Here is a 72,089-nt window from a genome sequence, read left to right on the forward strand (position 1 = left end):
CATATGACACAGAACTGACTCTGCTATTTGAAAATCTTCAGATCCTCTCATTATTTGATGAATTTAACAATTAGAGTGAAGGGATGTTTCACCACATTCTTAAACTGCTTTCTGTATTTAGACTGTGTCACCGCATAAATACAAGTGTTTGTGCAGCAACTCAGGAGCTGGAGCATGAATCCCAGTTCTTGTACAAACAGAGGTAGAAATATAGACTGAAAATCCAAAAACGTCATCCGGTGCCATATGGTAAACACCATGATCACCACCCATAACAGGATAAAGTTCCCTGATATAACAAAAAGTAAAATGATGGATTTCCTTCGGCTCTCCATCTCTGCGTCTCTGGGACTCTCCCCACTGCTGTGACTCCGGAGTCTCCTGCGGGGTCTGTTGGCAAATAAAATGTGCCTGACGGTGAAAGCATTGAGCAGCAGAACCAGAACAAATGGGACCCCAGTGTTGAGAATATTATGAATAAATTCAATTGCTCCCCACACCGGGGAAGTTAGAACATTGCCTGTTATATCGCAAAACCAGGGGGAATTACCCGGGGTATATAGACCAGTGAACATAAAGTACCAGGAGATGTTCTTTAAACAGCTCAGCACAGTCACTGTTCCGAGAACCACATATACCGTTTTCTCGGTGTAATATTTAATTTTCAGCTTCTGGCAACAAATGGCCACAAATCCATCAAAAGTGAAAGTGACGGTGAACCAGACAGAACAGTCTGTGGCTGCGAAAAGCAGGACGGCGTGGATATTACACACGGGAATGAAGAACCTGAAATCAAACTGTGCGGGATAAACAATTGGATTGTGTCTGAGTATCAGATCGATGATAACGATCAGTCGATCCGCCGCTGCCATGGCCACCAGTTAGTGAGTGACACATTTGGAGAGACGGCACTTTCCTCGGGACAGGATCACAATTGTCACTAAGTTAACTTTAAGGAAGGGAAATAAACAGGGAAATTATACATCAGACTGGGACGCCCTGTGTATATTAGTACCGTCTCGAAGTCCACTGTAAATATTAGTACAGTCTCTGGATTCGCTGTAAATTTTTGTACCGCCGCTCGATCCACTGTATATATTAGTACAGTCTCTGGAACTGCTCTAATATTAGTACTGTCTCTAGAACCCCTGTAAACATTCGTACCGTCTTTGTAACGCCTGTCAATATTAGTACCGTCTCTGCATCGCCTGAAAGTATTAGTACCGTGTCTGGAACCTCTGATCGTATGACTACTGTCTGGTACCCCTTTAAATATTGGAACAATCTCTGGTTCCCTGATATATATTTGTAACGTCCCTGGAAACCCCATCAATATTAATACCGACTCTGGGTCCTCCTATTAATATTAGTACGTCTCTGGTTCCCCATTCAATATTAGTACCGTCCCTGCATCAATTATAAATAGTAGTACCGTCCCTGAATCCTCTTTAAATATCGGTACCGTCCCTGTATCCCTTGTAGATATTAGTACCGTCCCTGGAAAACACGTAAGTATTAGAACCGTCTCTAGATCCCTTTGTAAATATTAGTAATGCCTCTGGTTCCCCTTTAAATATTAATACTGTCTCCGGATCCGCCTGAAAATATCAGTATCGTCTCTGGATAACTTGCAAATATTAGTACTGTCCCAGGTTACCCCAATAAATATTAGTACCGTCTCTGCATCCCATGTAACTATTAGTACCTGCCATGCATCTCTTGTAAATATTCGTACCGTCTCTGGATTCCCTGTAAATATTACACCGTCATTGGATTGCCTTGAAAATATCAGTACTGTCTCTGGTCCCCCTTTCAATAATATTAACGTCTCTGGGACAACCCGTAAATATTGGCACCATATCTGGATCATCTGTAAATATTAATACCGTCCCTTTATCCCCTGTAAATATTAGTACAGTCTCTGCATCCTCTGTAGATATTAGCACCGTCTCTCAATCACCATTAAATATACCTCCCGTGTCTGCATGCCCTGTAGATACTGGAACCCTCTCTGGAAACCCTGTAAATATTGCAGCGTTTCTGCATCCCTCTGAAAATAATATTACTGCCTCTCGTTACCCTTTAAATATTATTTATTGCGTCTCTGGATCTACAGTAAATATGAATGCTTCACTTGATCACCCTTTAAATATTAGTACCGCCTCTGGATCCCCTCTAAATATTAGTACCGTCTCTGCATCCTCCTCTAAATATTAGTTCCTTGTCTGGATCCCCTGTAAATATTTGTAACGCCTGTGGATCTCGCTGTCAATATTAATCCTGCCAACGGTTCCCCTTTAATATTAGTACTCACTGAAGATTTTAGAAACACCCTTGGAACACTATGAATATTAGTACCTTTACCGGATTCCCCTGTAAATATTCATACCTTCACTTCATTCCCATATAAATATTAACACAGTCTCTGGTTCCACTTTAAATATTATTACAGTGTCTGGATCCCCTTATAAATACTAGTACTGTTCCTGGATCCCCAATAAATATCAGTACCACCTCTTGAGCTCTATAACTATTAGCACCATCTCTGCATCCTCTCTAAATATTAGTACCATCTCTGGATTCAAAGTAAAGAGTGGTACAGTTTCGGTATCCCCAGTAAATAATCTTCCCATCTCTGGATCCCACTATAAATATTGGAACCGTGCCTGGATCCCCTGTAAATATTAGAAACGTTACTGGACCCCCTATAAATAACAGCGCTGACTGTGGATCCCCCTGAAATCATTAGTACTGTCTCTGGTTCCCCTTTAAATATTTGCACCATCTCTGGATCCCCCTGAAAATTTACCTGCTGTCTCTGGTCCCCCTATAAATATTGGTACCCTCTCTTGATCGGACTAAATATATTATTACCATCTCTGCATTCACCTATAATTAATGGCACTGCCTCTGGTTCCCAAAAAAATATTAGCGCCATCTCTTGACACCCTGTAAATATTTATACAGTCTCTGGATCCCCATTTAATATTAAAACCCTCTGCATCCCCTGTAGATATTAGTTTTGCCTCTGGTTCGACTATAATTATTAATACCGTCTCTGGATCCACTGTTAATACTTTAACCGTTCCTGGATTTCCTGTGAATATTAGTACCTTATCTGGATCCCACTGTAAATTCTAATGGAGTCTGTGGACCCCCAGTAAATGTTAGTATATTTTCTGAAGCCCTTGTAAATATTAGTACTGTCTCTGGATCCCCTGTAAATATTAGTAACGTCTCAGCATCCCATTGTGAAAATTAGTGCCGTCTCTGGATCCTCTGGAAATATTAGTTAATTCACTGCATTCCACTATAAATATTAGTACCGCCTCTTGATTCCCCCGTAAATATTAGCATAGTCGCTGCAACCAATTGTAAATATTGCTGCCGCCTCCGGATCAAACTGTAAATATTAACACTTCCTCCGGATCCCCTGTAAATATTAGCACCGATTCTGCATCTTCCTGTAAATATTAGTCCCGTCTCTGCATCCCCTGTAAATTTTAGTACCGCCTCTGGATCTTCCTCTAAATATTATCACCATCGCTGGATCGCCTGTAAATATTAAAACCTTCTCTGGATCGACTTTTAAATATTTGTATAAACGGATTGTAAGAGCTTCTACTAGTTGGTAATGGAAGAGAATAGCAAAAATAAACGTTGGTCTCTTAGAGGCTGTGACAGGATAAATTATAATGGGGAATCAGGAAATGGCAGATACGTTAAACAAATATTTTGTATCTGTCTTCACAGTAGAAGACAATCAAAGCATATAAGAAATAATGGGGAACTAAGCGGCTAATGAGAGTGAGGAACTTTAAGTAATTAATATCAGTAGAGAAAAAGTACAGGAGAAAGTAATGGGACTAAAAGCCGATAAATCCCCTGGACCTGACGGCCTATGTCCGAGGGTTTTAAAAGAGGTGGCTGCAGAAATAGTGGATGCATTGTTTATTATCTTCCAAAAATTCCCTGCATTGTAGAATGGTCCCTGCGGATTGGAAGTTAGCAAATGTAACCCAGCTCTTCAAGAAAGGGGTGAGAATTGAAATAGGGAACTACAGGGCAATTAGCCTGAACTCAGTCGTCGGAAAAATGCTGTAATCCATCAGTAAGGAAGCGGTATCATGGCACTGAGAACATCATAATGTGATAAGGCAGAGGCAACTTGGTTTTATGAGAGGGAAATCGTTTTTGACAAATTTATTAAAGTTTTTTGAGAATGTAACTAGCAGCGTAGATACAGATGAACTATTGGATGCAGTGTAATTGGAATTTCAAAAAGCATTCGAATCGGTGCCACATAAAAGGTTGTTACGCAAGGTCAGGGCTCATCGGGTTGGGGGCAACATATTAGCATGGATTGAGTTATGGCTAACGGACAGAAAACAGGGAGTAGGAATAAACGGCTCATTTTCAGGTTGCAGGCTGTAAGTAATGGGGTACTAAAAGGGTCGGTGCTTGGGCCTCGGCTATTTGCAGAATATCTCAATGACTTCGATGATGGGACCGAGTGTAATATGTCCAAGTTTGCTGACGAAATAAAGCTCGGTGGGAAAGTAAGCTGTGAGGAGGACACAAAGAGTCTGCAAAGGGATATAGATAAGTTAAGTGAGTGGGCAAGAAGGTGGCAGATTAATTATAATGTAGGGAAATGTGAGGGTATTCACTTTGCTGGGAAGAATTGAGGAACAGGATCTTTTTGAATGGTGAGAAACTAGTAATTGTTGGTGTTCAGAGAGACGTGGGTGTCCCTGGACAAGAAACACACAAAGTTAGCACGCAGGTACATCAAACAATTTGGAAAGCAAGTGGCATGTTGGCCTTTATCGCAAGGGGGTTGGAGTACAAGAGTAAGGAAGTCTTACTACAATTACACAGGGCTTTGATGAGATTGCACCTGGAGTACTGCGTACAGTTTTGGTCTCCATATCTAAGGAAGGATATACTTGCCTTGGAGGCGGTGCAACGTAGGTTCACTGGATTGATTCCGGGGATGAGATGGTTGTCGTATGAGGAGAGGTTGAGTAGAATGGGCCTATAATGTCTGGATTAAGAGGTGAGCTCAAGGAAACATGTAAGATTCTGAGGGGGCTTGACAGGGTAGATGCTGACAAGTTGTTTCTCCTGGCTGGAGATTATAGAACTCAGGGTTAAGGGAGGATAAGGGAGCGGCCATTTAAGACTGAGATGAGGAGGAATTTATTCAAGCAGAGGGCTGTGAATCTTTGGAATTTTCTCCGCCAGAGGTCTGTAGATGATGAGTCGTTGAGTATATTCAAAGGTGAGATAGGTAGATTTTTGGACAAGATGGGAATCAAGGGATTTAGGGATCGGGCAGGAAAGTGGGGATGAGGTCGAAGATCAGCTATGATCTGATTGAATGGCGGAGCAGGTTCGAGGGGCCATCGGGCATGAACGCCTGCTCCTTTTTCTTATTTTTCTATTTTCTTCATACCGTCTCTGGGTCCCCTGTAAATATTAGTACTGTCTCAGGGCCATGCTCAAGTACCGTTAGATAGAGCCTCACTCCCAGGGTCCCATTGTAAATTAAATTTCAAACCCAGATGCCCTACTTAAATACATCTGCCATCCCTGTTACCACTTCAATATATCTCCCATCCCTGGTACCGCTCTAATTGTTAAGCTAGATTTGACAGCTTACTAGCAACTCGAACACAGAGAGTGTGGAGCAGAGAATGATTAAAAAAAGCAATACAGTGAAAGATGGTTTATAGAATTAATAGCTGGATATTAAGACTTTCCAGAGACACCGAAAGCAAAAAGTGTGGGGCAGAGAATGGAAAGAACAGTAATACAGTGATACATGGTTTCTAGAATTAATCGTTGAATATAAAGACTTACCAGTGACACCGTTGGCAGCGAATGTGGGGAAGAGAACGTCATGAACAGTCATACGGTGAAACGTGGTTTATAGAATTAGTAGCTGGATATTGGAACTTACCAGAGACAGCGACAGCAGCGAGGATGAGGTAGTAAATTACTTCTATACCCAGAATCGCATAATATATCCGATCCTCTAATGATCATATTCAGAAAGGTATTGAATAGTCCAGAATGGATTGCTCCAATCTAGAAGATTCCGAACAGTTGTTGGAACATTCCAATCTATTGTTTTCAGAATGTGACCCATTGTTGTAACATTCCAATCAATTGTTCTCAGATTCTGACCCATTGTTGTAACATTCCAATCTATTGTTCTCAGATTCTGACCCATTGTTGTAACATTCCAATCTATTGTTCTCAGATTCTGACCCATTGTTGTAACATTCCAATCTATTGTTCTCCGATTCTGACCCATTGTTGTAACATTCCAATCCATTGTTCTCAGATTTCGATCTATTCTTTTCCTCTGTATAGAGCCACTGATTCCTTTTAATGCCGAAGGTGCTGGTTCCACTCACACTATGCGATAACACGTTGACAGTTCGTTTATTTATCGCGGAGGGAAACAGTCCAGTGACAAAATGAGGGCCCATGGAGTCTGAGAGTAATTACAGTCACTGAACAAACAAATTCAGTTAACAACTTTAAATCCAACAGTTTTAATATCACAACATATATTTAACCAAATATCACACCGATGGAAAGCCCAAAGCCCAGTATATTAACATAAGAACATAAGAAATTGGAGCAGGAGTAGGCCAATCGGCCCCTCGAGCCTGCTCCGCCATTTAATAAGATCATGGCTGATCTGATCCCAACCACAAATCTAAAGAACACAAGAAGTCGGAGCAGGACCCGGCCACATAGCCCCTGGGCCCTCTCCGCCACCCACAGGGCATTGACCGATCCGAACTCAGCTTCATGTCCAATTTCCTGCCCGCTCCCCATAACCCCTAATTCCCTTTACTTCGAGGAAACTGTCTATTTCTGTTTTAAATTTATCTAATGATGTAGCTTCCACAGCTTCCTGGGGCAGCATATTCCACAGACCTACCACCCTCTGAGTGAAGAAGTTTCTCCTCATCTCAGTTTTGAAAGAGCAGCCCCTTATTCTAAGATTATGCCCCCTAGTTCTAGTTTCACCCATCTTTGGGAACATCCTTACTGCATCCACCCGATCAAGACCCCTCACAATCTTATATGTTTCAATAAGATCGCCTCTCATTCTTCTGAACTCCAATGAGTAGAGTCCCAATCTACTCAACCTCTCCTCATATGTGCGCCCCCTCATCCCCGGGATTAACCGAGTGAACCTTCTTTGTACTGCCTCGAGAGCAAGTATGTCTTTTCTTAAGTATGGAGACCAAAACTGTATGCAGTATTCCAGGTGCGGTCTCACCAATACCTTATATAACTGCAGCAATACCTCCCTGTTTTTATATTCTATCCCCCTAGCAATAAAAGCCAACATTCCGTTGGCTTTCTTGATCACCTGCTGCACCTGCATACCAACTTTTTGATTTTCTTGCACTAGGACCCCCAGATCCCTTTGTACTGCAGTACTTTCCAGTCTCTCGCCATTAAGAAAATAACTTGCTCTCTGATTTTTCCTGCCAAAGTGCATAACCTCACATTTTCCAATATTATATTGCATCTGCCAAATCTCCGCCCACTCACCCAGCCTGTCTATATCCCCTTGCAGGTTTTTTATGTCCTCCTCACTCACTACTTTCCCTCCCATCTTTGTATCATCTGCAAATTTTGATATGTTGCACTCGGTCCCCTCCTCCAAATCGTTAATATAGATTGTAAAGAGTTGGGGACCCAGCACCGACCCCTGTGGAACACCACTGGTTACTGGTTGCCAGTCCGAAAATGAACCATTTATCCCAACTCTCTGCTTCCTGTTTGATAACCAATCCTCCACCCATGCCAGAATATTACCCCCAATCCCGTGATTTTTTATCTTAAGTAATAATCTTTCATGTGGCACCTTGTCGAATGCCTTCTGGAAGTCTAAATACACTACGTCCACTGGTTCCCCTTTATCCACCCTATACGTTATATCCTCGAAGAACTCAAGCAAATTTGTCAGACATGACTTCCCCTTCATGAAGCCATGCTGACTTTGTCCTATTAAATTATGCTTATCTAAATGTTCCGTTACTGTCTCCTTAATAATAGACTCCAAAATTTTACCCACCACAGATGTTAAGCTAACTGGCCTATAATTTCCAGCCTTCTGCCTACTACCCTTTTTAAATAACGGTGTTACATTAGCAGTTTTCCAATCTGCCGGGACCTCTCCTGAGTCCAGGGAATTTTGGAAAACTATCACCAAAGCATCCACAATCCCTACTGCCACTTCCCTCAAGACCCTAGGATGGAAGCCATCAGGTCCAGGGGATTTATCCGCCTTGAGTCCCATTATTTTACTGAGTACCATCTCCTGAGTGATTTTAATCGTATTTAGCTCCTCCCCCCCGAGAGTCCCCTGTTTGTCCAGTGTTGGGATATTCTTAGTGTCCTCTACTGTAAAGACTGAAACAAAATATTTGTTCAGCATTTTTGCCATCTCCATGTTTCCCACCATTAATTTCCCGGTCTCATCCTCTAAGGGACCTATGTTTGCCTTAGCCACCCTTTTTCTTTTTATATAACTATAGAAACTCTTGCTATCTGTTTTTATATTTTTTGCTAATTTCTTTTCATAATCTAACTTCCCTTTCTTAATCAATCCTTTAGTTACTTTTTGCTGTCTTTTGAAGAATTCCCAATCTTCTATCCTCCCACTAAGTTTGGCTACCTTATATGTCCTTGTTTTTAGTCGGATACTATCCTTGATTTCTTTACTTAGCCACGGGTGGCTGTCATTTCTTTTACACCCTTTTTTCCTCAGTGGAATATATTTATTTTGAAAGTTGTAAAATAACTCCCTAAATGAACACCACTGCTCATGTACCGTCTTACCCTTTAATCTATTTTCCCAGTCCACTTTAATCAATTCCGCTCTCATACCATCATAGTCTCCTTTATTCAAGCTCAGTACGCTTGTTTGAGAATCAACCTTCTCACCCTCTAATTGGATATGGAATTCAACCATGTTGTGGTCGCTCGTTCCAAGGGGATCCTTAACTAGGACATTATTAATTAATCCTGACTCATTACACAGGACCAGGTCCAAGGTTGCCTGCCCCCTTGTAGGATCAGTTACATACTGCTCAAGAAATCCATCCCTGATGCACTCAATGAACTCGTCCTCAAGGCTGCTCTGCCCAATTTGATTTGTCCAGTTAATATGATAATTAAAATCCCCCATAATTATGGCTGTTCCCTTATTACATGCCCCGACTATCTCCTGATTAATACTTCTTCCAGCAGAGTTGCAACTATTAGGAGGCCTATATACTACGCCCACTAATGTTTTTTTTCCCTTATTATTCCTTATCTCCACCCAAACTGTTTCATTATCTTGATGCTTTGTCCCAATATCATTTCTCTGTATTACAGTGATTCCTTCCTTTATTAACATAGCCACCCCACCTCCCCTTCCTTCCTGCCTGTCCTTCCTGATTGTTAAATACCCTGGCATATTTAATTCCCAGTCGTTGTCACCCTGCAGCCATGTTTCTGTAATGGCCACAAGATCATACCCATACGTAGTTATTTGTGCCGTTAACTCGTCCATTTTATTACGAATGCTACGTGCATTCAGATAAAGAACTTTCAAATCTGTTTTGTGACGCTTAGTTCCTGCTTTTTCCTTTTTTAACACTTTACCTATTACTCCATACCTTCTGTCCCTTCCTGTTACGCTTTCCTCTCTCTCCCTGCTCAGGTTCCCAACCCCCTGCCACTTTAGTTTAAACCCTCCCCAACAGCACTAGCAAACACTCCTCCTAGGACAGCGGTCCCGGCCCTGCCCAGGTGCAGACCGTCCGGTTTGTACTGGTCCCACCTCCCCCAGAACCGTTTCCAGTGTCCCAGGAATTTGAATCCCTCCCCCTTGCACCATTCCTCTAGCCACGTATTCATTTGAAATATCCTCCTATTTCTACTCTGACTAGCACGTGGCACTGGCAGCAATCCTGAGATTACTACCTTTGAGGTCCTATTTTTTAATTTACCTCCTAACTCCCTATATTCTGCTTTTAGGACCTCATCCCCTTTTTTACCTCTATCGTTGGTGCCTATGTGCACCACGACAGCTGGCTGTTCGCCCTCCCCCTCCAAAATGTTCTGTAGCCGCTCCGAGACATCCTTGATCCTTGCACCAGGGAGGCAACACACCATCCTGGAGTCTCGGTTGCGGCCGCAGAAACGCCTGTCTATTCCCCTTACAATTGAGTCCCCTATCACTATAGCTCTGCCACTCTTTTTCCTCCCAGCCTGTGCAGCAGAGCTACCCGTGGTGCCAGGAAGTTGGCTGCTGCTGCCTTCCCCTGATAAGTCATCCCCCCCAACAGCATCCAAAGTGGCATATCTGTTTGAGAGGGGGATGGCCACAGGGGACCCCTGCACTACCTGCCTGCATCTCTTACTCTTCCTGGTGGTCACCCATTCACTTCCTGCCTGTATACCCTTTACCTGCGGTGTGACCAACTCGCTAAACGTGCTATCCACGAGTTTCTCTGCATCGCGGATGCTCCACAGTGAGTCCACCCGCAGCTCCAGCTCCGAGATACGATCGGTCAGTAGCTGCAGGTGGACACACTTCCCGCACACATGGTCGGCAGGGACACTGGTAGTGTCCATGACTTCCCACATCTTGCAGGAGGAGCATATCACGGGTGCGAGGTCTGCTGCCATGACTTGCCTTAGCTGAGTTACCCCTTTTAAATTACGTTGAATAGATATTATGTAATAGATATTTGTAAGAACACAAACTAAGAGATCCACAGTCTGACAGCATTTATGTGAAGGGGGAGCAGCTTCATTTACAGATTGCAAATTATTTTTAAGTGGAATCCGTTAATTTCAGAGAGTTCTTACCACTTCTCAAGGGTTGGGTTTCAACTCAAAGATGGAAACTGGTCAGTCGGAAACCATTCTGTGAATATTGGTGCAATCTCTGGATGCCCCATCAATATTGGAAAGTCTATGGACCCTCATGTAATTATTGGCGCAGTCTCTGGATCTACCTGAAAATAATGGCACAGTCTTGGATTCTCCCGTAAAAATTCACCCAGTCTATGGATTGACCAGTAAATAATTCTACAGACTACAATAAAGGCTCTGGATACTTTCACAAATATTGGTCCGCTTCTGGATTCCCGAACACAATCTGTGGACTCCCGAAAGGTGTACACCACTTCGTACTCCTGCAAATATTGAATCACCTGCACAGGAACATAGGAGCAGGTGTAGGCCATTCAGCCCCTCGAGCCACTCCGCCATTTCATAAGTTCATGACTGATCTTTGATCAAACTCCATATACTTGCCTTTGGCCCATTTCCCTTAACACCTTTGGTTGGCAAAAAGCTATCTATCTCAGATTTAAAATTGGCCATTGAGCTATCATCAATTACTATTTGCGAAAGTGAGTTCCAAACTTCTACCATCCTTTGTGTGTAGAAGTGTTGTCTAATCTCACTCCTGAAAGGTCTAGCTCGAATTTTTAAACTGTGCCCCCGAGTCCTAGAATCCCCAATTAGCGGAAACAGTTTCTCTGTATCCAACCTATCTTTTCCCCTTAAAATCTTTAACCTTCGATCAGATCACCCCCTAACCTTCTAAACTCTAGGGAATACAACCCCAATTGGTGTAATTTCTCCTCGTAAACTAACCCTTCAAGTCCAGGTATCATTCGAGTAAACCTACGCTGCACTTCCTCCAAGGTCAATATATCCGTCCGAAGGTGCGGTGCTCAGAACTTTTTTAAAACATTCGTTCATTGGATGTGGCCGTCTCTGGCGAGGCCAACATTTATTGCCCATCCCTAAGTGCCCTTTGGAAGGTGTTGGTGAGCCGCCTTCTTGAACCACTGCCGTCCGTGTGGTGAAGTTTCTCCCACAGTGCGTTTGGAAAGGGAGTTCCAGGATTTTGACCCAGGACAATGAAGGAACTGCGATATATTTCCAAGTCGGGATTGTGTTTGACTTGGAGAGGAACGTGCAGGTGGTATTGTTGCCCTATGCGTGTTGCTCTTCTCCTTCTAGGTGGTAGAGGTCGAGGGTTTGGGAGGTGCTGTGAAAGACGTCTTGGCGAATTGCTACTGTGCATCCTGTGGATGGAACGCACTGCAGCCACAGTGCACCGGTGGTGAAGGGAATGAATGTTTAGGGTGGTGGATGGGGTCCCAATCAAGCGGGCTGCTTTGTCTTGGTTGGTGTCGAGCTTCTTGAGTCTTGTTGGAGCTGCACTGAACTAGACAAGTGGAGATTATTCCATCACACTCCTGACTTGTGCCTTGTAGATGATGGAAAGAGTTTGTGGAGTCAGGAGGTGAGTCACTCGCCGCAGAATACCCAACCTCTGACCTGCTCTTGTAGCCACAGTATTTATGTGGCTGGTCCAGCTAAGTTTCTGGTAAAAGTTACCATTGAATTTGCTTCAATCACACTTTCGGGCAGTGCATTGCAGATCATTATAACTTACTGTCTAAAAAATGTCTCCTCATCTCTTTGGCCAATTATCTTAAACCTCTGTCTTCTTGTTCCGAGCCATCCTGACAGTGTTAGCACTTGGTCACTATTTACTCTATCAAACACTCAAATAAGTTTCTGGTCAAAAGAAATATATTAATGATTTTAACTTAAATATATGGAGCATGATAAAGACGTTTTCAGATGATACAAAAATCGGCCGTGTGGTTGATAATGAGGAGGAAAGCTGTAGACTGCAGGAAGCTATCAATGGATTGGTCAGGTGGACAAAAAAAGTGGCAAGTGGATGGGGGAGAGACGGGTAGGGAGAGACGGGTTATTTTGAGACGGATGGGTAGAGACACATGGGTGTTAGATAGATGGGGAGAGATGGATGGGAAGAGGCGGATGGAGTTGAGAAGGATGGAGTTGAGCCGGATGTGGGTGAGGCGTGTGGTGGAGAGACAGTTGGGGTGAGATGGATGGGGAGAAGCAGATGGAGAGAGACGGCTGAAAAGAGAAAGATGGGGAATGGATGAACGTGGGTGGACGGATAGGGAGAGATGGATGAGAAGAGAAAAATGGGGAGAGACGAAGGTGGAAGGACGGATGGGAGAGGCGGGTGGACAGAAACGGTTGGGGGAGAGATGGATGAAGGAGAGATGGGTGAGGAAAGGCGGATGGAGAGACAAGTAGAGGGAGAGACGGGTGGAGCGAGATGGATGCGGTGAAATGGATGGAGAGACACGAATGGTGAGTGACGGATAGGAGAGATGGATGAGGGAGAGACTTATTGGGAAAGACCAATGGGGAAAGATGGATGGGAGAGGCGGGTAGGTGTTAGGAGGATGGGGAGAGATGGATTGAGAGAGACGGGTGCGGGTGAGCCAGATGAAGGGAGACAGATGGGGGAGAGACTGATGGGAGAGACGGATTGGAGGTAGATGGATGGGGAGAGACGGATCGGTAGATGGATGGGAAGAGACAGATGGGGATAGACGGAAGGAGAGAGATGGATGTGGAGAGATTGATTTGGGTGAGATCGATGGTGGAGTTGCGGATGTGGAGAGATGGATGGGGGAGATGTGGATGGGAGGGATGGATTGGGGTGAGAAGGATTGGGAAGAGATGGATGGGGAGGGAAGGATCCGGAGAAACAGATAGGGAGTAACGGATGGGGGACAGACGGATGGGTGACAAACGTTAGGGGTAGAGACGGATGGACTAGAGATGGATGGGGTGAAAGGATACAGAGGAGATTGACCAGAATCGAACCAGTGTTGAGGGACTTGAGTTAAGTGGGGAGACTGGAGAAGCTGGAATTGTTCTCCTTAGAGCAGAGAACGTTAAGTGAAGATTCAATAGAGGTGTTCAAAATATTTGGGGTTTTGAAAGAGTAAATGGTGAGCAAGTATTAACACTGTCAGGAGGACCAGAAGCCAGAGGACACAGGTGTAAGATAATTGGCAAAAGAACCAGAGGAGAGATGAGGAGACATTTTTTTACACTGTGAGTTATAATGATCTGGAATGCACTGCCAGAAAGGGTGGTTGAAGCAAATTCAACAGTAACTTTTAAAAGGGAATTGGACATATACTTGATGAGGAAAAAAATGCAGGGCTAAGAGGAAAGAGCTGTGGATTGGGATTAATTGCTTATGTTGGCTAAAGGCTGCAGAAACCTATTGATCTTAATTCGAAGTTCAAACAAAGACACTGACTTTTGAACTGAGGTGACCTGGAGTTCAGTCACTGGTCTGAACTGGCCAGAACCGGTTTGAATTCGTTCCGCTTCTTACAGGGACAAAGGAACTGTGATGAGACACCAGTCCTTATTTAGAAAAGGAGTATGAGGTGATGCTGCCTCGGCCCTTGGAACAGAGCCAATCTGGGGATGACATCGATCACTCCAGCAACTTTGAGCCAACCGGAGAAGACAGCATCATTCGAAAAGACAGGCTTGGAGTTAAAACTGAAGAATTGCTGGCTTGGTCCCAGTGTGTGTTTTTGAGGGAGACTCCGGAGACCAACCCTCGTGGAAGTGGGAACCCGACGTCAGGGACGTAGAGAGTACGTCAGGGACGTAGAGACGACGTCGGGAGTGAGAAAGAGAATTGCCTGGCCAGCAGTATCTCTCCTTTCCGGGTAATATAATATCCTTTCTATTCTATGACCACTCGGGGAGTGTTCGTCAGAAAAACCTAGTGGGTGTGCGTTTAAATCCGAATACTCAGGGATGTGTTAGTCAGCTAGTGGGTGTGCGTTTAAATCCTAATACTCAGGGTGTGTTAGTCAGCTAGTGGGTGTGCGTTTAAATCCCAGTTTGAGTATAAAACTGTATAACCTGCTGTAAACTGCATGCCTATATCTAACTAGACGTATAGGCGGTATGCACATGATCTAATAACGTTAATAAAGCGAACTGAGAATTAAAAGAGAATTGACTCTTCCTCTGTGTACTAAGCCAAAACCGTTAACCGGTGACTTCCGGTCAACATCATTGGCGTCCCTGGGTGGGCTCGAGGATAAATCTCTCGGTTGCGTCAGTGGGAGCCTCGAGGCGAACCGAATTTGGCAAAGTATACAGAGAACAGGAGTTTGGGTTAATTCATAGTTAATCACGTAAGATGACGAAGAAAGGGAAATCACCAAGCCCTGGGGACTTGGACTGTTTTGACTGGAAGGGACTCCTTCAAAAATACGTAATAGGGAAGTGGCCGCAATACGGGGAGTATGCGGGTCACATTGGAGACAAGGGAACGTCTGTTGGGGAGGTCCTTTGGAAAATTGCGCAAACAAAGATGTCAGATAGGAAATTTAAAAAGATACAAAAGTCCGTATCGATCGGATGTTTACTTGAGAAATGGATAGAATGCCGACAGCAGGCTAGGAGAGAGAAAGAAGAGACTCAGAAAATCCAAGACGATTTAGAAGCAGAGAATAAAAAACTCCGTGAGGAGATAGCCCGCATTACTGAGAGGGTAACTGATCTACAAGGACAGAGAAGTGCAGATTTGATGCACATGAACCAATATCAGTTACAGTGCGAAAAATTGACTCATGAAAAGAGTAAGAGAGAGGGAGAAGCCCAAGCAGCTAAAGCTGAGGTGGAGAGATGGAAACAACAATGTAGTGATTTAAAAACTGCTATGAATGTGATTCTCAGAGCAGCTCAGGAGAAGAGGAGTAGTACTGGCGATCACACAACGTGTCAGAAACTGATAGGGAGACTGCAAGATCAGCTAGCCGCACAGACAGGCATATTGTGTGCTTTTGCACCCGGGAGAGGTGAAGAAAGTGGTTTATGGGATGTAGATTGGGATGATTTAGCAGACAAGGCGGATAGATACAGCCGCGGTGATAGGGAACCTCCACTCGGGGACACACCGCCAGCATATGCTCCAGAGCCGAAAGAACCGTCTGCCCCAATGGCCCCCCTTGCAACCACCAGAGCACAGATGGGGGAAGATGGTCACGATATGACATATTCCACCCCACTTGGGGTACAGGAACTGAGGGTTATTGCGAAAGATATTGGGACGTGTGCGCCTGGGGATGATCCGAGGGAGTTGTTCCTCGTGGTCAGGCAAAAGAGAGCGATACACGGCTTAGACGATGCTGAGGAAAGGAAATTAATCCTAATGTGCCTACACCCACATATACACTCCGCCCTACCGGAGGAACAAAAGCTTGGTCGAGGCACAAATGAGGCCTTAAAGGACCAGGTATTATTTGTCATGGGCGCTAACAGAGGGGATCCAGTGGAGGCGCTGATGAGATGCTATCAAAGGAAAAGTGAACACCCCACTGTATTTTCGGCCCGCATTTGGGCGGTGTTTCAAGTGGTCTACGGTATATACTGAGATAGGGATAATTTACAGCGGGAGGTTAGGAACCGATGGCTGAGAACACTAGTGTCGCATGGCACTGAGGAGTCGAGGAGGGCACTAGATCAGTTTGACCCCGCTGATGACACACATATGGAAACCTGGATAATTAGGAAGATGGTTAGAGTATGGGAAAGGGAAAAACCCAAACGATCCAAGGAATCCGGGGACAGAGCGATGTCTGTTAAAGATCAGATGATAACCTGGAGAAATGAAGGGAGGGGACCTACTCAGGAGGAACCCCCTCCAGCTTATCAGACAGTGGGATGAGGTAGAGGCAGAGGAAGAGGAAACTTCTCAGGAACGGGGAGAACTCAAGGCGAGGTGTCCAAATGCTCTAACTGTGGCCAAGAGGGACACTACGCAAGGGAATGCCCGAACCCGAGACGAGAGAATGCAGGTCGGGGATTAAATCAGAGCCTACCCGTGGAAGGGCCGAATAGACCAAGTCCTCAGTGTGATACGATAGAAATATCACGGAGTTCCGGGTTGTACCCCGAACTGCAATGACGGTCTCAGGCCTCTCCGTTATGGGTGTGTGACGCGCGGTTGGATGAAACGGGGAGACCCCTAGTGAATGGCAGGGTCGGAGGCCGCCCTCTTATTTCCTTTGGGACACAGGGGGATCCTGAACCGCCGTTAACTCCACTCAGATCAATGACATAAATTTTTAACATTCAAAACGAAATTATTCTAGGTGGATTGACAGGGCATTCACAAGTGGGATATGTGAGTGTACCGTTGGAAGTCGGTGTGGGAGTCATAGTGATAGAGCATTCAGTGGTCCTTATTAAATTACCCAGAGAACAAGAACATATATTAGGGAGTGACTATATGGCCAAAGCGGGATTTTGCTTCGACCCTGTTAATTGTATGATTTGGCAAATGCCTTTAGGCATGGGCAGTATAAATCACACACTCGTCCCGGTGGGGGAATATCAGGATAGGATATGCACGATCGGGGAAATGTGGATAGAACCAGGAGAAATGAGTAACGATCGTGAAGTACAACAGATTATTGCACAAAACTCAATAGTCTTTGCCCGACATAAACATGATTGTGGGAAAATGACCGGGAGTGTGTGTATAGAAGGTCAAGACCCAAAACCACAGAAGCAGTATGGTTTCCCAAAGCAAGCAGAAGAAGAGATAGAGAAGGTGATACTGAGTCTGCTGAAGCAAGGGATATTAAGACCAATAGCTTCTACTAATAACGCACCTATTTGGCCAGTAAGGAAACCCGACGGTAGCTGGCGACTAACGATAGACTACAGAGAATTAAATAAAGTCACCCCGCTAACAGCCCCTCCTGTAGTAACTGGCCCAGAGACAGTAATTCGACAAAATGAGGATGCGCAGTGGTTTACAGTTTTGGACATAAGAAACGGTTTTTGCTCTATTTCACTGCATGTCAATATAAATTCGCATTTACTTTCCAAGGACAGCAATATACATGGACCGCCCTGCCGCAATTCCCCATCTATATTTCACCAACGGCTGAGGGAAGGGTTAAAAGGATTCACGAGGCCTGAATGTCTAGTGCAGTATGTCGACGATTTACTCCTACAAACTGAAACCAAGAGGGAACTTTATCAACTGCTAAGTGAATTACTGCAGTTATTACATGACTTGGGATTAAAGATTAAACCTAAAAAAGCACAGATCATGAAACAAAAAGTTACTTACTTGGGAATGATTCTGACGCCGGGACAAAGGGACATTGACAAGCGAAGGGGAGAGACGGTTGGCTGACTCCCTGTTCCGCGGGATGTAAAAGGGTTAAGGTCCTTCTTAGGCTTGGTGGGATATTGCAGGGACCATATTGATGGATTCGCCACAAAGGCGGCCCCGCTGATGGAATTATTAAAAAGGAATGTGGCTTGGGAGTGGAAAACAGAACACACCCAGTCCATGACTGATCTAAAGCAAGCACTAGCTGCCGCGCCTGCTTTAAAAACCCCAAATCCAACTCAACCGTTTTCATTGGAGGTGGCTACCACAGACACCACCCTCTCGGCAGTTCTATTACAGGAGACACAGGGGAAATTACGACCAGTAGCGTACGCCTCAGGTATGCTCTCACCAGTAGAGCAGGGGTATACGGTATGCGAAAGACACTTGCTAGCTGTCGTTTGGGCGGTGCAGCATTTTACTTATATAGTGGGACTAAACCCACTTACAATATTAACAGAACACACCCCAGTAGAGCTACTGTTAGATGGAAAGATTAAGGATGGTTCAGTTCGCCAAAATAGAATCGCTAGATGGACATTGTTGCTGCAAGGGAGAAATATAACCGTAAAGGAGGTAAAAACCACTACTATGTTAGCTGACAACTTAGTTTATCAGGGAGAAAAACATGAGTGTCAATTGATGATAGCAAATGGCCCCAAGGGCCCATTTGTATCAAAACAAAAAGGAGGGGGTAAGACGGGGCCTGAAAGCAAAAAGACAATGGAAACAGGAAAGGAAGAACACTATTTTACAATTTTTGTGGATGGCTCTTCATCAGTGCAGGATGGGGAAAGGAGAATTGGCTGTGGGTTATACATAGAGTTGAGCCCCGGAGAGAGAGTAATGATTAGAATACAACAGCCGACCTCATTCTTGAGTCCAAAGTTTGCCGGTCCCTATGAGATAGTGGACAAATCTAGCCCATCTGTACACAGGATATTAACGGCACCAGATAAGAGTGGCTGGTACCACATTAATCAGCTAAAGTTGGTCGGAGAAAAACAAGACAATCATCATTGGCATGTGCTGCTCGATGATAACGGTGTTCTGAATTCTGAAGGTCAGGGAAATCAAGAACAGGACCAGCTACAGGTCCAAGAGGAGGTGATTGAACACGAATTCGAAACTGTCCGTTCGCATGCAGAGGCGAATCCAGGAAAAAAAACGAAAGAAAAATAAAACAAGAAGGGGGAATAAGTGGGTTAAAAGAAACGGACGGTTAGAATCTGAAACAAATTGGGAACAGGATTTGGACGGTCAGGCTCAGTATATGGAGAGACTGGACTTATGATAGTACCTAAAAGAAACTGTACATTGGAGCAGAAATTGCACTTGTTTATTCCAGGTCCAGCCGAGAATGAAGGGGATGATGCATTTTGTTGCTATCGGATTGATCATCATCAGAACTGCGGTTGAACCTGCCTCGGAGCCGTCACGACGAATGAACGTGCCTGAAGCAGTGTCGACGGCGGAGGGATATCCCGAGACCAGGGACAAATTTGCTCTGCAGAATAAGACAGTCCGAACCAACAAAGGGAAAAGAGAGGATTTAAATTTGTATTATACGGGAGTGGATGGGTCAGCGTGCGCGGGAAAGACTTTGGGGATACCGGAGGGTGCGGCAGTACAGTTTTCATGTAACACAGTTCTAGAGGTGACATTGTCGGTAATCCCAGAGGGAAAAATCATTAATCAATTTGTTGGTCCATTTATGGAGCGACCATCGGGGAGCGCTGATCGAGGTAAAATTATGGTCCACTGGGACCACACCTATGTAAATATTACGTTGGGGCGGTGTTTCATATTCCCCGGCACGGAAGCAATTTGACCTACCCTTTTAAAAGAGTTCATAACGTGGGCAAGTATCATGAGGGTGCTTGGATATCTTTGAGCAGTCCACCATCTCATGCTATTGTAATGGACGGTGCTGAGAAAGGGGTAGATTTGTCAAAATGTCACCAAGGAGGGAATCACTGGGCCTGTCCAGAAGAGATAACGAGACAGAGACTTACTAATTGTGGGTTCAGTACTTATGAAAATTGTTCATTGTCCATTTTGCGGTTAACAACCAGTCCTTTTTACAATATGCCCTTGTGGGACAAACGTATTACATAGCCACAGGCTATGAACTATAATAAAGGATGGAAACAGTGCCCTCTGGAAGAACACAATGTGGCCATTAACAAACTGACCTCAGACCTGGTTGTAGGCGGACAAGTTCTGCCTAAGCCAATAACGAGGATGGTAATAAACGAAAACCTCACAGTCCAACGTACCGATATAGACCAAGATCTGTGGAAATATGTTCCTACCGAACTACCACCCATTCCGCACCTGACTGCAGATTGGACGCAAATAGTGGAGGAAGCCAATGAGATAATTCATCAATGGACTAACCACACTAAAATAATTAAAACTCATGCTGATAAAGCAGATGAACTGTTACGGGACACCGGGTTCTGGGATAAGTTTTGGAATTGGGGATCTAATGTTCAAATACATCCATGGGTCAGGATTTTAACACATGCTGCTGTAGTTGTGATTTAATATGCATTAATACTTGTCATATTCAATGTATATCAGCTTAGAAGGTGGAAAATGAAATTTTGCAACAATTGATTGTTAGTGCTATAATGAAACAGAAGAAGCGATTCTCAATATAAGGACACTGTGTGAAGTATATTTTATACGCTTCTTTTTTATATTTTTTTCTATAATCATATGATATCGCGGATGTAACGTGCCCATTAGGGGACAATGACAACCTCAGGAGTAGTACACAGAAAGGGAGAATAATGATCCAAAGATAAGCATCTTTGGATCAAAAGGGGGGAGATTTTGGCCAGGGGCTGCAGAAAACTACTTAATTCGAAGTGCTAACAAAGACACTGACTTTTGAACTGAGGTGACCTGGAGTTCAGTCACTGGTCTGAACTGGCCAGAACTGGTTTCAATTCGTTCCGCTTCTTAGAGGGACAAAGGAGCTTTGATGAGACACCAGACCTTATTTAGAAAAGGAGTATTGAGGTGATGCCACATCGCCACTTGGAACAGAGCCAATCAGGGGATGACACCGACCACTCCAGCAACTTTAAGCCAACCGGAGAAGACAGCATCATTCGAAAAGACAGACTTGGGAATAAAACTGAAGAATTTCAGGCTTGGTGCCAGTGTAAGTGTGTTTTTGAGGGAGATTCCGGAGACTTACCATCGTGGAAGTCGGGACCCTACGTCAGGGACGTCGAGAATACGTCAGGGACGTAGAGACGACGTCGAGAGAGAGAGAGCGAATCGCTTGGCAAGCGTTTTCTCTCCTTTCCGGGTATCTCTGCTGTATGATGGATTACAGACCAGCAGGAGGTGACATTATTCTATAAATTTCACTGTAGATGATGGAGTACACACCAGCAGGAGGTGACATTATTCTATAAATATCACTGCTGTATGATGGAGTACACAACAGCAGGAGTTAATATTATTCTATAAATATCACTGCTGTATGATGGAGTACACACCAGAAGGAGGTGACATTATTCTATAAATATCACTGCTTTAAGATTGAGTACACACCAGCGGGAGGTGACATTATTCGATAAATATCACTGCTGTATGATAGAGTACACACGAGCAGGAGGTGAAATTATTCTAAAAATATCACAGCTGTATAATGGAGCATAAACCGGCAGGAGTTGACATTATTCTATAAATATCACTGCTGTATGATTCAGTACACACTAGCAGAAGGTGACATTATTCTATAAATATCACTGCTGTATAATGGAGCACAAACCAGCAGAAGGTGACATTATTTATAAATATCACTGCTGTATGATGGAGTACACACCAGCAGGGGGTGACTATTCCATAAATATCACTGCTGTATGATGGAGTACAGACCAGCAGGAGGTGACATTATTCTTCAAATATCATTGCTTTATGATGGAGTACACACCAGCAGGAGGTGACATTATTCTTTAAATATCTCTGCTTTATGATGGAGTAAACACCAGCAGTAGGTGACATTATTCTATAAATATCACTGTTTTATGATGCAGTCCCCATCCCGGTCCCTGATCGACATCCTCAAACAGAGCTCAGATCAGCCTGGACATCCCACTCGTACCTGTCATATTGTCCTCATCTCACACCCTAACTCTTACATGATGTCTGTCCATTGACTTTATGCCAGTTCGAAATTTAACATAAATCACGGGCAGGAGCAGATGTTTAATGACCAATGGAATTTACTGAATCCCGTTCACTCTTTGATTTAACGTTAACTGTTTTCCTTAAACCACACACTCGGCAGCAGGAATAACTTGTATGAGATGGGAATTCGACTCACACAAACAGGCTCATCTTATCTGTGACGGTACTGGCGGACATTTCCCAAGAAGCACAATCTAAATTGAGGAATATTTAATTTTGAAACCGATGTCCCTCTTTGGTTCCATGAGGGTTTCAGAGAAACTAGAATATTTGTTTGATGGTGATTCTGCTGGAACCATATTAGTCTGATTAAAAATGTATCTAAAACGGATGATCCCGATAGTAAAGCAATGTTAAGGACAGCAACTTTCCTTATTAATAGCAAAACACCGCAGTTCTCAGTCTGTTACATCAGATATTTTTAATAATCTTCATTAACAACATTTGAGTAAAAACAACGACATAAAACGATACAAAATTCATCAGCTGATAAAACTATTCAATTCAAAATACATTTTTCTCGCAGAATTATATCAGTTAAAAAAATTCCCCTTGTTGATTTATGGAGGAAAGACATTACATCTCTTTATTTTACAACAACAACTTGCTTTTTAAATGGCGCATTTAAGGTAGAAAACATATCCCAAGACGCTTCAAAGAGAATGTGAAATAAAATCGAGACAGAGTGAAGGAGGCATGAGTCGCTCCTTGATTATTATCTTAATGGTGAGAAACTGGAAAGTACTGCAGTACAAAGGGATCTGGAGGTCCTGGTGCAAGAAAATCAAAATGTTAGTTTGCAGGTGCAGCAGGTGATCAAGAAGGCCAACGGAATGTTGGCTTTTATTGCTAGGGGGATAGAATATAAAAACAGGGAGGTATTGCTGCAGTTATATAAGGTATTGGTGAGACCGCACCTGGAATACTGCATACAGTTTTGGTGTCCATACTTAAGAAAAGACATACTTGCTCTCGAGGCAGTACAAAGAAAGTTCACTCGGTTAATCCCGTGGATGAGGGGGTGGACATATGAGGAGAGGTTGAGTAGATTGGGACTCTACTCATTGGAGTTCAGAAGAATAAGAGGCCATCTTATTGAAACATATAATATTGTGAAGGGGCTTGATCGGGTGGATGCGGTAAGGATGTTCCCAAGGATGGGTGAAACTAGAACTAGGGGGCATAATCTTAGAATAAGGGGCTGCTCTTTCAAAACTGAGATGAGGAGAAACTTCTTCACTCAGAGGGTAGTAGGTCTGTGGAATTTGCTGCCCCAAGAAGCTGTGGAAGCTACATCATTAAATAAATTTAAAACTGAAATAGACAGGTTCCTAGAAGTAAAGGGAATTAGGGGTTACGGGGAGCGGGCAGGAAATTGGACATCAATTTAGATTTGAGGTTAGGATCAGATCAGCCATGATCTTATTGAATGGCGGAGCAGGCTCGAGGGGAAGATTGGCCTACTCCTGCTCCTATTTCTTATGTTCTTATGTTGTTATGTTGATCAAAGAGCCAGGTTTAACTGGGGCCGACGGATATTGATCCTCGGGGGACTGGGGCGGGACGATTCTAGAATGTGGGAGCGGGTCGGCTGTCGGCCGAGGCGCTGATGGCAGATTGAACGGAGGGAGAGTTGGAAGAGGTCCGAGCCAGAGGGCGGGGAAAGTTGTCTGTCTGGGGTTGTAAGGCTGGAGGAGGTTACAGAGATGGAGACGGGCGAGTCAGAGGGCGGGGAGAGTTGTGCGTGTGTGCGGTTGTAGGGCTGGAGGAAGTTACAGAGGAGTAGTGGATAAATCTATTAAAAATAAATGGGATCCTTCCATTATTGAGCAGAGACATAAAGTACAAATGCAAAGAAGCTTTGGTAAACATTTAGAAAGCACTGGTGAGGCCTCAGCTGGAGTATTGTGTCTCATTCTGGGCACCACACTTTAGGAAGGATGTCAAGGCCTTGGAGGGTGTGCAGAGGAGATTTCCTGGAATGGTACAAGGGATGAGGGAATTCAGTTATGTGGAGAGACTGTGGAAGCTGGGATTGTTCTCTGTGGAACAAAGAAAGTTAAGGAGATTATGATGGAGATCCTCAGAATAGTTCGGGGTTTGGTCGGGAGTAAATCCGGATAAACCGTTTCCACTGGCAGGAGAGTCAGTAACCAAAGGGCACACACTTAAGATAATTATCAACAGAACCAGAGAGGAGATGAGGAGACATTTTTGTTTTTACACAGGGTGTTGTTACTGGCCTGGACCACTCTGCCTGAAAGGGTGGTGGAAGCAGATTCAATAGTTGCTTTCAAATGGGAATTATACGCATTGGAGTGATTCGGTTGGTAGCATTCTCACCTCTGAGTTAGAAGATTGTGTGTTCATTCCCACTCCAGTGAATTTTGCACAATATCTAAGCTGACACTCCCAGATCAGTACAGAGGGAATGCTGCACTGTCAGAGGTGCGGTCTTTTTTATGAGATGTTAAACCGACACCCCATCTGCCTTCTCGGGTGGACGTGAAAGATCTCATGGCACTATTTCGAAGAAGAGCAGGGGAGTTATCCCTGGCGTCCTGGCCAATATTTATCCCTCAATCCACATCACGAAAACAGATAATCTGATATTATCACATTACTGTTTGTGGGATCTTGCTGTGCACATATTGGCTGCCGCGTTTCCTACATTACAACAATTCAGAAGTATTTCATTGGTTGGAAAGTGCTTTGGGGCGTCCGGGGGTCGAGAAAGGCGCTATATAAATGCAAGTCTTTCTTTCTTTTTGTATATTTGAAAAGGAAACAATTGCAGGGCAATGGGCAAAGAGCGGGGGAGTGGGACTAATAGGATAGCTCTTTCAAAGAGTCGGCACAGGCACGATGGGCCGAATGGCCTTCTTCTGCACTGTAAGATTCTACGAGATTGAGAAGGCAAATTTCATGGAGGAATTTTAGCAGAAAATAAAGCTGTCTTTGCAACGTACATGAGCTGACATCTAAAATCCCCAGTCGAGATTCGTCCATGATCGAGCCGAATACTTTAGGACTTCCAGTGATAAATTCACATCCGGTTGGAAAATTTCAACCATAATTCTGCCACGAAAGAAAAGAAAACATGTTGGTAAATGAAGTTAATTAACTCATTCCCACTCTGTAAAGGGACTAAATACAGTCAGTTTCGATCAGGTTTTATTTTAAACTGACGTGTCTCACATTCTCCGGGACATTTGCAATTTATGAATTTAAGACAATTTTAGATAGTTGATAAAGTTTATGACATTGAAAATCAAATTGTCCGCTTAAAGAGGCAATGGGACAGAAGACTGAGGAAATCTTTCCAATTGTGGATGACGGGTCAGGAGCTCTCACCTCACTGTTAAAAACTGTCCACTAATAAAGTCAAATTAAAGTGGGTTGCGGCCGAGGACGACCGTGCCCAGGTTACGGCTGGGGCCGATCTTGCCCGGGTTGCGGCCGGGGCCTACCGTGCCCGGGTTTCTTTCCCGCATTTCTTTTGAAAGGAAATTCTCCTGCTTGTTTATGAATCCCTCCAATGTCCGGACCATCTACCTCTGCAACTTGCTCTACCACAGACACCAACACACGCCCTCCACGTCTCTGACGATGGTCTGTTGTGAATCACCCCACTCCACTCCCCCCACTATCAATGTTGACCTTTCGCAAATCACCCATTTGCATTCAGTATTTGTTTAATTAATTCTAGGGATGTGGGATGACGCTGGCAAGGCCGGCGTTCATTACCCATCCCTAGTTGTCCTGAGAAGATGGCGGTGGGCCTTTGTATTTCACCACCTGAATGCACAGACCTCACTTTCCTCACTCCGAGGCATCAAGCTCCATGTTGGAGCACGCCCTCGGTCTGGACCCCAAGTGTTTCTCAGATTGCATGCAACATTTCCAAACCCCACCCTTTGAAAATCCCTGAGAGCGCTGTACAAGTGGACACTGACGCTTCTGTTGGCAGGACATGGACACCATTGTGTGCATCAGTGATGGTATCAGCTGCTCGCTCATCACATGTAATAATGTTGATAGTCAGAGCCTTTATTCGGCCTCAAAAACCTTACATAACTATAACCTCAACAGAACCCTGCCATTGCCCCAGTCTGATGTTTTCTTATTCCCACACTCATTCTTCAGTAAAGTTTTCAGTTTAGTACTAATTGCAGCTGAATTTTGCTGTGGACCAGTGCTCACTGAGTTGAATCTCGAACTGGGACTGATATTGTCTGAACTCACTTACAACTCGCACGAGGGGACGCTTCCATTCCACTAATTAGGGCTGAACTTTAACCCTGAGGTGAAATGTTACTGTCGATCCCTCACGACCACCGACCACCCTTTTTTTTTCAACTGAAGAACCTTCTGAACATTGCGCTGTTTGTTCAGCGAGTCCGGTGACCTCGTCTCAGCCAATCTTCTTGGCAACAATATGCAGCTGTTGAAGTCCCTCTGACCGAACTTTGTCCAATCAACCCCAGGAACAGTGCCTTTTGTTCCATTGTCTCAGTGTAAGAATTGAGACTATATTATTATTTTGATTTGTTTGGAAAATCCTTCTGTCAAATTTGAGAAATAGAGAGATAGAGCAAGAGATAGAGAAAGATGAAGAGAAAGAGAAATGGGGAAGTAGAGAGATGAAGAGTAAGTTTGAGATAGACGAGGATAGAGATATAGAGGTGATGATAGAGAGAGACGATAGAGAGCGACACATATATAACTGGATAAATAGACAGAGAGAGTCAGACAGAGAGAGGGAGAGAGAGAAAGAGAGAGAGAGAGAGAGGGAGGGAATACAGAGACTGAGATTGCTGCATGTCGAAAGCCAGAAATATAATTTGCACTTTCCTCCCCAACATTTTTAATAATAGAATATTTCTGGTCAGTGATCCGTCAATAAACAGACCAATGGACCCTCGGTCGATTACTGAGAATTAATTATCTGGGCCGCTCTACTGACTTGAACTCACAGTCTGTGGCGGGGTGGTCCGCGGTCCTTCTGAGTGTGAGACTGAAGCTTCTGTCCAGCAAGGAGTCACAATCCGTGCTGCTCGGGGTCGCGCCATCAACTTCGGCACAACTCCCCCGAACTGGTGCTGGAAGGAAACGATTGTTGGGAATCAGAGAAGGAGTTTTAAAATGTACTTCAGAGAAAAACACGAACCCCTTTTTACTCAATCATCAAACTACAGGAAGCAGTTTGAGACCATCGACAATATAGAATAATCCTCAGTCATTAAACACATCAAACCACAGGGAGCAGTTTGAGACCATCTACAATATGTAATAATCGTCAGGCATTAAACACATCAAACCACAGGGAGCAGTTTGAGACCATCTACAATATGGAATCATCCTCAGTCATTGAACACATCAAACCACAGGGAGCAGTTTGGGTCCATCTACAATATGGAATAATCCTCAGTCATTAAACACATCAAACCACAGGGAGCAGTTTGAGACCATCTACAATATGGAATAATCGTCAGTCATTAAACACATCAAACCACAGGGAGCAGTTTGAGACCATCTACAATATGGAATAATCCTCAGTCATTAAACACATCAAACCACAGGGAGCAGTTTGAGACCATCTACAATATGGAATAATCCTCAATCATTAAACACATCAAACCACAGGGAGCAGTTTGAGACCATCTACAATATGGAATAATCCTCAGTTATTAAACACATCAAACCACAGGGAGAGCAGTTTGGGACCATTTACGATATGCAATAATCCTCAGTCCTAAAAAAGGGAAGGCAAAGGGGTGATATATAGAATGGTTACAACACAGGAGTCCATGCGGCCCATCGAGCCCGTGCAAGTTAAAGCCTTTGGGGATGCTGGGAACTGAACGCGGGACCTCACACATGCAATGCTTTATCCCCACTGATCGAGGTTTTTAAGATTATGAAAGGCTTTGACAGGGTAGAAGTAGAGAAAAGATTTCCACTTGTGGGAGAGCCCAAAAGTGGAGGTCATAAATATAAAATAGTGGATAGTAAATCCAATAGGGAATTCAGGAGAAATCTCTTTACCCAACATGTAACTGTAGGCGTTAATTGTTGCTGCGGGTATTGGCGAACACATTGAAATTGCTTTCTCCGCTATTTTAACACTGAGTTTGATTTATTTCTTTAAACTGGACTTATTTCGTTGTCACGATAGCAGGTAATTGAGTGTGGTATGATAGGGTTAAGTGTTCGTCGGTTTAATCACCAACAGCAATTTCCGAGCTTTTTAGGGCAACAGGCATGAGTCACCAATGGGAACTTTCAACGCAAATTGTAAAACAATTGTACGAATGGCGATTAATCATTGGCATTGGGCTGGTGCAAATGTACAGAAATGTGATTACAAATAAAGGAATGAGTCGGCAACCTCCGAGCCTAGGGGTTAACTTACCAGGACCCTCTGCGCTGGGGGTCTGGTCATTCAAGGTGCCAGAATCAATGTCATCGTAAGCCTGTTTACTGAGGCGCTCTCTGGTGTGATCTATAAAAGGAAATGTTAATTTTAGCGGAGAACAGTGGTGGAGGCGCGAGGCGGTCGTTTCTAGACAATTTAAACAGAGTTTTCCTAAATTAATGACGCACACGTCCTGACAAGTATTCAAGGGAACCCATCGGGTGGAGCTCCTGGATTCCTGATTGACATCACGGCTATTATTGCAATCTGATGGCAAAACAATCACCATCACCGGTTTAGGGATCTGCGTGCGTGAGTAACTGTTTTAATTATTCCGGGATCTTTGTCGCACTGTGTGGATCATTTTGTCGATGTTTCAAGCAGTGGCTGGTGCTTAATTATCATATTCACAAAATATTACACAGAATCTGAGTAATTACTCACCGAATGCCACATTTACAAGAAAATACACAGATCTAAGTATTTACAAACCGAATGTCACTCTAACAAAATATTACTCAGACCTGAGTATATAATGAGCAGGTTGATAATGTGTGTAAGAAAGCGTATGGGATACTTGGCTTTGTAAATAGAGGTATCGTATAAAAAACAAGGAAGTCATGTTAAACTTTTACAAATCACTGGTTAGGCCTCAGCTGGGGTATTGTATACAACTCTGGGCACCACAGTTTAGAAGGGATGTAAAGGCCTTGGTGAGGGTACAGAGGAGGTTTATCAGGATTATATCAGGTATGAGGGATTCAGAATTGTGAAGAGATTGGAGAAGCAGGGATTGTTCTCCTTAGAGCAGAGAAGGGTAAGGGGAGAAATAATAAAGATATTCAAAGTTATGAGGGGTTTGATAGAACCAGTCCGGAGAAACTGTTTCCTTTGGCAAGTGGGTCGGTAAACAGAGGTCACAGATTTAAAATAATTGGCAAAAGAACTAGAGAGGAAATGAGGAGAAATTGTTTCACTCAGATCTGGAACGCACTACCTGAAAGGGCGGTGGAATCAGATTCCAAAGCAACTTTTAAAGGCAATTAGGTTTGTACTTGAAGGGAACTAATTCACAGGGCTATGCGAAAAAGCTCGGGTGTGGGACTAAATTGGATAGCTCTTTCAAAGAGCCCGTACAGGCACGACGGGCCAAATGGTCTCCTTCTGTGTTGTAAAATTCTATGATCTGAGTAATTACACACCGAAAGGCATATTTACAAAATATAACACAGATCTGAGTAATTAGATGCGGAATGTAACAGTCACAAACTATTACACAGTTCTGGTTATTACATACCTTCAGGATTTTGTGAGTTCTGGTCGGTTTGAGATAACCTTGTACTGGTATAATATTCCAGATCAATCTCTCCGCTATTAGATCGATAAACTGTCAAAACAAATGAGAACGGTGAAGAACATTTAATGTAAATTAAGGCTGTTAAATTCTTTCAAATACACAAACGCTGTCCTAAAGAAATCTTGTCAACTGTTCAGATCGCCAGCAAATACCATAATTAGTCAGTATGATACTTGAATACAAAGACAAACATACATTAACAGTCTTCACAGCTCAGAGCCTTTGCAATAAGTGTGATCATATATATTGTATGGACTCTTAAACCGCAGTGCTCTCAATGACCCCACCTGTGGGAGCAACACGGAGCATCATTGCCCTCTGCGGCAAGGAGAGTGTGATAAACTGCGCAGTGACTGCTCAGAGTACATCGACACAATCTTCTGAATGAGGGTAGGGAAAAACACTCAGAAAAAGCTTCAGAATTAGAAACTAGGAGGACTGGGAAAAGACGGGAAAGAGAGAAATATAGAAATCCAATCAAACATGAAGCTGACAACAGTTAATAATCTGAACAATCAGACAGCACCATGTTCACCGTGAAAGGAGGTGTCCTGTGAACAGGACCGAATATCACGGGACTGGTCCCAAAGATATTCAATGCAGCGGAGTTTTATTGGGGGGAAGCGACACCTGGACAGACGGAACATGTCATGGGGTGGCACTCACGCGATCTTCTTCCAGCTGTAATGTCATCGATTTCTTGATAAATTGGTTCACCCGGTCTGGAACTCGGATAACGGAAGCTGCGCTTTTTCACTGTTTAGGAGTAAAATAGATATATTTAATTGATTAGATTCCGGACTCCTCCCTACTGCTATCTCCTAGGAACAGAATAAAATCCACCGAATAAACGACACCTGTCTTGTTACATTCAAAACCCCCAAAAGAGAATGAATTTTCAAGTGTGAGAAGGTGACTGATTCACAACTGGGATCGAGCATTATAGCGAGCAATTTACAGCCCCTTAACACACAAAGAAAACTGCTGATCACCGAGGGTCAACGATTAAAACTACCTCTTCTTGACGACTGTCTCTGTTGTTGTACCGTCAGTGCAATCAGCACAGAAACCAACAGGGTTCCCAGGATGATGGAAACGGCAACGGGCGTGGATATTATTACCCCCGGGATCAGCACATCTGTAAATAAAACAGACTCGAGGAAAATAATGCGACCAAAGCAGCGACTTCTCCATTGACAATTCTCAAATCCAACTAAGGTCGAGAGTTAATGCTGGATTTTTAGTAAAGGAGCAGAAAACTATCGCAGTAAAGAGGAACTTTGAGATAGGGTCACAGCAGGAAGTTCTTATAACAAGGACAATGATTGAAGAGGAGACAAACTGGCTGTGGGTCAGTTGATTTGTTGCATGTCACGATTGAAGGGGCAGTTACGATGGTCAAAGCTTAATGAATTTAAATTGGGATAACGCATGAATGGAAGATACTAATATATGTTTGTATTTATTGTTTGCCCTATCAATTCGAAACGTTTGAAAACACTTGACAACATGAATTTCTACTTGAACTACAGTGACTCTGGGCAGAGAGACAAACGATAGACGGAGTGACAGAGGAGGGGCAATGAGGAGATTGATAAAGACAAACAGAGCGACATATTGTGGGAACAGCGACAAGTCTGCTCCAATGAAACTATAACTTCCAGAATGGGGGAAATTCGCTCACTTTAGTTCAGGCTGTTTGTAGGAAGAGAACAAACTGGAGAATTGGTTTGTTACAGGTGACAGGGGGAAGGGGTTATGGTTCAATCTTGGAATGTTTGAAATAACAAACAGTCTTATCTTATCAGTAAACAGAGTGACTACTGATCCGGATCAATCAATATTCTCAAATTAAAGAACAACATTAACTTCTACTGAAAAGTACATGTAGTTTTTATGCAGTTTTATGGGGAGATGGCAAAGCCGAATATTCAAAATCAGTCAAAAGGAAATCAACATTTTACAATCTCGCTTTTAAAATAGATAACAAGAGGTTTCATATGATGCACGGAAATGAATAAATGAAGGCGTCCATTGACTGAATAAACATGTTCCTGCTCCTACCAGAACACATCACACTGGCGACTTTGTGAGCACAGACCCGCTGAGACCATGTTGATGACCGACAGTCCCACAGGAAGAGTTCGCTTCCCTTGCACTGGACTCTGTTCAACCATACAGGACCCTCGCCTTTCCCAAACACGGGCTCCCCGGAATCCGCAAGGGCGGAGCCGCAATCGAGCTGACGGCACACCACATGGGCCTCTCGCCTATCCCAGGAATCGTCACACACCGTCCCCCATGTGTTATTGAACATGATCTCAACTCTTCCCGAACAGTTAGTCCTTCCTCCAACTAACCGTAATTGTTGTCCTCAATAAAGTAACAAATCAACAGGAAGTTCAGTTATTTTATGACTCATTAGCGGAATCACAAGTAAAGACCATATTTTTTGAAAAGGAAACTACCTGGTAAATGGCCACTTGTGTGGTCAGGTGTCCCAGTACAAGAATTGAAACTGTCGCTCCTCGTTAACGATTGATTTCCTGCAGCACAAGACACATGCGCCAATGATGCACTGTAATAAAGATATCCATGAATGGTACATGCACTGAGTAAACACAGACTGTTACCTGAGCAAACCACACCAGCATCCTTTCTGTGCTTACAGTCATGCTGATCCCATGGCGTGGAGATACATTGCCACAAGTAGGACTCGTGTGAGCGGCATTCAACGTTATCCAGCCAAATGTGCCCAGTGCCTTCTCCAAAATGGGCATTGAATGGAGTCGCTGCAACAGATCCACACTGCAGCTGTTTACAGACCACCTCGCCGTCATCCATATCCCAGCCATCGGAACAAACTGTTCCCCAGGATCCTCGATAGAACACTTCCACTCGGCCCTCACAGGGATGGCGTCCTTTCACTAATCTGATCTCCTTATGCTCTGTGAATAGAAGAGAGTGTCAGTAACTTGACAATGATGAAGGAATGTTGATGCAGCACTCTGTCACCGACATCTGATGGAGTGAGGAAGGGATATTGATACTGGAATCTGTCATCGACATCTGATGGAGTGAGGAAGGGATATTGATACTGGAATCTGTCACCGACATCTGATGGAGTGAGGAAGGGATATTGATACTGGAATCTGTCACCGACATCTGATGGAGTGAGGAAGGGATATTGATACTGGAATCTGTCATCGACATCTGATGGAGTGAGGAAGGGATATTGATACTGGAATCTGTCACCGACATCTGATGGAGTGAGGAAGGGATATTGATACTGGAATCTGTCATCGACATCTGAGGGAGTGAGGAAGGGATATTGATACTGGAATCTGTCACCATCATCTGATGGAGTGAGGAAGGGATATTGATACTGGAATCTGTCACCGACATCTGATGGAGTGAGGAAGGGATATTGATACTGGAATCTGTCACCGACATCTGATGGAGTGAGGAAGGGATATTGATACTGGAATCTGTCACCGTCATCTGATGAAATTCGCTTCACTGTTAATGTTTATAAATTCAGTCCTGTACGGCAGGGGGAGAGTTTCAGTCAACAATACGGCCTCCTTACCTGTAAGGACTTCCGGTGTTTTACAGTCTCTCTCAGGAGCTGGATTAGAAAATATTTCTACACACAAAGGGTGGTCGAAGTTTGGAACTCTCTTCCGCAAACCGCAATTGATACAAGCTCAATTTCTAAATTTAAATCTGAGATTTATAGCTTTTTGACAATCAAAGGTATTAAGGGATATGGGCCAAAGGCGGGGATATGGAGTTCGATCACAGATCTGCCTGATCTTATCAAATGGTGGAGTTGGCACGAGCGGCTGAATGGCCTACTCCTGTTTCTGTCTTCCTATCATCGATTTATCACTGGCTCGGGCACCGAGCCCATTCAGCAGTGAGCCTCGCTCATACACATGCTCGAGCTTCGCTTCCCGCCCAGTGTGTTCAACACCTGAACGAACGTCCACACTCTGGTAACATTATACGGCAGCGCAGTGAAAGTGTTTTCTCTTTGAGTAAATCCGCTATAAACTTAAAAAAGCGATTTCAGAATGGAATCGGCTGACGCCGCTCCCAGACCAAAAGGTAGATTGAAGAGAAAGTATTTACTACACCGACAAAACGGTGCTGGTGTTGGGACTGCCACAGCCTGAACCGTATTATTCGTTAAATTTCTGGGACTACAGCAGTGCGGATTGTTACCGTCCTACTACAACATCCGCCCATGTTAATATCACAGAATAGGGAGACAGTCAATCGCTAACCCAACACTAATCTATAATCCTTTCAAGGGAAGAGGACCAAGTGTTTAGTCCCTTCCATAAATGTACATCCTTTACCACTTTTATATGAACACACTGCTGTTGTCTTTAGTTCCTTATCTGAATATACAATCATCACTCCTTTACCATGAATACCCTCTTGCTCTGTCGACTCACTTACCTGAACATACGATCCTGACATCTTCTTTATGAATACAGTCATGCTCTCCCCAAGGTGATGAATCACACTCCCAAAGTACCGATTCGATCCCCGTGCATCTCAGTTCATCCAACCAAATTGGCCCCGAGGCCTGTCCACAGGAAACCGGAGCTGTCGCCTTTATTGAATAGCCACAACCCAGTTGCCTACAAACAACATTGGTGTCCAGTGAATCCCAGGAATCATCACACACTGTCCCCCAGGTACCATTGTAGTAAATTTCCACTCTCCCAGCACAAGGACTTCCGCCGTCCACCAGTCTTATCTGTTTATGTTCTGTTGCAAATCAAGTAGGTTGTATTAGATGTAGTGGATTGAAAGGGCTTGATTAGTCCTTGCAACATTTCTACAAGTTATCTTCCCTTTTATTTCACCAATCCCCTTGTCTCCTCTCCAGTATCAACTGACTCCTGCCGGACCACAGTACAAAGGAACGGCAATAGAAATGACCAACTGGCCTCTCCTTCCGTTCCGTACAATAACCACAGACAATCCGCAGTGTCAGGAAGTCCCCACTACATTTCTGAGGTTAGAAAAGATCTGCGATTTGTTCCAGTTCATTCTATAGATACTTACAGTACACAGGGAGCCATTTTTTCAGCTCCAAGCCAGATAAGTCAAAAATTAATCCCACTTCCTTTCTCTCTCCCAAAGCCCTGAGTTTTCATCTGGTTCAAATGCTGACTCATATTCTTCGCAAAAATGCAATGGTCTGTGCAGCAACTAATGCGTGTGGCAAAGCAATGTGTCCTCTAACAGTTTCCTGCATGAATACATTTTTCCTAACGTCTAGTCTCAGTCATAAGGGACAATCTTGATTTCAGGACCACCACTAACTCTCCAAAGAGATGAAATACTCTTTCCCTCATCACCCTAGCGAAGCCCATCATAGTTTTATGTCTATGCCTGTGTCTGTGTCTTTATTTATCAAATCCATAATACCATTTGCACTTTATTCTTTATTTATCTGCACACACGGCAGCAGGGAATTATAGAGCAACGTTAAACACGTAAGGAACTTGGGCACGGCCACAATATTAGTGTCCGTCCATGAGCACGGATTAATAGAAGCACAAAATACAATCTTTTCTGTGTGAAGTGCGAAGTATCTGTTCAGCCAACATCAATGCATTGAATGTATGCTTCTGTTCATTATTCTCCTCCCAAATGCATTACCGGACATTGCTCCACCCTGAATTAAATCTGCCTCATATTTGACCATTCTGCAAAAGTGTTTGTGTCCGCCTGAAATATTTTACTGTTCTCACTCTTAACCACATCCCTTACTGTTTTATCGTCAGCCATTCTCAGTATTGTGCTCCCCTTTTCCAAGTCCAAATCATCTATACATCAGGAACAAAAGTGGAGCAATAATAAACCCGTGGTTTCTGACATCTAAACCTTCTCCAATCCAAATCATCTATATATCAGCAATAAAAGAGGAGCATTAATGCACCCCGGGGTATATGACATCCAAACATCCTCCAAACCAAATCACCAATATATCATGGATAAAAGTGGAGCATTAATGAACCCGGGGTGTCTGACATCCAAACATCCTCCAAACCAAATCACCTACATATCAGGGATAAAAGTGGAGCATTAATGCACCCCGGGGTGTATGACATCCAAACCCTTCTCCAAACCAAATCACCTATATATCAGGGATAAAAGTGGAGCATTAATGAACCCGGTGTGTATGACATCCAAACATCCTCCAAACCAAATCATCTATATATCAGGGATAAAAGTGGAGCATTAATGAACCCGGGATGCAGGCCTTCGAATCCTTCTCCAATCCAAGCAATGCCCACACACTCCAGCACTTTGATTCCTGTCCGAAAACCAGCTTTCTACCAATGCTGCTTCATCTCCATTTGTATCATACGTAGGAACATAGAAAATTTACGGTACAGAAGGAGGCCATTCGGCCAATCGTGTCTGTGCCGGTCGAAATAGAGCTACTCAGCCTAATTCCACTTTCCAACACTTGGTCCGTAGCCTTCCAGGTTACTGACATCAAGTACATAACCAAGTACCTTTTAAATGCGATGAGGGTTTCTGCCTCTACCACCCTTTCAAGTAGTGAGTTCCAGACCTCCACCACGCACTGTTGGATTCTTTTTTCCCTCTAATCCTTCTACCAATTACTTTAAATCTGTGCTCCCTGGTTATTGACCTCTCTGCTAAGGGAGAAAGGTCCTTCCTGTCCACTCTATCTCGACCGCTCATAAATGTATACACCTCAATTAAATCAGCCCTCAGCCTCCTCTGTTACAAAGAAAACAACCTCAGCCTATCCAATCTTTCCTCAAAGCTAATATTCTCCACTCCTGGCAACATCCTCGTAAACCTCCTCTGTACCCTCTCGAGTGTAATCACATCTTTCCTGTAATGTGGTGACCAGAAATGCACGCAGTATTCAAGCTGTGGCCCAACTAATGTTTTATACAGTCCTAGCATAACCTCCCTGTTCAAATATTGTATACTTCGGCGAATAAAGAAAAATATCCCTTTTGCCTTTTTTAACTACCTTGTCTACCTGTCCTGCTACCTTCAGGGATCTGAATACATGCATTCGAATTCCCTTTGTTCCTCTACACCTCTCAGTATCCTTCTATTTATTGTGTAATCCCTTGCCTTGTTTGACCTCCCTAATTGCATTACCTCACAATTCTCAGGATTGAATTCCGTTTGCCACTTTTCTGCCCACCTGACCGGTCCATTCATATCTTTCTACAGTCTACAGCTGTCCTCAATATCAACCACATGCCAATTTTTGTATGATCTGTAAACTTCTTAATCATTCCCCCTACATTTAAATCTAAATCATTAATATATACCACAAAAAGCAAGGGGCCTAACACTGAGCCCTGCAGAACCCCACTGGAAGCTGTCTTCCAATCAGAAAAACACCCGTTGACCAATACCATTTGCTTCCTGCCACTGAGCCAACTCTGGGTCCAATTCACTTCTGGATCCATTTTCCCTTGCATCTCATGGGCTTTTACTTTTCTGACCTGTCTGCTATGTGTCAACTTGTCAAAGGCCTTGCTAAAATCCATGTACGCTATAACATATGCATTACTCTCATCGACCTTCCTTGATAGCTCCTCAAAACATTCAATCAAATTAGTCAGACACGACCTTCCCTTAACAAATCCACGTTGACTGTCCTTGATTAACCCGTGCCTTTCTAAATTATGGTTTATAGTGTCCCTCAGAATTGATTCCAATAATTTGCTTACCACTGCGATGAGACTGACTGGCCTGTAATTACGAGGTCTCGCCCTTTCTCTCTTTTTAAACAACGGTACAACGTTAGCCGTCCTCCAATCCTGCGGCACCACGCCTGTAGCCAGGAAGGATTGGAAAATGATGGTCAGAGCCTCTGCTATTTCATCCCTTGCTTCTCTTAACAGACTGGGATACATTTCATCTGGGCTTGGCGATTTATCTACTTTCAAATATGCTAAACCCCTTAATAGTTCCTCTCTCATTATGTTTATCTAAATTTCACACTCCTCCTCCTTAACTACAATCTCTGCTTCACCCCCCTCTGTATGAAGACAGACGCAAAGTATTCATTAAGAATACTTAATGATACGATAGATCATTTACAACCAGCCATCAGTGATATGTCAATTTGCCAATTGAAGGCCTTTTTGATAACCCAGGTACACTGCAAACACATTTTTGTACGAGCCGAAAACACGAGGTGTGACCAAGATCTGGGTCAAACTCATTGGTTTTGAGAAGGTTTATAAAATGAGAGAGAAGCGGAGAGTCATAGGAGATTAGCAGGAGAGACCAGAGTGTAGCGAGTCAGCAGAATGTTTTGCTAACAGGGGGGCAAACATGGTTTCAACGCAAAGGATCTCGGTCTCATAGGACACAGTGCTTCGGGATTTAGGATTGGATGAAGTTGCAGTTAGAGGGCTGGATGAGGACTTTGACATTTAGAGGTGGGTGCTTGGAATATAAATCTGACGCCTTATAGTCAGTGTGGAAAATTTTGATGGGCGATGAGGACTTTTTATAGAATAGCGTGGACTGGGATTATTTGTGGGAGGATCGGTTGTCGATCAGTGTGGATTCGGATCATGTGTGGGGGAATCTGTTTAGGCCAGTGTGCACTGGGATTATTTGTGGGGGATCTGTTGTCGGTCAGTGTGGACTGGGATTATTTGTGGTGGGGATCTGTTGTAGATCAGTGTGGACTGGGATTATGTGTGGTGGGGACCTATTGTACATCACTGTGGACTGGGATAATGTGACGTGAGGACGTGTAGCTCAGCGGGGACAGGGATGATGGGTGGTAAGGAATTGTATATCAGCGGGGACACTGGCAATGGGTGGTAAGGATTTGTATAGCAGTGGGGACAGGGATAATGTGTGGTGAGGAATTGTATATCAGCGGGGAAGGGATAATCGGTGGTGAGGAATTGTATATCAGCGGGGACAAGGATAATGTGTGGCGAGAAATTGTATATTAGTGGGGACAGAGATAATGGGTGTTGAGGAATTGTATATCAGCGGGGAGAGGGATAATGGGTGGCGGGGAATTGTATATCAGCGGGGACAGGGATAATAGGTGGTGAGGAATTGTATATCAGCGGGGACAGGGATAATGGGTAGTGAGGAATTGTATATCAGCGGGGACAGGGATAATGTGTGGCGAGGAATTGTATATCAGCGGGGACAGGGATAATGGGTGGCGAGGAATTGTATATTAGTGGCGACAGGGATAATGGGTGGTGAGGAATTGTATATCAGCGGGGACAGGGATAATGGGTGGTTAGGAATTGTATATCAGCGGAGACAGGGATATTGGGTGGTTAGGAATTGTATATCAGCAGGGACAGGGATAATGGGTGGTTAGGAATTGTATATAAGCAGGGACAGGGATAATGGGTGGTTAGGAATTGTATATCAGTGGGGACAGGGATAATGGGTGGTTGGGAATTGTATTTCAGCAGGGACAGGGATAATGGGTGGTTAGGAATTGTATATCAGTGGGGACAGGGATAATGGGTGGTTAGGAATTGTATATCAGCAGGGACAGGGATAATGGATGGTGAGGAATTGTATTTCAGCGGGGACAGGGATAATGGATGGTTAGGAATTGTATATAGAATCATAGAAAAGTTACAGCACAGAAGGAGGCTATTCGTCCCATCGAGTGTGCGCCGGCTTTATGCAGCAGCACGCCAGCTAGTCCCGCTCGCACGCTTTATCCGCGTAGCCCTGCAAAGTTTTGCCTTTCAAGTAATTTTCCGGTTCCCTTTTGAAGGCCATGATTGAATCTGCCTCCGCCACCCCCTCGGGCAGTGCAGTACAGATTCTAACCATCCGCTGTGCAAAAATGTTTTTCCTCATGTCACCTTTGGTTCTTTTGCCAATCACCTGAAATCGATATCCTCTGGTTCTTGACCCTTCCTCCAATAGGAACAGTTTCTCTCTATCTACTCTGTCTCGGCCCATCATGATTTTGAATACCGCTATCAAATCTCGTCGCAACCATCTCTGTTCCAAAGAGAACGATCCCAGCTTCTCCAGTCTATCCGCATAACTAAAGTCCCTCATCCCTGTAATCATTCTTGTAAATCTCTTCTGCACCCTTTCTAAGGCCTTCACATCTTTCCTAAAGTGCGGTGCCCGGAACTGGGCACAATACTCCAGTTGTGGTCGAACCAGTGTCTTATAAAGATTCATCATGACATCCATACTTTTGTACCCTATGCCTCTATTTATAAAGCCCAGGATCCCATATACACGTTTAACCGCTTTCTCAACCTGCCATGCCACCTTCAATGATTTGTGCACATAAACCCCCATATCTCTCTATTCCTGTACCATTTTAGAGTTTATATTGCCTCTCCTCGTTCTTCCGACCGAAATGTATCATTTCGCATTTTTCTGCGTTACATTTCATCTATCACGTGTCGGCCCACGCCACCAGCCTGTTTATATCCTTTAGAGGTTTATCGCTATCCTCCTCACTGTTTATCACCCTTCCAATTTTTGGGTTATCTGCAAATTTTGAAATTGTGCCTTGTACACCCAAGTCCAATTCGTTAATATATTTCAAGAAAAGCAATGTTCCCAGAACTGACCCCTGGAGAGCACCATTGTAGACCTCCCTCCAGTGCGAAAAACAACCGCTCACCTGTTTCCTGTCACTTAGCCAATTCTGTATCCATGTTGCTGCTGCCCACTTTCTTCGATGGACCACAATCTTGATGATAAGCCTACCATGTGGCACTTTATCAAACGCCCTTTGAAAGTCCATATATACAATATATCAACTGCATTGCCTTCATCTACCCTCTCTGTAACCTCAACAAAACCTCAATCCAGTCAGTTAAACACGATTTGCCTTTAACAAATCCGTGCTGGCTTTCCCGAATCAATCCCCACTCCATAAGTGACTGTTATTTCTGTCCCGGATTATCATTTCCCCACCACTGAGTTTAAACTGACTGACCGATAGTTGCTGGGTTTATCCTTACACACTTTCTTGAACAAGGATGTAACATTTGCAGTGATCGGGTCCTCTGGCACAACCCCGGTATCTACAATGTTTGGAAGATTATGGCCAGTACCTCCGTAATGTCCATCCTTACTTCACTCTCAAACCGAGGATGCAACCCATCCAGACCGGGTGACTTACCTACTTTAAGCAAAGCCAGCCTTCCCAATAGCTCTTCTTTATCAATTTTTACCCCATCCAGTATCACAACTATATCTTCCTTTAGCGAGACGCTGGCAGCATCTACTTTTTTGGTAAAGACAGATGCAAAGTATTTATTTAGTACCTCGGCCATCCCCTCTGTTTCCATGAGTAGTTCTGCATAATGGTCCCTAATCGGCTTCAACCCTCCTCTTACTACCCGTTTACTGTTTACATACCTGTAGAAGACTATCAGCGGGGACAGGGATAATGGGTGGTAAAGAATTGTATATCATCGGGGACAGGGATAATGGGTGGTAAGGAATTGTATATCATCGGGGACAGGGATAATGGGTGGTAAGGAATTGTATATCAGCGGGGACAGGGATGATGGATGGTGAGGCATTGTATATCAGCGGGGACAGGGATAATGGCAGGTAAGGAATTGTATATCATCGGGGAAAGGGATAATGGGTGGTAAGGAATTGTATATCATCGGGGACAGGGATGATGGGGAGTGAGGAATTGTTGTGTGACAGGGATGATCGGTGGTAAGGAATTGTTGTTGGACAGGGATGATGGGGAGTGAGGAATTGTTGTGTGATAGGGATGATGGGTGGTAAGGAATTGTTGTAGGACAGGGATGATGGGGGTGAGGAATTGTTGTGGGACAGGGATGATGGGGAGTGAGGAATTGTTGTGGGACAGGGATGATGGGGAGTGAGGAAACTTTGTGGGACTGGTATGACTATCGGTGAGGAATTGTTTTGGGACAGGGATGATGAACAGTGAGGAATTATTGTTGGACAGGGATGATGGGGAGTGAGGAATTGGTGTGGGACAGGGATGACGAACGGTGAGGAATTGTTGTGGGACAGGGATGATGAACAGTGAGGAATTATTGATGGACAGGGATGATGGGGAGTGAGGAATTGTTGTGGGACAGGGATGATGAACGGTGAGGAATTGTTGTGGGACAGGGATGGTGGTGAGTGAGGAATTGTTGTGGGACAGGGATGATGAACGGTGAGGAATTGATGTGGGACAGAGATGATGAACGGTGAGGAATTGTTGTGGGACAGGGATGATGTGGAGTGAGGAATTGTTGTTGGACAGGGATGATGTGGAGTGCGGAATTGTTGTAGGACAGGGATGATGAACGGTGATGAATTGTTGTGGGACAGGGATGATGAACGGTGAGGAATTGTTGTGGTACAGGGATGACGGGGAGTGAGGAATTGTTGTGGGACAGAGATGATGAACGATGAGGAATTGTTCTGTGACAGGGAAGATGAACGGTGATGAATTGTTGTGGGACAGGGATGATGAACGGTGAGGAGTTGTTGTGGGACAGGGAAGATGGTGAGTGTGGAATTTATGTGGGACAGGGATGATGAACAGTGCGGAATTGTTGTGGGACAGGGATGATGAACAGTGCGGAATTGTTGTGGGACAGGGATGATGAACAGTGAGGAATTGTTGTGGGATAGGGATGATGAACGGTGAGGAATTGTTGTGGGACAAGGATGATGAACAGTGAGGAATTGTTGTGGGGTAGGGATGATGGTGAGTGAGGAATTGTTGTGGGATAGGGATGATGAACGGTGAGGAATTGTTGTGGGACATGGATGATTAACTGTGAGGAATTGTTGTGGGACAGGGATGATGGAGAGTGAGGAATTGTTGTGGGACAGGGATGTTGAACAGTGAGGAATTGTTGTGGGGCAGGGATGATGAACAGTGAGGAATTGTTGTTGGACAGGCATGATGGAGAGTGAGGAATTGTTGTGGGACAGGGATGATGAACGGTGATGAATTGTTGTGGGACAGGGATGATGAACGGTGAGGAATTGTTGTGGTACAGGGATGACGGGGAGTGAGGAATTGTTGTGGGACAGAGATGATGAACGATGAGGAATTGTTCTGTGACAGGGAAGATGAACGGTGATGAATTGTTGTGGGACAGGGATGATGAACGGTGAGGAGTTGTTGTGGGACAGGGAAGATGGTGAGTGTGGAATTTATGTGGGACAGGGATGATGAACAGTGCGGAATTGTTGTGGGACAGGGATGATGAACAGTGCGGAATTGTTGTGGGACAGGGATGATGAACAGTGAGGAATTGTTGTGGGATAGGGATGATGAACGGTGAGGAATTGTTGTGGGACAAGGATGATGAACAGTGAGGAATTGTTGTGGGGTAGGGATGATGGTGAGTGAGGAATTGTTGTGGGATAGGGATGATGAACGGTGAGGAATTGTTGTGGGACATGGATGATTAACTGTGAGGAATTGTTGTGGGACAGGGATGATGGAGAGTGAGGAATTGTTGTGGGACAGGGATGTTGAACAGTGAGGAATTGTTGTGGGGCAGGGATGATGAACAGTGAGGAATTGTTGTTGGACAGGCATGATGGAGAGTGAGGAATTGTTGTGGGACAGGGATGATGAACGGTGAGGAATTGTTGTGGGACACGGATGATGAACAGTGAGGAATTGTTGTGGGACAGGGATGATGGTGAGTGAGGAATTGTTGTGGGACAGGGATGTGGAACAGTGAGGAATTGTTGTGGGACAGGGTTGATGAACAGTGAGGAAATGTTGTGGGACATGGATGATGAACGGTGCGGTATTATGTGACAGGGATAATGGGGGTGAGGAATTGTTGTGGGACAGGGATGAATAACGGTGAGGAATTGAAGTGGGACAGGGATGTTGAACAGTGAGGAATTGTTGTGGGACAGGGATGATGGGGAGTGAAGAATTGTTGTGGGACAGGGATGATGAACGGTGAGGAATTGTTTTGGGACAGGGATGATGAACGGTGAGGAATTGTTGTGGGACAGGGATGATGAACAGTGCGGAATTGTTGTGGGACAGGGATGATGAACGGTGAGGAATTATTTTGGACAGGGATGATGAACAGTGAGGAATTGTTGTTGGACAGGGATGATGAACGGTGAGGAATTGTTGTTGATCAGGGATGATGAACAGTGAGGAATTGTTGTGGGACAGGGATGATGGGGAGTGAAGAATTGTTGTGGGACAGGGATGATGAACGGTGAGGAATTGTTGGGGGACAGGGATGATGAACGGTGAGGAATTTTTGTGGGACAGGGATGATGGGGAGTGAGGAATTGTTGTGGGACAGGGATGATGAACGGTGATGAAATGTTGTGGGACAGGGATGATGGTGATGAGGAATTGTTGTGGGACAGGAATGATGGGGAGTGAGGAATTGTTGTGGGACAGGGATGATGAACGGTGAGGAATTGTTGTGGGACAGGAATGATGAACGGTGATGAAATGTTGTGGGACAGGGATGATGGTGATGAGGAATTGTTGTGGGACAGTGATGATGAACGGTGAGGAATTGTTGTGGGATATGGATGATGGGGAGTGAGGAATTGTTGTGGGACAGCGATGATGAACGGTGAAGAATTGTTGGGGGACAGGGATGATGAACAGTGAGGAATTGTTGTGGGACAGGGATGATGAACGGTGAGGAATTGTTGTGGGACAGGGATGATAAATGATGAGGAATTTTTCTGGGACAGGGATGTTGAACGGTGATGAATTGTTGTGGGACAGGGATGACGGTGAGTGAGGAATTGTTTTCGGACAGGGATGATGAACAGTGCGGAATTGTTGTGGGACAGGGATGATGAACAGTGAGGAATTGTTGTGGGACAGGGATGATAAACGATGAGGAATTTTTCTGGGACAGGGATGATGAACGGTGATGAATTGTTGTGGGACAGGGATGATGGTGAGTGAGGAATTGTTGTCGGACAGGGATGATGAACAGTGCGGAATTGTTGTGGGACAGGTATGATGAACAGTGAGGAATTGTTGTGGGACAGGGATGATGAACGGTGCGGAATTGTTGTCGGACAGGGATGATGAACAGTGAGGAATTGTTGTGGGACAGGGATGATGAACGGTGCGGAATTGTTGTCGGACAGGGATGATGAACAGTGAGGAATTGTTGTGGGACAGGGATGATGAACGGTGCGGAATTGTTGTGGGACAGGGATGATGAACAGTGAGGAATTGTTGTGGGACAGGGATGATGAACGGTGCGGAATTGTTGTGGGACAGGGATGATGAACAGTGAGGAATTGTTGTGGGACAGGGATGATGAACGGTGCGGAATTGTTGTGGGACAGGGATGATGAACAGTGAGGAATTGTTGTGGGACAGGGATGATGAACGGTGCGGAATTGTTGTGGGACAGGGATGATGAACAGTGAGGAATTGTTGTGGGATATGGATGATGGGGAGTGAGGAATTGTTGTGGGACAGGGATGATGGGGAGTGAGGAATTGTTGTGGGACAGGGATGATGAACGGTGAGGAATTGTTGTCGGACATGGAATGTGCAGGCGAGATTTCGACAATATTGAGTTACTGGAGAGCAGAGTACGGGAGGGCAGCAAGTTGGCCAATTCATGGGGTTACAAAGTCATGCACAAATGTTTCGTAGATGGAGTAACTGAGAAAGGGCCCAAGGGGGTAAATGTTGAAGAGGTGTTAGGAACAAATTACAATGGTTCGTTCAACTCCTCACCACATTTTAACTAAGGTGATAAGGAATATAAAGGTCACCATCCTGGCAGAAATAAGGTATCTCTTTGTTCTAGCGATTCGGGCACGTCCAGCTATAATTCATAACTTTTGTAACTCTTCAAATATCTTTCCAATGCCTTATGTATGCACATAAATAATCCGCTATCCACACCCTATTTTTTGAGAAGGTCGACACATTCCCATTTCTAATTTCCTTATTTATTTTTCTCCAGAATGTGTCAGTTTAAAATCCCCGGCCCCGCACCCCCCAAGGCCTCACCCCACCCCATCGCTCAACCATCTCCAGCCGCACATCACCCCACACCGAGATTTTGCATTCCCTTCTCCTCATGGTGTCACCCCACTCCATCTCACATCCTTCCACATCACGCCTTCCATACAGTCAGTTTACAATCCCCTTCCACCATAGTGTCTCCACACCCCAGCCCCCCATCCCCTGCACTCCTTGTCCCTCTGATTCTGGCCTCCTGTCCCTCCACCTCCCTCTGCCGCAACTCTGGGGGCAGAACCTTCAATTGCTCCTGTCCTACTCTGTGCAGTTCTCTCCTAAATCCCGCAGACTCTTGTCCACTTCAATACAGTTTGTGCATCTCTCACTTCCTGGAAACCTCTTTCTTTCCATTCCTCCTCTCGTGATGTTTCTTGTTGTTTATTGCAGTCAATTCTAATTCTGTCCAAACTGTGTTACTAATCACGTTTTACCCCTAGACCCAAGCCTGGACGTTCCGCAGACCGTGGACATACTCGTTTAGCATCTCCAAATGATGTTGTTAAACTCACCACAAGTTGCATTGCGCCATTTGGTCAACTGCAGGCTGTATCTTCAGTACATATTTTTTTCAAGTTCCAGAGTTACTTTTAATGGCCCAAGAATGTGAACACCCTACCCCAGCCCTTTAACCACCCGCTAATCTGTCCAGCCATCGTCGGCCTTATTTGGCCAGCGTGTGGCACGGAAGCATCCAAATATTACAATCACAGACAATTGACTAACTGTTTAAACTCTCTCTGGGACATCTCAAAACTACGACATGCAGCTGTAATGCCCCTGTTCCACATCTGGAATTCCCAGTCCAGACCAGAGAAGGTTAAGAGGGAGAGTTAATGGAGGTGTTGGATGGATTTTGATAGAGTAAATAATGAGAAACTGTTTCCATTGGCAGGAAGGTCGGCAACCACAGGATTCAGATTGAATATAATCGGCAAAAGAACCAGAGGAGATGAGGAGATTTATTTTTTACGCAGCTAGTTGCTGTGATCCGGAATTCACTGCCTGAGTGTGGAGAGAGCAGATTCAATAGTAATTATCATAAGGGAATTGGATACAAACTTGAAAAGAATAACGTTGCAGGGCTATGGGGAAGTAGCTGGAGAGTGGAACTAATTGGATAGCTCTTCCAACGAACTGACACAAGCACGATGGGCCGAATGGCCTCCTTCTGTGCTGTACGTTTCTATGCATCCAGGCTATAAATGTAGAATCACCCCGTCAACTGCATCCAGAATCCACTCAGCCTCTGATACTGTGGGACGTGACCAGGTTCTGCTCCAGCAGTAGGCGCCTCTGCTCCCGATATTCATCACTTCGTGCAAGTGGTGCTGGAGAGAAGGGGAGGAACAGAGGAAGACGAGGAGGACATTTACCAACCGCCCCACCCCACTGGAATCTGTTCTGACATTCAATTAGATCATGGCTGTATTGTATCTTAACCCCATATACCGGCTTTGGGCCATATCACTTGAACACTTACAAACAAAAGTCTATCTATCTCAGTCTTGAAATTGTCAAGTGACCCAGAATCCACAGCCGTCTGCGGGAACAGACTTCCAGGTTTGTAGTACCCTCTGGCTGAAAATGGGTTTCCTGATTTCGCTCCTAAACGGCCTGGCACTCATTTTAAGATTATGCCCACTTGTTCTGGATTCCCCCAACAGAGGAAATAGTGTCCTAATGTACCCTATGGAATTCCTTATCATTATCAATACCTCGAACATAAGCAGACCATTTAGCCCCTCGAGCCTGTTCCACCATTCAGTAAGATCCTGGCAGATCTGTGACCTAACTCCATATTCCCGCCTTACCCCATACCCGTTAATATTTTTGGTTAACAAAAATCTATCAACCTCAGATTTAAAATTAAAAATTGAGCTGGCATCAACTGCCGTTTGCGGAAGAGAGTTCTAAACTTCTACCACCCTTTGCATGTAGAATGCTTCCTATCTTCACTCCTGAAAGTCCTGGCTCTAATTGTCAGACTATGTCCCCTCGTCCTAGACTCCGCAACCAGCAGAAATAGTTTCTCTCTATCTGATCCATCAGTTCACCTTAATATTTTTTAAAGTTCGATCAAATCACTCCTCAATTTTCTAAATTCCAGGGAATACAACCCTTGGTTGGTGTCCAGGTATCATTCCAGTAAATCTACACTGCGCTCCCTCCAAGGCCAATTATTCCTTCCGAAGGTGCGATGCCCAGAACTGAACACAGTACTCCAGTTTTCGTCTAACCAGGGCTTTGTATCGCTGTAGCATAACTTCAACCACCTTGTATTCTACTCCTCCCGATATAAAGGCCAGCATTACATTTGACTTTTTGATTATGCTCTGTACCTATCCATGACATTTTAATGATCTATGTACATGGACTCCAAAGACTCTTTGGACCTTCACTATTTCAAGTTTCTCACCATTTAGAAAGTACTCTGATCTATCCTTTTTAGTTCCAATGTGGATGACCTCAGAATTGTCTACATTGTAATCCATTTGCCACAGTTTTGCCCATTCACTTAACCTATTAATATCTGTGTAATTTTAAGCTTCCATCTACACCGCTTACAATGCTGCCTATATTCTTGTCATCGGCAAACTTGTATATGTGGCTCTCTATACCGTCATCTAAATCGTTAATAAATGGTGAATATTTGAGGCCCCAACACAGATCCCTGTGTGACACCAATAGTCACATCCTGCCAATTTGTGTACGTGCCCATTATCTCTGCTCTCTGTCTTCTGCTGCTCAGTCAATTCCCTAACCAAGTCAATAATTTGCCCTCAATTCCATGAGCTTCAACTTTAGCCAACAGTCTTTTATGAGGGATTGTATCGAATGCCTTCTTGAAGTCCATGTCGACATCATGAATAGACATTCCCCTGTCGATTCCGTTGATCACCTCTTCAAAAAATTCAATCAGATTCATCAGGCATGAACTGCGCTTCACAAATCCATGCTGGCTCTCTCTGATCAGCTGAAAATTTTTCAAGGTGTTCAGTCACTCTATCCCCAATGTTAGATTCAAGTAATTTCCAGACAACAGATGTTAGGCTAACTGGCCTATTATTCCCTGGTTTCCTTCTCGCACCTTTCTTAAAGAGCAGAATGATATGAGCAATTTTCTAATCTAAAGGAACGATTCGTAAATCGAGAGAACTTTGGAAGATTATAGTTAGGGCTTCTGCAATCTTCTCGCCTACTTCCTTCAAAATCCTGGGATGGAAACCAGCTGGTCCTGGACATTTTCCACTCTTTAGTGCCATTATTTTCATGATTACTGTTAAATTACTTACACTAATTATGATGAGTCCCATCCCGTCAAAATTAGATTCTTTGGGATGTCTGGCATGCTATCCTCTTCCTCCACTGTAATTATTTGACAAGTCAGCCATTTCCTTATTTTCATTTACAATCACCCTCAATCATCTATACTGAAGACAAGACAATCCTAGTCCATGCAATCTGTTATCATAATTTAAACATTTGCCCTGCACAAATCTGAAGGCCAATGTATCCTTCCTGAACTGCGGTGCTAAAAACTGAACACATTGCTCCAGATGTGGTCTAACCAAGGCTCGATGCAACTGAAGCATCACTTCCTCCCCTTTGTATTTCATCCTCCTTGAAATAAAGATCAACATTCCATTAGCCTTTTCACTACGACTTGTACCTGTGCACTTGCTTTTAGTGATATGTGTGCGTGGAGACCTAAAGCCCTTTCCTTCTCCACATGTGCTGGTCTCTTCCCATTTAGACAATATTACAATTAGTCTTTGGGATTCAAAGCGGATGGTCTCCCACTGCCCTTCATTAAACGTCATCTTCCATTGTTTTGCCCACTCCTTCATTCTGCCTATGTCCCTTTGTCACTTCCTCCTCCCATCATAGTAATACATGACCACCGACTAAGCTCACTCCATGAAACTCACCCGGGCTCTCTGCACTGTCATCCTGCGGTGTCTGACTGACTAAATTAAAACATGTGCCTCGATTTTGACTGAACTCACTCCAGCACCGAACTACCAGAGAAGTGAAGTTCTACTCAATCTGCATCCTCCTCTTTTCCTGTCTCGTCTATCATGTTCCCGAAATTTACGAAGGTAAATCAAGCACAAATACAGAATAGATGTATCGAAATGTACGCTTTTGATATACATTTAACTGATTACCACTGAGATACCAGTCTATTTAAAATAACGGGTGGCTCTCGAAAGACTCTATCTGCTTTTTTTGCTTCATCCAGTGGATGGCGCTGATACCTCACAAGCAATGTGTCTGGAAAGCTGGCGATCCTTGTTGGCCGCGGGGTGGCGCATTAACCTCGTTCAGAGTGTTCGTGAAAAGGCAGCTGAAGAAACAACTATTCCACCCACGAACCGTGATCAACACCAGGGGAGACTTCCTTGCACCGGATAATACAACTCAGGCAAACTGTTTTCTTTGTGTAATCTTTCCTTAACCCCAACCGTTCTCATTATCCTTAAAACGCTCAAACATTTTGCCAAACAAGTGGTACAAAGCCATTGGTGATGCCTGCTGCAGTCGAAAATCTACTCCACATTTCGCGGGAAAATCTCCCCTATTCTTGCTTAATGATTGTTAATGATCTCCCATATCGGCTCATATTCTGTTCTAAATAACCAGTTTGCACGGAAACGAATGAACACTGGATCGACATTCTCTATTTCTCAGATCACTAATAACCGTGGTTTATGTTTCCTTAAATGTTACCATTCACTCACCTGAACAGAGTACGCCTACATCCTCGCTGTCAGTCAGACTCTGATTCAATGTGAATGAGCTGCAGTTCTGGAGCTGCGACTCGTTTCCCTTACACTGGACATCATTCACCCACACGGGCCCTTCACCCTCTCCGTACTTTGAAGAGTTATAAGCGGATATCGCATAGCCGCAGCCCAGCTGTCTGCAGACCACGTTGGCATCATTTAAATCCCAGAGATTATCCCGCACTCGACCCCAGCTGCCGTTGGAGTAAATCTCCACTCGCCCGTCACAGCGGCTTTCCCCATTGGTCAGTCTCGGTGGCCAACCTTCATCTGAAGAAGAATAAATTAATAAAGCGATTAACCTGAAACTCGCAGTTAGACAGGCGGGCTGTGCGCACATCCTTTCTGCCCTCGCCCGATCTCGGTGAAGAGATTCTCGAGAAATACCGAGCAGATACCAGCCGCAACTCCGGAGATTGGGAGATAAATCAGAGGGCGACAGGTCCAGGCCGGCGGTGGTTGAAGTCCTGCGATCGATGGCAGGAGCTCGGTCAGAAAATGACTCCTGGCCACTCGCACTTTGCCTCATCCAATATATGGAGGCCGGGTTCAGACTGTACTCACATGGCCATAACAGCTATTAACTGCCCCTCAGGTTCCCTTTTAAAGGGAGCGGGTCCCGAGTTAGTGACACGATTTGATCCTTTGACATTGAGGCCAGTATAAAGGCACTTTGTAAAGTGGATCACGGTATCAGGGGACAGAGCTGCCACAACCAGGCGCCCAGCAAATGAGGAGAGTGGCGGGTGATTACCGGGACCTATGGTTGAAGATAGCGATACGATATTACAGGAAGTCGACTCACAATCCAGACACAGGTAAACGGGCGATTGTTAGTTTCAGCACTGCCTGCATCACTACTCTGTAAAATTCATGACCCTGTGTGATTTGGAGCACAACAGGTGCATTGTGTAAATCCGTCACTTGGTCACTGGTGTATTTCTGACCGAGTTCCCCAATGACCAAAAAGACACGAATTTCACCGGGTCAGTTTCACAAGTTCCTCCCAGTCACATTTTTACAATGTCAACAGTAATTTCGACAAAGCTGAAAAACAATTTTACTCTCTCATCGGGGGACATTAATCTGTTCAAATAATAGGAACCAGCCAACTAATTATTGATTTTAGCAACTTATTCAAGTCAATTATCGGAAATGGCGGGCTGTGATAAACATCAGGAGAGGACGAGAGGATCCATTCACTCAATATTACATTGTTCTCCATATAACACATAGTGAAACGTGCACACCAGGTATAAACTCATCTGGAAACATTTATCTGCTGCTTAATTAATGCCAAGGGTTTCCAGGAAAAAGCACCATCTTTGCAATGAATTTTATGTTGATTGACATATTTAAGCCGGTATCATTTGTAACGGTTTAAATACTTCCACAGCATTTGCGTTCGATGTCAATAGTTCCCCTGAGCTCTTTGTTGGACTTTACATAGAATTATTTAAAATTTAACAGCAAAGAAACAGGTCATTCGGCCCACCGGATCTATGCTGATATTTATGCTTCGCACGAGCTTCCCCTCACCTTAATTCACGTCACCCTACGAACATATCCTTCTATTCCTTTCTCCCTCATGTACTTATCTAGGTTCCCCTTAATTTCATCTGTGCCTTTCGCCTCAACCACTCGTTGTGGTAGCGAATTCCACATTCTAACCAAACTCTGGGTAACGACGTTTCTCCCGAATTCCATATTGGATTTATTAGTGATTACCTTATATTTATGACCCCCAGTTTTATACTCCTTCACAAGTGGAAACAACTTCTTTACGTCTACCCGATCGAACCGCTTCATAATTTTAAAGTCCTCCATCAGGTCATCTCTCAATCTTCTCCAGGTAAAAGAGCCCCAGCCTGTTCAGTCTTTCCTAATAGTTGTACCCATTCAGTTCTGATACCATCCTTGTGAATCTTTGTTGCATTTTCTCCAGTGCTTCTATAGCCTTTTGGTAACATGGAGATCAGAATTGTGCGCAGGTCTATGAGTGTGGTCTAAGCCAGGTAACAATTAAGTTTCACGTAACATCTCTGATTTTGAATTCTATTCCTCTAGAAATGAAATCCAGCGCTTTCTTTGCACTTTTTATGGTTTTATTGGCCTGCGTTTCTACTTTTAATGATTTGTGAATCTGTACCCACAGGTCCCTTTGCGCCTCCACCCGATTTAGACTTTTATTTTTCAAGGATTACGGTGGCCTACTTATTCCTTCTGCCAACACGCACCACCTCACACTTATCTGTATTGAAATTAATTTGACATTTAAACACCCATTCTGCAAGTTTGTTAATGCCTTGTATTTTGTTGTATTCTTCCTCAGTATTAACTAAACCCCCAATTTGGTGTCATCCGCAGTGGATTCTGAATAATGCAGTAGTTTCACACGGGTAGAATAAACAGTAAGAAGTGCCATTTATTTATGAAACATGTGCTGGAGTGAAACCCTTTGGTCTGATGTAGCTTAGTAATGAACCAATCTACTGATCAACCATCGGGGACACGTCCATTGCTGAATGAAAACATGAGATCTTCATCAGTAAAAGTGGTGGATCAGTGAATGGTAGAAATTGATTCACTGATGTGAGACTCTACTCGAGGGTAGAACAGTTGGTGTATTTCAGTTCAATAGACTGTGAGGACTCACCCGAACAGATGACACTGGCGTCATTTACATGTGAGCAGTTAAACTGTTCCCAGGATGAAACCGGACAATCCCACAATCGGGACTCGTTCCCTCTGCACTTGTAGTTTTCCTTCCACACTGGGCCGGTTCCCTCCCCAAAGTGCGCTCCTCCTGGGGTTGCGATTACTGCCCCGCACTGAAGGTGCTCACAGACCATACTGGCGTCTTCAAAACCAAAGTAAATATCACACACCGTCCCCCACTGGTCTCGGTATTGGATTTCCACCCGGCCGGAGCATCGGTTGTTCTCAGATACCAGTCTGAGCACTTTGTGATCTAAATAATAATAAGAACAATTATCAGATGAATAAATATTAATAACCATGAACACAGTTACCATGAAAATACTTTAAGTTGGATTCACATTCCATCTGGTTACAGGTCAACAAAAACAAATGTTATTACTAGCATCGCCATTAGAACTACCATTACTATTACTACTTCCATGAATGCTACTACCATTGCAACTACCACTACTACTGCTAGTACTAGCATTATACTAATACTGCTATTACTACTGCTACTACTACCAATACTAATATTAATACTGCCATTATTACACCTGCTAGCACTAGTATAAGTACGACTGGTGTTCCTACTATTATTACTGCTACTGTGACGACCACGACAGCTCCTCCTATTGTTACTACGGCAACTACTACTGCTACTATTCCTATTTACACTATCTTTTATGTATGTAAACGTGCTTCCTGATTACACTTCTCGTTGCCCTCGCTCTAACTTTAAGATTGTGCCCCTTTTTCTGGATTCCCACATCAGGGGAAATTATTTCCCTCTCTCAACTCATCAAATCATTTTATCATTTTAAACACCTCAATTACATAACTACTCAACGTTCTAAGCTCAAGGAAATACAAACCAAATTTATGGAACGTGTCCTCATATTTTAACCCTTTTAGCCCCAGTATCTTGTTGCTGAATCTGCATTGCACCCTCTTCAAGGAAAATCTATCATTCCTGATGTGTCGTGCCCATGGACTGATCGCAGTTCTCCAGATGGGTTCTGATCAAGACTCTGTTCAATGAAGCACAACTTTCTATTCCAGCCTCCTTGATATAAAGATCGACATTTCACTGGCCTTTTTGATTACTTTTAGTAAATGTGCACTAACTTTTAGTGATGTCTGCGCCTGGGCACCCGAACCCATTTGCTCCTCCTTGTTCCTAATCTCTCAGCATTAAGGAAATATTCTGATCTGCCGTTCTTGGATCCGAGGTATATGCCCTCCTACCGGCCCACATTGAACTCCGCCTGCTACAGACTCGCCCATTCACTTGATCGGTTTTTGCCCCGTTGTAAATTTCTTATTCCATCTACACAACTTACTGTGCCTCCTAACTTAGTGTAATCTGCAAACTAGGTCATACAATTCTCTGTTCCTTCATCCAAGTCAGTACTAAATATGGTGAAAAGCTAAGGCCCCAGTACAGACCCGTGCTGAACACCACTTGTCACATCCCGCCAATCAGAGTTATTCTCATTATCCGTATTCCCTGTGTCTTCCCTCCCACAAACCAATTACCAATCCATGTTGCAGGGTCACCTTCAATCCCGTACACTTTAATTTTTGTTAATTCGATTTTCCTGCAGCTCAGTTATTTTTGCTGAAATGGTTAATTGTAATTATATTTATGTTACTGAACAATTACTATGGGGTTGGGGAGGTTAGCATTTAGTGAATCATCTGTTTTATAATCACCAATTATTTTGATGCAGTCGCGTCTTCCCTGCCCTCTTCATGTTAAAGTTCTCAACTCAGTTCAAAGTCTTAGGTTTTGTGGTTCTGCTCTGCTCCATCCCATGTTCCTGTTAATCTCTGTGAGCACCAATTTACCATGTTTTGAAATTACTTTAGATTCCTCTTTCCAGAATTGTTGGAGGTGAAATTGATCTTGGGCAGTCGGCAAATCAGGCGAGGCGAATCGGCGGCCCATTTATGCCGCAACCCGAGTGATGCGAATTGAGCAAAACGGGCGATACGAATCTGGAAAAATGGGTGCTGGAAATCGGTGGCCCATTTTACACCCTGCTCGATTCTCAAACCAGGTGATGGGAATCGGTGGCCCAATTTACACTGCAAAACGGGCGGTGAGAATCGGGGACCCACTTTATACCCTATTTCATTTTCTTTTCGGTTGACATCAATGGAAAAGAAAATCGGGCGAAGTGCAAAACAGGCCTCCAATTCGCTATCGCCCGTGTTGGGCTACTGCCCGAGACCAATTACACACATTCTTTCTCTCTATTTCACTTCTTAATAATTGGTTGTTGTGTTTAGCATCAGGATCGTTCAGGGTTATATTTCTTCTGATTCTCGGTATGTGTTTACTCTGTATGATCATTTACCTAAAGATGTTACAATTGCCCTTTAACCAAGTGTTGTTGACCAACTCCGCTGCCTTAGAACAATTTTGATAAAACTTTCCCTGGGTCCCTTCAAGTGAATCATTTTAAACACGATCTCTGGTCGATGACCTTGGGTCGTTCAAAATCCCAGGTAATATTGAACTTGATGATATTGTGGTGCTCTCCCCAAGGCGGCCCTGCTCCCTTTTCGTGCCCGCTGGCGGAGTCTCTGAGAATTACCGAGTCAAGCTGTGCGTCCACTCTCCTGGGTTCCCTGAAGCATTGGGCCCTCCGTTTACCAAATCCTACTCCCCACCACTGACGTATTGATAGATTGTATTCGGTTTGCTGAAACCGGGTTAAAATAATAACATTCTTATTTTCACATACAATTCCCTATCCTAATTTCACTGATTTGGGCGGAGTATTGACTTTGTGAGATGGTTTAAAATGGGCGATATTAAATCAGCAGCTCGTTTTACATCTCTCATGATTTTTATTTCCATTGAAGACAATTGACAAACATCTGGAGAGATGTAAAACGGGCGCATATTCGCTATCGCCCATTTTACACAATTGTACGATTGTCAAATTTACCCCCAATGTCTGCCCCGCTCTTCCATCGGGACTTGCATTGGATCCTGGTCCAGAGGACTCATTTCAAGTTAAACCACAGTAGTTGACTCTTTCCACCTCTGAAGGGACCACTTCCGCTACATTCGGTAATTTCACCCCTATCAATGTCTACACGTTAAATGGCCCAAAGACTAAGGATCTGTAATAATGGAATTAATTTATCACAACTGATTCAGTTTGTTTCTGTCCGACAAACCATGTTCTCCAGTTAATGAAACATGTGCTCAAAATTAAACCGAGGAAGTCGCTATGGAGCGAATGTTAACTTTGGGACATGGTGTAAAAAAGGCGACATGGAACTCGCCGACAAATATTCGCCTCACGGATTTTCCCCTTTTATTGAAGGCAATGGAAAAGAGAAAATCGGCCGAGGAATATAATGGAAGGTCCGTTCAATTCTGCTCATTTATTGAGAGGAGAGGTTGTGTAGAACTCATTACAACTATTCATGTTGCCCCTTTACTTGTCTATGACTCCGTGTTTAAACTCGATACAATAATCAAACGCTGCAAGTTTCACAGTACTCTAGTAAAATATTATGACAAGATGATTAAATTAAGTTGAAAATCAATCAATTGAAGGGTTCAGTGCTCCTCTACAGGGTAATACATTGAATGTTACACAGAAGAAAAAATATCAAACATTAGAGTTTATTACTCCTCCATTACTGGAATCAGTGAAGGAGATTAAATGCAATAAAATAATCAAATAATGCTGCGTTTCGACAGTTCCTTTTTTGGAAGTGAGGTGGGAATTAAATACAAGAAATTAAGCAAACATTGCTGGGATTGAACAGCTCCTTTAACTGGAAGTGATATTGCATTAAATATAATAAAATAATCAAACAATGCTGTGTTTCTACTGCTCCTTTAATTGAGGTGAGACGAGTATTAAATATTATAATAAAATCAAACATTGGTGGCTTTCTACATCTCCATTGACTGCAAGTTGGATGGGTATAAAACAGAATCAAATAAAGCTAGGTATCTACTGCTCCTTTTATTGGAAGTGAGATGGGTATTAAATAATCAAACATTACTGGGTTTCAACTGCTCCTTTTACAGGAAGTGAGATGGGTATTAAATAATCAAACATTACTGGAATTCAACTGCTCCTTCTACTGGAAGTGACATGGGTACTAAATAATGAACCATTACAGGGATTCGACTGCTCCTTTAACTGGAAGAGAGATGGGTATTAAATAATCAAACATGACTGGGTTTCAAATGCTCCTTTTACAGGAATTGAGATGGGTATTAAATCATCAAACATTACTGGGATTCCACTACTCATTTTATTGGAAGTGACATGGGTATTAAATAATGAAACATTACTGGAATTCGCCTGCTCATTCTACTAGAAGTGACATGGGTATTAAATAATCAAAAAGTACAGGGTCTCTACTGCTCCTTTTACTGGAAGTGAGAAGGGTATTAAACAATCAAACATTACTGGGATTCTACCGGTCCTTTAAATGGAAGTGAGACGGGTATTAAATAATCAAACATTACTGGGTTAAACCTGCTCATTTTACAGGAAGTGAGATAGGTATTAAATAATCAAACATTACTGGAATTCACCTGCTCCTTCTACTGGAAGTGACATGGGTATTAAATAATCAAACATTACAGGGATTCTACTGTTCCTTTTACAGGAAGTGAGATGGGTATTAAATAATCAAAAACTACAAGGTTTCTACTGCTCCGTCTACTGGAAGTGAGATGGGTATTAAATAATCAAACAATACAGGGTTTCTACTGCTCATTTGACTGGAAGTGAGATGGGTATTAAATAATCAAACATTACAGGGTTTCTACTGCTCCTTTTACAGGAAGTGAGACGGGTATTAAATAATCAAACATTACTGGGATTCTACTGCTCATTTCACTGGAAGTGAGACGGGTATTAAATAATCAAACATTACTGGGTTACACCTGCTCATTTTGCAGGAAGTGAGATAGGTATTAAATAATCAAACATCACTGGGTTTCACCTGCTCCTTTTACTGGAAGTGAGATATGCATTAAATATTCAACCATTACTAGGATTCTGCTGCTCCTTTTACTGAAAGTGAGATGGGTATTATTAATCAAACGTTACTGGGTTTCACCTGCTCCATTTAATGTATTAAATAATGTATTAAATAATCAAACATGACTGGAATTCACCTGCTCCTTTCACTGGAAGTGAGATCGGTATTAAATCATCAAACATTACTGGGATTCTACTGCTCCTTTTACTGGAAGTGAGATGGATACAAATTAATCAAATATTACTGGGTTGCATCTGCTCCTTTTAGTAGTAGTGAGATGGCTATTAAATAATCAATCATTACTGGGTTTCATCTGCTCCTTTTAGTGGTAGTGAGATGGGTATTAAATAATCACAATTTACTGGGATACTACTGCTGCTTTTACATGAAGTGAGATGGGTATTAAATAATCAAACATTACAGGGATGCACCTGCTCATTTTACAGGAGGTGAGATGGGTATTAAATAATCATAGATTACTGGGCTTCACCTGATCCTTTTACTAGAAGTGAGGTGGGTATTAAATTATCAAACATTACTGGGTTTCAACTGCTCATTTTACAGGAAGTGAGATGGGTATTGAATCATCAGAGAGTACTGGGCTTCTCCTGCTCATTTTCCTCGAAGTTAGATGGGTATTAAATAATAAAACATTACTGGGTTTCACCTGCTCCTTTTACTGGAAGTGAGATGTTTATTAAATAATCAGAATTTACTGGGATACTAATGCTGCTTTTTAATGAAGTGAGATGGGTATTAAATAATCAAACATTACTGGAATTCACCTGCTTCTTTTACTGGAAGTGAGATGGGTATTAAATAATCAACCATTACTGGAATTCACCTGCTCCTTTCACTGGAAGTGAGATGGGCATTAAATAATCAAACATTACAGGGTTTCTACTGCTCCTTTTACAGGAAGTGAGACGGGTATTGAATAATCAAACATTACTGGGTCACACCTGCTCATTTTACAGGAAGTGAGATAGGTATTAAATAATCAAACATTACTGGAATTCACCTGCTCCTTTTACTGGAAGTGAGATGTGCATTTAATAGTCAACCATTACTGGGATTCTGCTGCTCCTTTTACTGAAAGTGAGATGGGTATTAAAAATCAAACATTACTGGATTTCACCTGCTCATTTCACTGGAAGTGAGATGGGTATTAAATAAACAAACATTACTGGGTTTCTCCTGCTCCTTTTACTGGAAGTGAGATGGGTATTAATTAATCAAACATTACTGGGTTTCATCTGCTCCTTTTACAAGAAGTGAGATTTGTATTAAATAATCAAACATTACTGGGATTCTACTGCTCCATTCAATGGAAGTGAGATGGGTATTAAATAATCAAACAATACATGGAATTCAACTGCTCATTCTACTGGAAGTGAGATGGGTATTAAATAATCAAACATTACAGGGTTTCAACTGCTCCATTTACAGGAAGTGAGATGGGTATTAATCAATCAAACATTACTGGAATTCACCTACTCCTTTTACAGGAAGTGAGATGGGTATTAAATAATCAAAGATTACTGGGATACTATTACTCCTCTCACTGGAAGTGAGATGGGTATTAAATAATCAAACATTGCTGGTTTTCTCCTGCTCCTTTTACTGGAACTGAGATGGGAATTAAATAACCAAACATTACTTGGTTTCTCATGCTCCTTTTAGTGGAAGTTGGATGGATATTAAACAATCAAACATTATTTGTGTTCACCAGCTCCTATTACTGGAAGTTAGATGGATATTAAATAATCAAACATTACTGGGTTTCACCTGCTCCTTTTACTGGAAGTGAGATGGAAATTAAATAATCAAACATTACTGGAATTCACCTGCTCCTTTCACTGGAAGTGAGATGGGTATGAAATCATCAAACATTACTGGGATTCTACTGCTCCTTTTACTGGAAGTGAGATGGATACAAATTAATCAAATATTACTGGGTTGCATCTGCTCCTTTTAGTCGTAGTGAGATGGCTATTAAATAATCAATCATTACTGGGTATAATATGCTCCTTTTAGTGGTAGTGAGATGGGTATTAAATAATCAAACATTACTGGGTTTCACCTGCTCATTTTACAGGAAGCGAGATGGGTATTAAATCATCATAGATTACTGGGCTTCTCCTGCTCATTTTACTAGAAGTTCGATGGGTATTAAATAATAAAACATTACTGGGTTTCACCTGCTACTTTTACTGGAAGTGAGATGTTTATTAAATAATCACAATGTACTTGGATACTACTGCTGCTTTTACATGAAGTGAGATGGGTATTAAATAATCAAACATTACAGGGATGCACCTGCTCCTTTTACTGGAAGTGAGATGGGTATTAAATAATCAAACATTACTGGGTTTCACCTGCTCCTTTTACTGGAAGTGAGAATGGTTTTAAATGATCAAACATTACTGGGTTTCAACTGCTCCTTTTCCTGGAAGTGAGATGGGTATCAATTAATCAAACATTACTGGGTTTCACCTGCTCCTTTCTCTGGAATTGAGATGGGTTTTAAATAATCAAACATTACTAGAATTCACCTGCTTATTTTACTGGAAGTGAGATGGGTATGAAATAATCAAACATTACTGGGTTTCACTGCTCCATTTTTTTTTTTTTTATTCGTTCACGGGATGTGGGCGTCGCTGGCAAGGCCGGCATTTATTGCCCATCCCTAATTGCCCTTGAGAAGGTGTTGGTGAGCCGCCTTCTTCAACCGCTGCAGTCCGTGTGGTGACGGTTCTTCCACAGTGCTGTTAGGAAGGGAGTTCCAGAATTTTGACCCAGCGACAATGAAGGAACGGCGATATATTTCAAAGTCGGGATGGTGTGTGACTTGGAGGGGAACGTGCAGGTGGTGTTGTTCCCATGCGCCTGCTGTCCTTGCCCTTCTAGGTGGTAGAGGTCGCGGGTTTGGGAGGTGCTGTCGAAGAAGCCTTGGCGAGTTGCTGCAGAGCATCCTGTGGATGGTGCACACTGCAGCCACAGTGCGCCGGTGGTGAAGGGAGTGAATGTTTAGGGTGGAGGATGGGGTGCCAATCAAGCGGGCTGCTTTATCTTGGATGATGTCGAGCTTCTTGAGTGTTGTTGGAGCTGCACTCATCCAGGCAAGTGGAGAGTATTCCATCACACCCCTGACTTGTGCCTTGTAGATGGTGGAAAGGCTTTGGGGAGTCAGGAGGTGAGTCACTCGCCGCAGAAATCCCAGCCTCTGACCTGCTCTCGTAGCCACAGTATTTATATGGCTGGTCCAGTTAAGTTTCTGGTCAATGGTGACCCCCAGGATGTTGATGGTGGGGGATTCGGCGATGGTAATGCCGCTGAATGTCAAGGGGAGGTGGTTAGACTCTCTCTTGTTGGAGATAGTCATTGCCTGTCACTTATCTGGCTCGAATGTTACTTGCCACTTATCAGCCCAAGCCTGGATGTTGTCCAGGTCTTGCTGCATGCGGGCTCGGACTGCTTCATTATCTGAGGGGTTGCGAATGGAACTGAACACTGTGCAGTCATCAGCGAACATCCCCATTTCTGACCTTATGATGGAGGGAAGGTCATTGAAATAGCAGCTGAAGATGGTTGGGCCTAGGACACTGCCCTGAGGAACTCCTGCAGCCATGCCCTGGGGCTGAGATGCTTGGCAACCAACAACCACTACCATCTTCCTTTGTGCTAGGTATGACTCCAGCCACTGCAGAGTTTTCCCCCTGATTCCCATTGACTTCAATTTTACTAGGGCTCCTTGGTGCCACACTCGGTCAAATGCTGCCTTGATGTCAAGGGCAGTCACTCTAACCTCACCTCTGGAATTCAGCTCTTTTGTCCATGTTTGGACCAAGGCTGTAATGAGGTCTGGAGCCGAGTGGTCCTGGCGGAACCCAAACTGAGCATCGGTGAGCAGGTTATTGGTGAGTAAGTGCCGCTTGATAGCACTGTCGACGACACCTTCCATCACTTTGCTGATGATTGAGAGTAGACTGATGGGGCGGTAATTGGCCGGATTGGATTTGTCCTGCTTTTTGTGGACAGGACATACCTGGGCAATTTTCCACATTGTCGGGTGGATGCCAGTGTTTAGCTGTACTGGAACAGCTTGGCTAGAGGCGCAGCTAGTTCTGGAGCACAAGTGTTCAGCACTACAGCTGGGATGTTGTCGGGGCCCATAGCCTTTGCTGTATCCAGTGCACTCAGCCGTTTCTTGATATCACGTGGAGTGAATCGAATTGGCCGAAGACTGACTTCCGTGATGGTGGGGATATCGGGAGGAGGCTGAGATGGATTATTCACTCGGCACTTCTGGCTGAAGATGGTTGCAAACGCTTCAGCCTTGTCTTTTGCACTCACGTGCTGGACTCCGCCATCATTGAGAATGGGGATGTTTGCAGAGCCTCCTCCTCCCGTTAGTTGTTTAATTGTCCACCACCATTCACGACTGGATGTGGCAGGACTGCAGAGCTTTGATCTGATCCGTTGGTTGTGGAATCGCTTAGCTCTGTCTATAGCATGTTGCTTCCGCTGTTTAGCATGCATGCAGTCCTGAGTTGTAGCTTCACCAGGTTGGCACCTCATTTTTAGGTACGCCTGGTGGTGCTCATGGCATGCTCTTCTACACTCCTCATTGAACCAGGGTTGATCCCCTGGCTTGTTGGTAATGGTAGAGTGAGGAATATGCCGGGCCATGAGGTTACAGATTGTGCTGGAATACAATTCTGCTGCTGCTGATGGCCCACAGCGCCTCATGGATGCCCAGTTTTGAGCTGCTAGATCTGTTCTGAATCTATCCCATTTAGCACGGTGGTAGTGCCACACAACACGGTGGATGGTGTCCTCAGTGCGAAGACGGGATTTCATCTCCACGAGGACTGTGCGGTGGTCACTCCTACCAATACTGTCATGGACAGATGCATTTGCGACAGGTAGATTGGTGAGGACGAGTTCAAGTAAGTTTTTCCCTCGTGTTGGTTCGCTCACCACCTGCCGCAGGCCCAGTCTAGCAGCTATTTCCTTCAGGACTCGGCCAGCTCGGTCAGTAGTGGTGCTACCGAGCCACTCTTGGTGATGGACATTGAAGTCCCACACCCAGAGTACATTTTGTGCCCTTGCTACCCTCAGTGCTTCCTCCAAGTGGTGTTCAACATGGAGGAGGACTGATTCATCAGCTGAGGGAGGACGGTAGGTGGTAATCAGCAGGAGGTTTCCTTGCCCATGTTTGGCCTGATGCCATGAGATTTCATGGGGTCCAGAGTCAATGTTGAGGACTCCCAGGGCTCCTCCCTCCTGACTGTGTATCACTGTACCGCCACCTCTGGTGGGTCTGTCCTGCCGGTGGGACAGGACATACCCAGGGATGGTGATGGAAGAGTCTGGGATGTTGGCTGAAAGGTATGATTCTGTGAGTATGGCTATGTCAGGCTGTTGCTTGACTGGTCTGTGGGATAGTTCTCCCAATTTTGGCACAAGTCCCCAGATGTTGGTCAGGAGGACCTTGCAGGGTCGACTGGGCTTGGTGTTTTGCCGTTGTCGTGTCCGGTGCCGAGTGGTCCGATGCCGGGTGGTCCGTCCGGTTTTATTCTTATTTTGACTTTTCGTAGCGAGATTTTACAACTGAGTGGCTTGTTCGGCCATTTCCAGAGGGCAATTAAGAATCAACCACATTGCTGTGGGTCTGGAGTCACATATTGGCCAGACCGGGTGAGGGCGGCAGGCTTCCTTCCCTAAAGGACATTAGTGAACCAGATGGGTTTTTACGACAATCCGGTAGTTTCATGGCCATCATGACTGATACTAGTATTTTAATTCCAGGGATTGGAAGTGAGGTGTCACTTAAATAATCAAACATAACCGGGTTTCACATGCACCTTTTACTGGAAGTGAGAAGGGTATTAAATAATCAAACATTACTGGGATTCTCCTGCTCCTTTTACTGGAAGTGAGATGATTATTAAATAATCAAACATTACTGGAATTCACCTGCTCCTTTCACTGGAAGTGAGAAGGTTATTAAATAATCAAACATTACTGTGATTCGTCTACTCAATTTAACGGAAGTGACATGGATTTTAAATAATTAAACATTACTGGGATTCTACTGCTCCTTTTACTGGGTGTGAGATGGGTATTAAATAATCAAACATTACTGGAGTTCACCTGCTCCTTCTACTGGAAGTGAGATGGGTATTCAATAATCAAACATTACTGGGTTTCACCTGCTCCGTTTACAGGAAGTGAGATGGGTATTAAATAATCAAACATCACTGGGATTCTACTGCTCCTTCCACTGGAAGTGAGATGGGTATTCAATAATCAAACATTACAAGGTTTCAACTGCTCCTTTTACTGGAAGTGAGGTGTCACTTAAATAATCAAACATAACCGGGTTTCACATGCACTTTTTACTGGAAGTGAGATGGGTATTAAATAATCAAACATTACTTGGATTCTCCTGCTCCTTTTACTTGAAGTGAGATGGGTACTAAATAATCAAACATTCCTGCGATTCTACTGCTCCTTTTACTCGAGGTGATATGGGTATTAAATAATCAAACATTACTGGAATTCACCTGCTCCTTCCACTGGAAGTGACATGGGTATTAAATCATCAAACATTCGTGGGTTTCACCTGCTCCTTTTACAGGAAGTGAGACGGGTATTAAATAATCAATCATTACTGGGATTGTACTGCTCATTTCACAGGAAGTGAGATGGGTATTAAATAATCAAACATCACTGGGATTCTACTGCTCCTTCCACTGGAAGTGAGATGGGTATTCAATAATCAAACATTACAAGGTTTCAACTGCTCCTTTTACTGGAAGTGAGGTGTCACTTAAATAATCAAACATAACCGGGTTTCACATGCACTTTTTACTGGAAGTGAGATGGGTATTAAATAATCAAACATTACTTGGATTCTCCTGCTCCTTTTACTTGAAGTGAGATGGGTACTAAATAATCAAACATTCCTGGGATTCTACTGCTCCTTTTACTCGAGGTGATATGGGTATTAAATAATCAAACATTACTGGAATTCACCTGCTCCTTCCACTGGAAGTGACATGGGTATTAAATCATCAAACATTCGTGGGTTTCACCTGCTCCTTTTACAGGAAGTGAGACGGGTATTAAATAATCAATCATTACTGGGATTGTACTGCTCATTTCACAGGAAGTGAGATGGGTATTAAATAATCAAACAGTACTGGAATTCACCTGCTCCTTTTACTTGAAGTGAGATGGGTATTAAATAATCAAACATAACTGGGATTCACCTGCTCCATTTACTGGAAGTGACGTGGGTATTAAAGAATCAAACATTGCTGGGATTCTCCTGCTCCATTTACTGGAACTGAGATGGGTATTAAATAATCAAACATTACTGCGTTTCTCCTGCTCCTTTTACTGGAACTGACATGGGTATTAAATAATCAAACATCACTGGGATTCTACTGCTCCTTTTACTGGAAGTGAGATGGGCATTACAAAATCAAACATTATTGGGGTTCACCAGCTCCTTTCACTGAAAGTGAGATGGTTATTGAATAATCAAACATTCGTGGGTTTCACCTGCTCCTTTTACAGGAAGTGAGACGGGTATTAAATAATCAATCATTACTGGGATTGTACTGCTCATTTCACAGGAAGTGAGATGGGTATTAAATAATCAAACAGTACTGGAATTCACCTGCTCCTTTTACTTGAAGTGAGATGGGTATTAAATAATCAAACATAACTGGGATTCACCTGCTCCTTCTACTGGAAGTGAGATGGGTATTCAATAATCAAACATTACTGGGTTTCACCTGCTCCGTTTACAGGAAGTGAGATGGGTATTAAATAATCAAACATCACTGGGATTCTACTGCTCCTTCCACTGGAAGTGAGATGGGTATTCAATAATCAAACATTACAAGGTTTCAACTGCTCCTTTTACTGGAAGTGAGGTGTCACTTAAATAATCAAACATAACCGGGTTTCACATGCACTTTTTACTGGAAGTGAGATGGGTATTAAATAATCAAACATTACTTGGATTCTCCTGCTCCTTTTACTTGAAGTGAGATGGGTACTAAATAATCAAACATTCCTGCGATTCTACTGCTCCTTTTACTCGAGGTGATATGGGTATTAAATAATCAAACATTACTGGAATTCACCTGCTCCTTCCACTGGAAGTGACATGGGTATTAAATCATCAAACATTCGTGGGTTTCACCTGCTCCTTTTACAGGAAGTGAGACGGGTATTAAATAATCAATCATTACTGGGATTGTACTGCTCATTTCACAGGAAGTGAGATGGGTATTAAATAATCAAACATCACTGGGATTCTACTGCTCCTTCCACTGGAAGTGAGATGGGTATTCAATAATCAAACATTACAAGGTTTCAACTGCTCCTTTTACTGGAAGTGAGGTGTCACTTAAATAATCAAACATAACCGGGTTTCACATGCACTTTTTACTGGAAGTGAGATGGGTATTAAATAATCAAACATTACTTGGATTCTCCTGCTCCTTTTACTTGAAGTGAGATGGGTACTAAATAATCAAACATTCCTGGGATTCTACTGCTCCTTTTACTCGAGGTGATATGGGTATTAAATAATCAAACATTACTGGAATTCACCTGCTCCTTCCACTGGAAGTGACATGGGTATTAAATCATCAAACATTCGTGGGTTTCACCTGCTCCTTTTACAGGAAGTGAGACGGGTATTAAATAATCAATCATTACTGGGATTGTACTGCTCATTTCACAGGAAGTGAGATGGGTATTAAATAATCAAACAGTACTGGAATTCACCTGCTCCTTTTACTTGAAATGAGATGGGTATTAAATAATCAAACATAACTGGGATTCACCTGCTCCATTTACTGGAAGTGACGTGGGTATTAAAGAATCAAACATTGCTGGGATTCTCCTGCTCCATTTACTGGAACTGAGATGGGTATTAAATAATCAAACATTACTGCGTTTCTCCTGCTCCTTTTACTGGAACTGACATGGGTATTAAATAATCAAACATCACTGGGATTCTACTGCTCCTTTTACTGGAAGTGAGATGGGCATTACAAAATCAAACATTATTGGGGTTCACCAGCTCCTTTCACTGAAAGTGAGATGGTTATTGAATAATCAAACATAACTGGGATTCACCTGCTCCTTTTACTTGAAGTGAGATGGGTATTAAATAATCAAACATTACTGGGATTCACCTGTTCCGTAAACTGGAAGTGAGATGGGTATTAATTAATCAAACATTACTGGGATTCACCTGCTCCTTTTACTTGAAATGAGATGGGTATTAAATAATCAAACAGAACATTGTTTCACATGCACGTTTACTAGAAGTGGGATGGGTATTAACTATTCAAACATTACCGCGTTTCACATTCACATTTTACTGGACGCGAGATGGGAATTGAATAATCAAACATTACCGTGTTTCTCCTGCTCCTTTTACTGGAAGTGAGATGGATATTAAATAATCAAACATTATTGGGGTTCACCAGCTCCTTTTACTGGAAGTGAGACGGGTATTAAATAATCAATCATTACTGGGTTTCACCTGCTCCTTTTACTGGAAGTGAGATGGGTATTAAATAATCAAACATTACCGTGTTTCTCCTGTTCCTTTTACTGGAAGTGAGACGGGTATTAAATAATCAAACATTACTGGGTTTCACCTGCTCCTTTTACTGGAAGTGAGATGGATATTAAATAATCAAACATTGCTTGTTTACTACTGCTCCTTTCACTGGAAGTGAGATGCGTATTATACAATCCAACATTGCTTGTTTACTACTGCTCCTTTTATTGGAAGTGAGATGGGTATTAAATAATCAAACATTGCTTGTTTACTACTGCTCCTTTTACTGGAAGTGAGATGGGTATTAAATAATCAAACATCACTATGTTTCCCCTGCTCCCTTTGCTGGAGGTGAGATGCGTAATAAATAATGAAACATTTCTGGGTTTGTCCTGCCCCCTTTACTGGAAGGGAGATGGATATTAAATAATCAAACTTTGCCGGGATTCCACTGCTCCTTTTACTGGAAGTGAGATGAGTCTTAAATAATCAAACATTCCTCGGCTTTATCAGCTCCTTTTGCAGGAAGTGAGATGGGTAATAAATAATCAAACATTACTGGGATTCTCCTGCTCCTTTTACTGGAAGTGAGATGCGTATTAAATAATCAAACATTGCTGGGATTCTACTGCTCCTTTTACTGGAAGTGAGATGCGTATTAAATAATCAAACATTGCTTGTTTACTACTGCTCCTTTTACTGGAAGTGAGATGGGTATTAAATAATCAAACATTACTGGGATTCTACTGCTCCTTTTACTGGAAGTGAGATGGGTATTAAATAATCAAACATTACTGGGTTTCACCTGCTCCTTTTATTGGTATGAGATGGGTATTAATTAATCAAACATTACTGGATTTCACCTGCTCCTTTTACTAGAAGAGAGATGGGTATAAAATAATCAAACATTCCTGGGTTTCTACTGTTCCTTCTACTTCCATTGAGATGTGTATTTAATAGATTAAAATAATCAACCATTTCTGTGTTTCTGCTTTACATTTTATTGGAATTCATATGGTATTAAATATCACAAAATATTAAAATCACTCTAGGTTTCTACGGCGCCTATTATTTAGATTCATAGAAAGTTACTTTAAGGAAGGAGGACATTCTGCCCATCACGTCCGCAACGGCTCGATGCAAGCACAAGCCAGGTATTGGCACTCCCGCCCTTTCCCCGTAGCCCTACATTTTTTTCCTTTCAATTCGTTATCCAGTTCCCTTTTGAAGGCCATGATTGAATCTGCCTCCACCACTCCCTCGTGCAGTGCATTCCAGATCCTAACCACTCGCTTTGTAAAAAGTTTTTCCTCATGTCACCTTTGCTTCTTTTGCCAATCACCTTAATCCTATGTCCTCTGGTCCTGGACACTTCTGCCAATGGGAACCGTTTCTCTCTATCTGCTCTTTTTTGATCCTTCATGATTCTGAATACCTCCTTCAAATCTCCTTGCAACCGTCTCTGTTCCAATGAGAATAACCCCAGCTTCTCCAGTCTATCCACATAACTGAAGTCCCTCATTCCTGGAATTATTCTAGTAAATCTCTAAATCTCTTCTGCACGTTTTCCAAGGCCTTCACATCTTTCCTGAAGTGCGGTGCCCAGAACTGGACACAATACTCCAGTTGTGGCCGAACCCGTGTTTTATAAAGGTTCATCATGACTCCCACACTTTTGTACTCTTTGCCTCCACGCATAGAGCCCTGGGTCCCGTATGCTTTTTAAACCACTTTCTTAACCTGCCCTTCCACCTTCAACGATTTGTGCACATATTCCCTCAGATCTATCTGTTCCTGTTCCCCTTTTAGAGTTGTGCCCTCTAGTTTATATTGCCTCTCCTTGTTCTTCCGACTGAAATGTATCACTTTGCATGAGTTAAATTTCATCTGTCACGTGTCCGCCCATTCCACCAGCCTGTCTATAACCTCTTGAAGGCTATCACTATCCTCCTCACAGTTTTCGACCCTTCCAAGTTTTGTGTCATCAGCAAATTTTGAAATTGTGCCCTGTGCACCCAAGTCCAAGTCATTAACATATATCAAGGAAAGCAGTCGTCCCAGCACCGACCCCAGTGGAACACCGCACTATACCTACCTCCAGTCGTAAAAACAACCATTCACCACTGCTCTGTTTCCTGTCCCTTTGCCAATTCTGTATTCATGTTGCTACTGCCCCCTTTATTCCATGGGCAGCAATATTACTGATAAGCCTACAGTACAGCACTTTATCAAACGCTTTTTCAAAGTCAATATACACCACATCAACTGCATTGCCTTCATCTACCCTCTCTGATACCTCATCGAAAACCTCTATCAGTTTAATTATCTACGAATTGCCTTGCACAAATCCGTGCTGGCTCACACTAAGTAATCCGCCCTCATCCAAGTGACTGTTAATTCTGTCCTGGATTATCGTTCCTAAAAGTTCCCCCACCACTGAGCTCAAACTGAATGGCCTATGGTTCTGGGTTTATCCTTACACCCTTTTTTGAACAAGGGTGTAACATTTGCACTTCTCCAGTCCTCTGGTACAACCCCCGTATGTCAGATGCTTGGAAGATTATGTCCAGTACCTCCGCAACTTCCACCCTTACTTCCCTCAGCAACCTCGGATGCATCCCATCCAGACCGGGTGACTTATCTACTTTAATTACAGCCAGCCTTCAAAGTACCTCTTCTTTATCAATTTTAGCCCATCCAGTATCTCAATTATATCTTCCTTTACTGAGACTGTGGCAGCATCTTCTTCCTTGGTAAAGACAGATGCAAAGTACTTATTTAATACCTCAGCCTTCCCCTCTGCCTCCACGAGTCGATCTCCTTTATGGTCCCTTGACGATCCGGATTCTTTCCCCTCAGTCTGGTTCAGTAAAAACTGAAGTCGCATACATTTTAAAGTTCAGCACAACTTTAATAGCAGGGTTCTTAGTCTGCAGCATTGATTTGTCTCCTGATAGAGTCCCTCTATGCTGGCAGAGCAAGAACAAAAACATACAGAAATCCACACGTTTTTATACAAATCAATAGGGTTGGAACATACTTAACGAGGGTCAACACCAATCATAAGCCGGGCATAGGTTGCCATGCGAGGTTACATTATTTCCGGCCAATCATAAATCGTCCATGTGCTGATCATGCTGCTGTTAGACATCAAAGGGGATACTTCCTCACCTTCCAACTTGGAATGTTCTTCCCTGTCCCTTCTGTTCCTTATCTCCCAACCTGGAATGTCTTTCAACTTTGGCTAAGCTCGTTACCTATATTGATCTGCCATAAACATGGAGACATTCAGACCAGTCCTTGAATCACATCAAAGACTCTACATTGCTAAGACCATGCAAACCTGCTGACGACGCAAACATATGGCCCAGCAGGAGGCCAGGCCACCTGTACCAATCTCAGTTACTAACTAATTAACCCTTTCTAACCATTTTTCATTCTGCTTATTTGCCACGTAGGCATCTTAATATTTTACCGAAAACTGACCACGGAGGGATTCTCACCCTAATCGGCTCCACCCCTCCTCTTACTACCCGTTTACTGTTTTCGTGCGTGTAGAAGACTTTTGGATTCCCTTTTATGTTGGCCACCACTCCATTCTCATACTCTCTCTTTGGCCCTCCTATTTCCTTTTTCACTTCCCCTCTGAACTTTCTATATTCTGCCTGGTTCTCACTTGTGTTATCAACCTGACATCTGTCAGACGCCCCTTTTTTCGGTTTTATCTTATTCACTATCTCTTTTTTCATCCAGGGAGATCGGACTTTAGTTGCCCTACCTTTCTGCCTGATGGGAGTGTACCTGGACTGTGCCAGAACCATCTCCTCTTTAAAGA

At 43.5% G+C, this 72,089-nt stretch overlaps 1 protein-coding gene across 1 annotated transcript; it reads right to left on the bottom strand.

Annotated features, from left to right (window-relative positions):
- Positions 1–27,764: 27,764 nt before the first annotated feature.
- LOC137312882 (scavenger receptor cysteine-rich type 1 protein M130-like) lies at positions 27,765–55,573 on the bottom strand. The gene is made up of 10 exons (XM_067979260.1): positions 55,474–55,573; positions 53,579–53,893; positions 50,878–51,192; positions 41,276–41,524; positions 32,730–33,044; positions 32,161–32,451; positions 31,112–31,234; positions 30,037–30,126; positions 28,737–28,826; positions 27,765–27,793 (listed from the first exon to the last, which is right to left on the bottom strand). Exons 1-10 carry the CDS (start codon positions 55,571–55,573, stop codon positions 27,765–27,767), a joined length of 1,917 nt encoding a protein of 638 aa, XP_067835361.1.
- Positions 55,574–72,089: the final 16,516 nt, after the last annotated feature.

Source organism: Heptranchias perlo, unplaced genomic scaffold, assembly GCF_035084215.1.
Source record: "Heptranchias perlo isolate sHepPer1 unplaced genomic scaffold, sHepPer1.hap1 HAP1_SCAFFOLD_44, whole genome shotgun sequence".
Classification (NCBI taxonomy): domain Eukaryota; kingdom Metazoa; phylum Chordata; class Chondrichthyes; order Hexanchiformes; family Hexanchidae; genus Heptranchias; species Heptranchias perlo.

Coding starts and splice junctions, on each gene's coding strand:
- LOC137312882 (XM_067979260.1), bottom strand. CDS start 55,573: ATGGGCCGCCGATTCGCCTCGCCTGATTTGCCGACTGCCCAAGATCAA. Junction 30,127..31,111: donor GAGACAGTCGTCAAGAAGAG/GTAGTTTTAATC, acceptor TTGTTTTGACAG/TTTATCGATCTAATAGCGGA. Junction 28,827..30,036: donor GAACTCACAAAATCCTGAAG/GTATGTAATAAC, acceptor TTCCTTTTATAG/ATCACACCAGAGAGCGCCTC.